Source organism: Emys orbicularis, chromosome 4 (genome assembly GCF_028017835.1).
Source record: "Emys orbicularis isolate rEmyOrb1 chromosome 4, rEmyOrb1.hap1, whole genome shotgun sequence".
Lineage (NCBI taxonomy): Eukaryota > Metazoa > Chordata > Testudines > Emydidae > Emys > Emys orbicularis.
Genome location: NC_088686.1, coordinates 135,037,236 through 135,106,544, shown reverse-complemented (window position 1 = coordinate 135,106,544; position 69,309 = coordinate 135,037,236). Strand labels below are relative to the sequence as shown.

Below are 69,309 nucleotides of genomic sequence, written 5' to 3'. Positions count from 1 at the left end.
AAGGAAATAGGAGCTGCTGCCAGTTCTGCAGGTGGCAGTGGAGTTCCTCTGCAGTGTCACTGGTATAACAGAGCATGGACCAGCCTCTGCTTTCGCACAAATATTTCAGGGGCTGGTAGGGATGGGGGCCCAGAATCTCCCCAAAGGGCGTGGAGGGCGGCTCCGGATCAGAACTCCACCCGTCTCTGGGAGGGTAGAAATACCCAGTAGAGTCCAGAATTTGTGTTCAGCAGTGCCTAGGGACCAGGGCCCCATTGTGCTAGGGGCTGTACAAACACACAGTAAGAGACAAGCTGCCACTTGGCTGCAGGAGAGGGCTGAAACAGACAAGCCAAGCCATCGGAGAGGAGCTGCAAAGGGCACGTCAGCGCGATTCTTTCTGCAGGGATGGGTTGGTGTGTGTGTGTGTGTGTGTGTGTGTGTGTAATATATATATAAAATTTTTTTGTTTTTGTTAAGCTCCTTTAGTGTGTGGCTCTAGACTCCAGTACAAATACGGACGGCCTTGGGTGCTGCTGTTCGAGACTCCACTGAGGATCCGGACGGCAGAAGCCTATAGCTGGCCTGCCAGCCCCTCAGCCCTGCGTGAGGCTAGCTTACGCATGGAGCACTGGCTGCTAATGTTTGCCCCTTGTATTCCTCTGCTGGGGTTTTGGTTGGGCCCCTGAGGGTGGAGTTTCCCTTCTGCGGGGTCTTCTCTGGTTTAAAGCCTGTATGTTTGTTCCTCTCTGAAAACCAGTCTCCTGCCCGCCCAGAGCCTGCTGCAATGAAACACGGAGGGCAGGCGGCGTGGCTCAGCACAGGTGTACCATGCCAGAGCTAACGAGCTGCACGTGTGGGCTGCCCAATGCCTGATTTAAAGGGCTTCCCTAAGCCTGGGGAAGCCCAGAGACAGGGATTATAGGGGCCAGGCAGCTATGCATTCTGGGAAATGGGGCTCAAGAGAGGCAGAGGGGGCAGGCCCTGCGGCTCCTGAATGGCTGGAGGGGTTGGGGGGGAGGGAGAGGAGCAGTCCCCAGCCTCTGGGGGAAGTTAGGGTGTTTCCTGGTCTACTCCCCAGGGATGAGGGAAGGAATTGAACCTGGGCCTTGTGGAGGGCAGGGCAGGGAGTGCCCCCTGGAAGGATTGCTCCTGCTGGGCAAAGGCTGCATTGAGCTGGGTCCTTACAGGGATCTGTGGCCAAACTGAACTTGTAGGGAGTACCATGTTGGAGACAACCCTGGTAACGTGGGGGGTGCCCCTTAGTGCAGCCCCCTGCACAGGAACAAGAGAGGACCTGCTCTGGGGTGAGGGATCCCCCAGTCTGACCTGTGTAACCCAGGCCACAGGGCTCCCCTGCATTAATTCCTGGTGGAACTAGAGCAGGGCTTTGAGCAAACCACCCCGTCCTGATTTAACACTTGCCAGTGCTGGAGAATCCAGCCCTTGGGAGGTGGTTCCAAGGGTTAATGACCCTCCCTGTTTGCGTTTGTCTAGCATCAAGTTCCAGCAGCTGGATCTCATTAGACCATCCTCTGCTAGGCGGACGAGCCCGTTATCATCAGCCTCGGGTTCCCTGGGTAGATGGTTGTAGACTGGGATCAAGTTGCCCTTTAACCCTTTGGTTAAATTAAACACGTTGAGCTCTCCCTTATCTGGCCCCCACCTCTGGGGTATCTGAGCCCCTCAAGCCATTCATGTATTTACTCTCTATCTCCCCCCACCCCCGGCAGGGCAGTGCTGTTACCCCAGAGCACAGATTGGGAAACTGAGGCACAAAATTGATGACAGGGTGTGCCCAAAGTCCCACAAGAACTCTGCGGCAGAGCCAGGAATTGAACCCAGATCTGCTGAGTCCCGGTTGAGTGCCCTAGACGCTAGGCCATTCTGTCCGGTCGTAGGCTCTGCCTGCTGCTGGAGGTCTTCCTAGAACCTCCGCACAAAGCTCAAACGTCCAATCCCCGCTTCAGGCAGGCGCGCTGAGGACCAAGTTAATGCCCTGCTGGGAGGTGACTAATGGTGTCTTTTAATCTGAGTCATAGGGCAGAGCGCTGGCTGATCAGGCCCGACAGTCCTGTGGGAGCCTCATTTGATTTTCTCCAGTTGCCTGAGCTGCCTTCTGGCTGCTGTAATTAAATGCTTCACTTTGGCTTGAATTTGGTCCAAACCAACCAGAGAGTCCCATGTGCAGACAGCAAACTCTTCTTCCCCTCCCACCCCATGTACAGGGCCCAACCCAACCCACACCTAAGCCAGTGACTCCTCCTTCTCCTTCCCCCATGTGGGAACTTGGCCCCTTCCCTCCAGAGGACAAAGTGGTCCCAGCATCTCTCCCCAGCCCCACAGGGAAAGCCCCAGATCTGGAGCGGAGGTTCGGCTGAGCTGCTTGCTGCAGCAGAGGAAGAATGGCCAGTGGATAGGGGGCTAGCCTGGGACTCTGGAGACCTGGGTTCCAGTCCCCCCTCTGCCACAGACACTCCGTATGCCCTTGGGCAAGTCTCTCAGCCTTGCATAGCTGCTCTGGGCCTCACTTCACCTCAGTACAATGGGGTAATAGCAACGCCCTGGCAGTGGGTTTGATGGTCAGTGCACCCCAGTAAGGGGGGTTGCGTAAGTACCTTGGAGAGAACCCATCTGAACATGTCTACCGATCCTCTTTCTCCCCTCCCTCCCCCCCTGCCCAAGGGAGGCTGGCAGCCCTCTCTTGCTGTAGTCAGAGGCTTAGTCCTCTGCTGGCAAGATGTTGCCGTGGTCAGAGCTACAGCATGCACATCAGCCTGATTCTCCCCATCTCACACCTTGTGCCACCATGTACGCTAAGGTGAAATGCTACCACCGGGCCGAGTGATCAAGGGCACATGGTGACATGAGGGAGGGAGGTGGGGATCAAGGCCTTTCACTGTGGTCTCTGGGTAGCAGCAGCTCTCCTGGGTGTGTCCCAAGGTAGCCGGTCTGTCTGGGCACTTGCACCTGCTCAACACTGTGGATCTGGACCTTGGCAGCAGACCTTGTGCCTTGTGCTGTGGGGGGGGGGGTCGCTCTGGGTCGATCTTACCAGTGCCAGAACAAGAGGCCTTGTTCTCTTGCCACTTGAGAGGCGATTCCATTCTCCTTGGAATCTCTTGCGTCCTTTCTGCAATGGATGAGGGACCAACGTGTGAAACAGAGACTGGGACAGGAGAATGGCAAAGCGGTGGTGAAAAATGGGTCATGGCTATCCTGTTGCTGCAGTACGGTGCACTTACAATAGTAACAGCATATGGACCAAAGCGTTCGGGAGGCGATACTGGGTCCAGTCCTAGTCAATATTTTTAATTAGCGACCTGGAGAATATTAATCACACTGGTGGCCAATAAGTTTGACCTAGGCGCTTATGCTGCCCTCAAACAGTATCCGGGTGCCTTCTAAAATCAGGAGCGACCCCTAAGCTGGGGAGGATGCATGGGGCTGAGCAGCAGCACTGAGATGCCGGCTGGAACAGAGGCCCCCGTAGCGTGGTTCAGATGCCCAATGAGAATGGAGGGGACTGGCTAGGCAGGCAGTCGCACCACATCGAAAGCTCAGGGGGATTGGAGCGGGTGGCGGATTCAGTGTGAGTCATCCACGCACGGCTGCTGCAGAAATAGACCAGCACAGCCTCTGCTGTCGACGAGGTGCCAGGAGCCAGAGCTGCAGCGGAGCAGATGTAGGTTACACGTTAGGCAGCGCTCTGCTCAGGCAGGGTCTGCTCTGCCCTTCCAAGCTAGAAAAACAGGCCAGGGCATGTGGCTAGAACCAGGACTGGATTCCTCCAAGTTGCTTTGACCCTCTGGGCTGATCCAGAGAGGACACGAGTCTGGGACTGTTCGCTGTCTGTAGCTCATACTTCTAGCTGTGGGCGTCCCTGGTGCATTGGCCAAGATGGAAGTGTTCACGCTTGCGATCCTCACCCCGCCCACAGCCAAGCTACAACTGTGTTTGTCCTCCATGCATCTGATGAAGTGGGTTATAGCCCACAAAAGCTTTTGCCCAAATAAATTTGTTAGTCTCTAAGGTGCCACAAGGACTCCGCATTGTTTTTGTTTGCCCTGTTGCTGCTCCATACCTGACCTCCGAGGTCTCTGCCAGGGGCAGATGGTGCTAACATAGCAGCAACACCCCATCCAAATTCCAGCGGGGCCAACGTTAGCCATGTTTGAGTGGTACAGGGTAGAAACCCCCAAGGACTCTGAGCAGCCTGTCCACTCGGCTAGTCTAATCCCTTTGAAAAGTGGAGCTAGCTGGACTAAACAAGAAAACCCTCTGTCTGAGCCAGCTGCTGGCTGAGTGCACCAAAGAGACATTTCTATCCTCCCTAAATGTATGGCTTCCTGCTCCACCATGTAGGGGATCTCTCCCCCCCCCCCCATCTTACGTCAGAATCTTCTGTCTTTCGAGGTAATCTTTGGCCTGGATACTGACTTGCGTTGAACAGAGGTTTTCTTGCCTCCAGACCATTGATTGTTCATCAATCGGGTGTTTTTGTGTGAAAACTCGTGTGTGTGTGTGTGTGTGTGTGTGTGTGTGTGTGTGTGTGTGTGTGTGTCTTGAGCCGCTAAGGGGAGAGTTCCCTGGTCAGGTGCATTGCAGCCCCGAGACCTTGCATTGTTTTTATTTAATGATTCTGTCACTCTGCCTGCCCTGCTGTCCAGTGCAGGGTGACCCTTGGACCTCTACAGCCACATCCATACAGCAGCTGCTCTGGGCAACTGTGCAAACAGCATTAGCAGGCCCTAGCTTGAGCTACAGGTTACCAAGCCCTCGTGTGGACGTGTGACCAGACAGCATGGCAAACTCTAATGCTACTAGTGGGCACAGCTCGGTGGGTGTCTCGGTGGGTTTTGGGGTGAGATCTTAAAAACTGTCTGCTTTGCGTGGGTGATAAATAATTCTTTCCCCCTGTGATAAATGGGGGTGGGGGGGTAGCTCCCTTTTATGAACACCCAGCCACTTAGTTATAAAATCCCTCATAGTAGTTGTTCTCTACTTGCTTTACCTGTAAAGGGTGAAAAAGTCTCCCTGCATAGGTAAAAGGAAGGGAGTGGGCACCTGACCAAAAGAGCCAATGGGAGGGCTAGAACTTTTTAAAATTGGGGAAAACTTTCCCTTTGTCTCTCTCTGCTCTCCGGAGAGAGGGGACAGAGCAGAGACAGGGCTGGAGCTAATCTGTAAAAAGCTGTGGGCCAGGTATGGAAATCACCAGATCATACCTAGAAACTTACTTATTTGAAACCCCAGATATGTAAGTGGATCAGGAAATGTCTAGGAAGATGCAATCAGGTTTATCACTTTTTATTTCTTTATGGCTTGTGGACAGCTCTGTGCTAACCCCAGGTGCTTTTGTTTTGCTTGTAACCTTTAAGCTGGACCTCAGGAGAGCTATCTTGTTGCTTAATCCTTGTAATAGGCTTTTTGCTAGATTAAACAACAAAGTTCCAAATGCATTTTCTTTCTTGTTTGTTTTTAATAAAATTTACCTTTTTTAAGAATAGAATTGGATTATTGTGTCCTAAGAGGTTTGTGCACATGTTGTTTAATTAGCTGGTGGAAACAGCTGATTTCCTTTGTTTTCTTTCTCAGCTCTTCCCTGGAGGGGGGTGACAGGGCTTGAGGGTACCCCACAGGAAGGAATTTCCAAGTGCGCCTTCCTGGGTTCCAAAAGGGGGGGGTTGCACTTGGGTGGTGGCAGAATCTACCCATCCAAGGTCAGAGAGAAGCTGTAACCTTGGGAGTTTAATACAAGCCTGGAGTGGCCAGTATTCCTTTTTAGAATCCTTGCGGGCCCCCACCTTCTGCACTTGACATGCCAGAGTGGGGAAACAGCCTTGACACACACACACCCCCCATTTCACCTGCCTGGTGGGACACTTCTCATAAGAGCAGAGGGTTTGCCCAAGTGTCCAAGGTTGTGTTTTTTCTCTTCCCCTGTTCATGCTGCATGCAGTCTAATGGTGCCTCTGCCCCAGAAGTGGCTGCATTTCCATGTTGCTGTACACTTACCATGCTGGGAGTGGGGGGGAGGGAGGAGGAGGAGGCAGTGGAGATTTAATTTAGTGCCAGATTTTCAAAACTGCTCAGCTCCCAGTGGGTGGTGGGGGCTGTTGGGAGCTGAGATCTCTTGAAAGCCTAGGCCAGGTCTGTGCTGGGCTGTTCAAGTGTTAATTGGCAAAGTGCTGTGGGCAGAACGGAGTTTGATAGATGTAAAAATATTCCCATAGAGAGAATTTAGCAATGGAAGGGGAAAGGTGACTGGAGAGGTGACTGGACAGCACCCTCTCTAGAACTTCGGCAGATCATCTGGGTTTGTGCCCTGAGCTTCAGGGGACCCAAGTCCTAGGGTCTGAGTTGCGCAGACTTCATCCGCAATGATGCTGTGCGCAAACAGGGCTTCAAAAGACTCTTATCAAATCAAACGCTTCTTAGTGGCCCCTGATGAGCTGTGTACGGCGGGACAAGGGGACATCCCCTTTTTAAAACACTGGTTTCCCTCCCTGTCTGGTCCATGGTGCGGTTGGGTTATTGATTGACACCTGGAGTGCTGGGTGCCATACAGAACATTTGGGGAATGAACCCCTGGTCTTCCAGACTATCCCATGGAGCCTGGGACCCGTCTGACGCGGTTCTGTGGAATCGTAGTATCTTTCTGGACCAGCTATTTCTCTGCAGTGGGTCGCTGAGGCCTCTTACTAGGAGGAAGTGAGGTGGGGGAAGGCTCCCTGAATCGCTCGCTGCTGGCGTGGGGACTGCGCACTCGCTCTTAGGCCAGTGCCCATTCAAGACTTTGGACGCCAGCCCAATTGGTTCCCCCTCTGTAAATGTTGGCTTATGGTGACGGAGCTGAACAAGCTGGCCATTGTGCGTCTCCGGGCCACTGAAGAAATTGACCGGGGATTTTTATAAGTGTGTGTGCGTCAGTGTCAGTCAAAGCTTTTCACCCTTTCGGGTTTAGTGTCCCGCTCCCTCCTCCTCTCCCGGCAGATGCTTGGTTGCCATGACAATCTTGCCATGGTGACAGCTGCTTTCACATCCTGCCAGCAAAGAAAGAAAAGACAGAGGCTCCCAGTCGGGGCGCCCCCTGTGCCGCCTCTCTTGCTTTATAAACTGCTCTGTGTGTCTCTCTTTCCTTGTCTAGTCTGGCTCCGGCGCAGCCCGGATGCAGGATAGGGGCTCCCTGGCACACAGTGCCACTTTGCGAGACAGCAGCCTCCTGGCTCTGGGGGCCCAGCACTGTCATTCATCGGCCCAGCGAGAGCTCCCAGTTGGAAAGGGCAAGCTCTCTCCCCCTGCCCATGTCTCTGTCTCTACCACTGTGTCTGTCAGCCTGCAGCTCTCTGCCTTGTGTGTTCCTGGCTCTCTCAGCTGGCCCAAGCCTAGGTTTGCAAATAGACCAGCCCTGCAGGAAGGATCTGCAGCTCCGTCCGGTCGTGTCAGTCAGCCCTGGTGCTCCAATGGTCCTTGCTCGGACCAGATCTATTTGCTGCCTTCCCACCACCCGCGCCTCCAAACAGTTCAGCCAGCTGGATGTGCCTTAGTGGGGCGGGGGACTCTTGTCCTCTCCTCTTCCCCCAACCCCTCTTGCACCCAGCTGTGGCATCCGTCACACCCCCACCTCTTCCCTCCGGAGGGTCAGGAAGGCTCCAGCCGGAGTGTCGTGCAGGGCTGTTTGCTAACAGTGAACGCTGTGCGGTCCTTTGTGTCCATCTCCTTTCCCTCTCCCCCTCCCTGAACCCCCGGCGCCGGTGATCCCATGGTGAATAGGTTTGTCTATGGGCTTGTCGGCCAGTTTGACTGCATCCAGCCCCAAGGGTTGCTGTACTCCCAGAATGCATTGCCAGTGCCCCCTGGATGCTGTTGGTGTCATGTCTGCTGTGGGGCCATCAGCAGGAGGGAGCGGGTGCTGAGCCAGGGCTGGTGCTCACACCCCACTCCTAATAGGGCTCTGGGAACTTTCAAGCCCCTTCTACCCTAGAAAAGTGGCTGACAGCTGTTGTGCCCCTGAAATGGAGACTGGAAGCGGCTCATGTGGCTGGAACAAGCCCCGTCCTGTGCTCCGGTGTAGAAGGCGCAACTGGCAGTAAAACTGTTCTCAGCACCAGTGCAGATGGGGCTCGGGTCTGATCCTTTCTGGGCAGTGCCTGCAGGAGGCTGCCTCCCCTCTGGCCCGATGGATGATTTCCCTGCCTGTGAAGCCCTGGTCTGTTTTAGGTGCCGCTTTGGGACCAGTGGGTAACTCCCTAACTGCCAAAGGGGCTTAGGCATCTGGGCGGACAAGTGCGATGCTTGATGCATTTTGGAGCAGCCCCTGCAGTTACTGGAAGTCTTGGCTCTGACTCCCGTGGGTTTGGGATCAGGTTGGGAGCGAAGTCCCCGCCCCGCTTTGCTGTTTGGGCTGCATGGATTCTGACGGGACCTTCCAACGTCCGTAGCATCCCGCCACTCCTCAGCACGGCTTTAATAACCAAGAGGGAGCCGCACGGAGGCCTCATGCCACTCTGACCTCAATGGGCCAAATTCACCTCTGGTGCAACTTCACTGCTTTCATTACGAACACTTTCCTGGCCTGGGGTCTCAGTGTGCTTTGCAAACACTGCTGGATCCAATTTCCTGGCTCTGTGTGAGGCTGGTCAGTGTGATTAGCCCCATTGAGCGGGTGGGGAAACTGAGGCATAGCGAGGTTGAGGCAAGGTCACATGATGGGTCAGTGGCAGATCTGGGATTACAACCCTGAGTGTTGATTTGTAAGGGTCTAGTCTTGTCCCTGGCTTTATTTTAATCTTCTGTGAACATAGATCTGCTGGGCCTTATCCTACCCACCTGAGGCATGACAGTGACTAGAATGGCACCATCTGTCTGGCCTCATTAGTGCTGTAATACTGTAACCGTTAGACACATGATCAGGCAAGTTCGTTAGTTATACAGGGTAATCGTGTGGCTATTTCCGTCTCTAATTTGTTATTGGGAGCTCTCAAGAATGCAGCTGAGACAAGGCATGGAGCGAGCATTACAGGGGCTGTGCAAGGTGAACAAATCCGTGTGCTCTGCTAATCCTACTGGAGGTTTCTTCCATCTCTAATGTCAGTAGGTCCGGTCCCGTCCATCTGCCTGCTCCCCGGCCAGCACAGGTTTAGGAACTGGCATAGTCCAGTTTCCCATTTCCAATAGGGGGCAGCTCCAGCTGCTTCAGAGGAAGGTAGAAGAAACCCACCAAGTTGAAAATTAAGGAATAACCTGCCCACAGAAAGTTTCTTCCTGACCCTCATCACTTAGAAGTTGGCTCATGCCCTGAAGCATGAGGTTTTATAATTTTTTTTTTTTAAAAGAACCTTCTCAAATTATCACTATCTTTGTAAATATCCAGCCCTCTTTTGAGTCCAACTAAGCTCTTGGCATCTGGGCTATGTGATAGCCTGTGGAACTCATTGCTAACTCTGTGCTGGGTAATAAAGGATTATTCTCTTCTTATATTCTTCATGACTTTTGTTCTGCATTTCCTGATGTTCAGTCTTGATTTCCTTTGCTCAGTTTTATCCCAGTGCTCCTAGCTCTCATGCCCTTGCCCCATCCTTCCCTGTCACACTGAACACATCCCCTGCCTCTTCATTTTACACCACCCTTCAGGTCCCCTTGGTTTAAAAGATCTCTGGTATGGGGTGATGTGCTAAGTGCATTTGCCTGGTGAAGTTATACAGCACCTGCCACTGTAAGGTTGTCACCCATCCGGTTTTTGGCTTCTGTGTCTGGGTGCCATTTGACAAGCCCTGGTGGTTTTTTGTTTTTTAATCTGGGGAAGAGGCGGGGAAGGGGGCGGGGCCTCGGGGAAGAGGCAGCGCAGGGGGCGGGGCCTCAGGGGTCCGATTACCAGCCATTAGAAAGGTGGCAACTCTGCAGTCACTATAGGGCCTCTATCCTGACTTGTACCTCTAGGCACTCCCAGAACTTCAGTGTTAGCTGACACCAGGCATTGGCCTGAGGCAGGATTCTGAGTGGTTGGGCGGGGTATCTGGTGGGATCAGGTCTGAGGACTCAGCCAGGAATACCTTGCCTAGCTCAGACCCTCTGGCTCAGCTTATTGGTCTAAGCTTGAGCCCTGCAACACTGTGGGTCCTGTCTGCCTCCCTTAGCACAGAAGCAGAGCAGCGAACAGCAGGCCTGGTGCCAGCTCTCCCAGCTGTACGGGGTGGCATAGGGAAGCAGGGCAGGGGAGGGGAAGAGCAGGGTGCTACTGGGCATTAGGGTGAAAGCCAAAGCATTTAACAGTAGCTTCTTGTGACTCGGGAGAGATCTCAGGGAGGGTGCAGCTGGCCATGCAAAGTTGCAGTCGGCCAGAATATTCAGAAGAGCTCGGCAGCCACAGCTGGGGCTAGCTATTCCTGCTGCTCCCATTGTGACCCTTACAACCCGGCTTTCACGCAAGTTGTGCATGTCGGGTGCTGGTTGAAAGCTCCCCATTCTTTTTGCAAGAAATATTTTAAAACCTTTTACTCCCCTCCCCCCCCAAGAAACAATGAAAATGTTGACCAAAAATGTTTCTCTCACACACACACACACACACACACACACACACACACACACACACACACACACACACACACACACACACAGCCCCTCCACCCGCATCGTTTTTGTCAAAAAGCCTTTTTTTTTTTTTTTTTTTTTTTTTTGGTCCAAGGGGACAGGGAAGGAAACGTCTTTGGGGAGAAGAAACCTGAGCGGCCCCAGTGCTGAGCCCTTCTGAAAATCTGAACCTTGCTGTGGTCGCTGAGCTCTGTCTGGAAATTCTGGCCCAAAGGGCCCAGTTGAGCCTTCTGCTGTTTGTAGGCTTTAAACAAAGTGCCAGCCTGGGAACCCTGGAGAAAAGCCCCCACTTAGTGAGACTTTTGTGCTGGCATAATCTGATACCCTTTTCCATCCTTCAGTGATACACAAACTATCCACAGAGGATTCTTTCCCAGGTGTCTGGCTCGTGGGTCTTGCCCACATGCTCAGGGTCTACCTGGTCGCCAGATTTGGGGTCTAGAGGGAATTTTCCCCGGGTCAGATTGGCAGAGACCCTGGGAGGTTTTTGCTTTCCTCTGGAGCATGGGGCACTTGCAGGTTTAAACTAGTGTAAACAGTGGATTCTCTAACTTGAAGTCTTTAAACCATGATTTGAGGACTTCAGTAACTCAGCCAGTAGTTAGGGGTCTATTACAGGATTGGGTGGGGTTTTGCGGCCTGCGATGTGCGGGAGGCCAGGTGAGATGATCAAGATGGCCCCTTCTGGCCTTAAAGTCTGAGTCTATCACACCTAGCGCTTACACAGTATCTTTCATCCAGAGATTTCAAAGAGCTTTACAAAGGTATTTGATATCATTATCCCTGCTTTACAGATGGGGAAACTGAGGCACAGAGTGGCCATGCAGGATTTGCTTCACCCATGGCTAAAGTACATTAAACAGTAGCTGAGGATAATATCGGACACTATTTGATAAGCCCCACTTAGTGAGAGGGTGGTGGTATTAATCATGTGGTCCATTCTATTGGCTTCCATGGCTTTAAAGGAATTAATATAAGTATTTATAAAACAGCCAATGAGGGAAGTTTTGTCAATAAGTCTCCAAAAAGAGTTTTTATCAGGGTATTTGGTGTCATGTTTTTTCTCCCTGATTCTTCCCAGGCAAGCCAGCTTCAGAGCTGCCAGGCCGATCCCCAGAAAATAGGAGACTTTAAAATCTCAGCAAAAGCAGCTGTTTTACCAAGTGTAAGGGGACTGTTGCCCCCTTACTAACATTCAGTGGGGGTGTTTTGGTTGGCTAGCTCCCAGCACTAAAAGGGGAAGGGTCGATGGCAAATCAGGAGTCTGAGACTGACAGTCCCCAGGAACAATGGGGAGAGGCCAATGCTCCAGATCAGCCTGATTGACAGGCTAATCAGAGGGTCAGGAGGCCAGGGAGGTCCCGTCCTCCGTGTGAGCTGGAATTGCCTGGGTCAGACTGAGTGGGGCCGAGCTAAGGAGAAAGCAGGGGCCCAAGCTGAGCTGGAGAGCAGAACCGTGCCAGATCCAGAGGGGCCAGAGGCGCAGCCCCAAAGCCAGAGCACAGCCAGGACAGAGAGGGGCCTGAGCTAAGTTGCTGGGAGCAGAGCTGCAGCCCCAAGGCAGAGTTACAGAAGCAGCCTGCAGAGCAGACCTGTCCTGGGGGCAGAGCTGTAGCAACCAGAGCCAGAGAGGCCAGAGAAGCAGCTCAGGGAGCTGGAGGCAGAGCAGCAGCAGCAGCCGTGCTGAGGCAGAGTGGAGCTGGAGCTGGGGCTGGAGCAGTCCGGAGCTGGGTGCGGTGAGCAGCTGGGGAGAGTGAGGGGGACCCTGGCAGTGGGCCCAGCGCAGGGAGATACCTCAGCCAAGAGGCCTTGCAGGCCAGACTTGGAGGGGGATCGTAACCCTGACAGGGCGGGGGCGACGCTGGGAAGAAGGGTCCTGCCACCTAGAGCCTGAGAGCGTGTGGCCACCGCCAGAGCAAGTGTCCAACCCACAGCGTCCCTGCAGCACAGCCAGGGCCTGAGAAGGAGGCCCGGGACCTACAAGGAACAGACTGTGAACTGCCCTGACGTTCCAGAGACACTGCTTGTGATATTCCCTGCCTCAGAGCAGGGTGATGTGTTTCCTTTAACCTTTCCCGTTTTTCCTTATTCTTTTTTTTTTAAAAATAATTGTTAATTAAACAATTTGTATTTGCTTTAGATTGTATAAAATGATCAGTGGGTCAGGGAGGTGCCCAGTGCAAAGAGAGTACCCCGGAGTGGGGACACCCTAGCCCCTGTCCTAGGTGACCACAGCAGGGTTGGGGGTCAAGCCCCCCAGGAATCCTGGGCCCAGCCTTGTCGGGGTTTACGAGGACTCTGCCAGACAGGAGAGTGGAAGGGGAGTCCTCAAGGGCAGGGAGGCCTCTGGGTAAAGGAAGTGGGAGCGAGGACTCGGATCCTTTCGCTAGCCCACTTCACCGGGGTAGTGCAGAAGCCAGGAAAGTTCCCCACAATAGCGGGACCATTCCCCCGCTTACACAAGCAAAGCTGCAGGTCATTTTGTTAGCAGTACATTTCTCTTTGTTGATTCCCGTGTAACAGCAGTATTTTAGGTGTGTGTGTGAAATTACGATTACTTGATCTGATTTGGGTTGTGCGGATGCTGGGGTGGCGCTGATGGCCTGTGAGCTACAGAGGTCAGACTGGCTCATGGTCTCTTCTGGCCTTCAGCGCTGTGATTTAGAAGGTAATGAAGAACTTGAGAGCGAGTACTGAAAAGACCCTTAGCCGAGCTCTTCCCTTCCTGGCTCAGATTGGGTTGATTTTCATCTCTGGCTTCCCCGGTCTCGCTCATGTGGGGTTTGTATTGTCTCTTTCCCTTGTCTGTTTTGATTAGCAATATTCGGATTACCCCAGGGTTTATTTTTAATGACTGATTTTGGGCAAAAATGTTTAAGCCTCGAATTTGTACGATGGGAAACTGCGTCAAGGGAGCTTTTAATGATGTGGATTGAACATGTGCACTGCAGTAGTCTATCTGACAAAGGAACGATGAGTTCTACCGGCTGGGAGCTGACATCAGATGAATTCAGGCTGGACATAAAGCACAGGTTTGTGTTTTATTTGAACAGTGAGGGTAAGTAGACACCAGAACCACTTACCCAGGGCTGTGGTGGATACTCCATCCCTTGAAGCTTTGAAATCAAGAATGTGCATCTCTAATACATCTGCTTTAGCTCACCCACATATCATGGGATTGATTCCGAAGTTACTGGGGAAAGCCTGTGTTATGCCGGAGATGAGACTGTGTGATCAGAATGGTCCCTCTAGGAATTTATAAATAACATTTTAAATGAGTGAGCATGCATTCTTCTAGATCCCTGAATTGGGTGTGCAGTTTGGGGCTGTGCGCAGATGTGGGGGGCTACGTACCTATGCCTTGCAGATTGAGGATCTGCATATCTAAACCAGGTGTTACCTGTCCTAGTAGTTTGTACGTGCCCAGGTCATCCAAACCCGTATTCCAGTTAGGACACTCTGATGCACCCACTGCCATAAATTAGCAGCTGGGACCCCTACGTATCTAATGGGGTGAGGGGTTGCAAGCAGTAAAGGAGTGGGAGAGAGGTCTGGAAGGAGAAATAATCCACCCGAGGGCCCAAGTTGCCCCTGGGAACAGTCTTTAGGGAGCATCCAGCATCTTCTGACCTGACCCACTTATTGTGCAAATGAAAATGGGAGCTGGTCAACACAAACTTTCAATAGCAGCCACGGATTTGGGGTGCCTCTGCTTCTGGGGGGCCCAGCCTGAGACACAGTGGGCCTTGATATTTTTTTTTTCCAGAGGGTTTGAGCACAAGGAAATCCAGCTGACGTCAGTGGGAGCTGCGGGACAGTCAGTACCTCTGGGAATTGGGCCCCAATTGTCTCAAAATGGGCTCCCCAGAAAGAGAAGCCTCCAGAATCAGAGGCCAGTGCTGAAAACATGGGTCTTGCTCTTTCTAGCAGAATGTGAGGAGGAGGGAGATAGGCGTCTGACTAGGCCAGGGAGCCATTAATAAATAGGAAAGGTGCTTCTAAGGGCTGGTCCACACTATCCGCCTAATTCGGCGGGTAGAGATCGATCTTCTGGGATCGATTTATCGCGTCTCATCTGGACGCGATAGATCGATCCCAGAAGCGCTCCCCCGTCGACTGCGGAACTCCTGCTCGCCGAGAGGAGGAAGCGCTGTCGACGGGGGAGCCTGCCTGCACCGCGTGGACCCGAAGTAAGTACTTTTAGTTCGATATAGGAAACGTCGACTTCAGCTACGCTATTCTCGTAGCTGAAGTTGCGTTTCCTATATCGATCCCCCGCCTCAGTGTGGACCAGCCCTAAGACTTCTGTTAGCCTTGGGCAGGGCCGTGTTTCCTTGTGCTCGTCGTCTGTCAGCAGCCGCCTGTGGTCTCTTGTCTCACAATTGATCATCAGCTCTTTGGGGCAGGGACCCTCTTCTTGTTCTGTGTTTGTACAGCGCCTGGCCCCAGGGGGTCATGATCCATAACTTGGGCTCCTATGAGCTACTGCAAGACCAATAATCATAAGGAACTGTTTTTGTAATAGCAGAAGGATATTTTCCATAAACCTTCCCCCACAATTTACTGTCCCTCATATACCAGTGTGTGTATATTGGGGCCCACCAATATCACTTGCTACGGGCCAAGCAACCATCACATGGGAATTGCTGTCAGTAGCTACTGACTGGGGGGATTTGAACCAGCAACATTGAGGTGACAGTAACACCTCGGTCCCTACCCTTTGTGTGGTCTCTAAGTATCTTACTGCATTAGTCTCAAGAGTCGGGGGGCCACCCTGACCAAATTCCAGCTGCCTTTCTAAAGCCTGCATCCCGCAGGTTCACCTGGGTGTGGTATTCCTGTTCCAGACTGTTACTTTGTGTGGTTAAGCAGCTGCTGTCAGGTTGCAGCCCAGAGGTGGCTGCATTTCACTGGTGGGCAAGGTGGTCCCCCTTGCTGCAGGGATGCAGGGTGCTCTGGGAGAAGTAAGATTGTTGTGTCCTCAGTTGTCTGTCTTCTCCCGCTGGCAGGATCCGTCCCCAGCTGTCAAAGGAGAAGATTGAGGGATGCCACATCTGCACTTCAGTGACGCCTGGGGAGCCCCAGGTGCTGCTGGGAAAGGACAAGGCGTTCACCTATGACTTTGTGTTCGACCTGGACACGTGGCAGGAGCGGATCTACACCACCTGCGTCAGCAAACTCATCGAGGGCTGCTTCGAAGGCTACAATGCCACTGTGCTGGCGTATGGCCAGGTACCGGCTGTCCCCGTCCTGTGTCTCGGCGGTAAACCTGGGCTGTTGCACTGAAGCCAGGCTCGGCTGTTAGCAGTTGTGGGCTATCTGGCTGCGCCAGCAAAGCCATGCGGGAAGGTGCTTGGCTGGGCCTGCAGGTCGGAGTTGAGGCTCGTTGGTGGGGTGCAGGGGCAGAGGCCCAGGGCTGGAATATTGGGGGGGCCGTGGGTTGGGATTTTGGGGCATCAACAGAGCTGTTGGGGAATAGTCAGGGAGGGGCGGGTGCAGGTTGGGTTTGGCAGCCCAGGGCTGGAGCTGCAGGGGGCTGCTCTTAGGTTGATGCGCCCTGGGGCTGTCTTAAGTGCCCGTCCTGTGCCCTTTCAGACCGGCGCTGGGAAGACGTACACCATGGGCACCGGCTTTGACACAAACATCTCGGAGGAGGAGCACGGGATCATCCCGCGGGCCATCTCCCATCTCTTCAGCGGCATCGAGCGGCGCAAGCGGGCAGCGCAGGAGCGTGGCACAGCCGTGCCAGAGTTCAAAGTCAGCGCCCAGTTCCTGGAGGTGGGTGTGAGCGAGGGGGGAGCAAGCTGGGGCCCCAGAACATGAGGAGCTGCCATTCCCACACCCCGGAACAGGGTATGGGTGGGGGTGTCTGTCCCAGCGACCGCAAACCACAGCTGCTCATGCACTGCTTCAGGGGGGCACGTGCTGTGGGCCCTACATAAAATGGTGCTGACTGTTTATGTTCTGGCTTCTCTGGGAGGCAGTGGTGCTGGTTATCTGTGCCCCCTCTGTGTCTGGGAGCTGGAGGGCTGGCTCCACTGCAGTCCGTGTACTCTGCATCCACTTGTCTGCATCCAGATTTGGGCCAAAGTCCAGTTTCTGTACAAAGGATGCAGGTTTTCCCAGCCTTCCCCAGCTGAGCAGGAATTCTCAAGCGCCTTCCACCCCATCTATTGCTTCAGGCTTTCTCATCACCTTGAAAGTAACGTACTGGCCCTTCCCACCTCTTTGCCCTGTTTCTCAGTCTCCAGAGCCTAATTTTAGCATGTTCCTATCATTATCCAAACCTTTCTTATTGCACCTTTCACCTAGAACGATCCCATCATGCCTTGCAGACTGTGTACTTTGTGATTGCTTCAGCTCTTACCCACACGCAGCTAGTTCTGGGGTGGAATATGAAAAAACCAAATGCAGCATCCATCAGCAGTTCAGGACAGGAATGGGTTTAGAATGACTTATCTGGGCGAATGCAGGAAGGCTGTATATAGCTAGCCCCACTGTTCTGACAAAGTTTCTATTTTGGTAATGCCCCAAACGCATGTGGAAAAGCCAGGAGCTTTTCAAAGGATTGGCTTTGCATTTTACTTTCGGATCATGTTGATAGAGAAATGTGTGCTGTGGTATAATCGATCCAGACTATGCCATCCTTGTGTTTAGTGACTAGAGCTGGGTGAGAGGGATTTTGTGAAATCACGGAAAACCACTGTGACACTATTTTGCCAAATCACTTTTGCGTAATTTCATGGAATCCTGAAACTTGAGCTTTTTTTTTAGAATGTGTAAAATCTCAAGTGATCTGAAAACTAGTCCCACTTCAACATAGAAATGCCTCCCCTGTTGGAAAAGTGTAGAGGAGAAAGCATCTGCTGTAAGGCTATATAGCCTAGAAAGGACTGAAAGATTGGGAGCAGGGAGGTCCTGAGTCTAATCCCACTGCTGACACAGTGCCCTCAATGATCCTTGTATATCTATCCCTTCAGAGGAGTATTTTCTTGGGCTTCACAACACCTTGATGAATTAGATAAATACCAATGGTCCATTTTACAATGGAGGTACAGATAGTGACTGGCCAAAGATCAGGCAAGCCTGGGTCCGAACCAGAAGTGGATTGCACATCTCCAGATGATCAGGCCCAAACCACTAGAGCACAGAGTTCCCCCTGGAAAGTCTCTGAGCTCCATTTTCTCCATCTGGGCAAAGAGTTGAGACCCGTATGACTTCAGACCCCTGTACCTGGCTGGGTAAGTTACCCCAATAGGAAGCCTTCCCGGCTTCCATGACACCCTCCTCATCTCTTCTGCCCCAGATCTGAAGCAGCCGGAAGTGCGACCGTGTTCCCAAGGATCTCTTGCCTTGGCAGGGCTTTGGCTCTTCCCTGAGTGCCTGTGAGCTGGCACGGAAGCAGGACGCGGGAAGACTTCCTGCTCATTGGCACCTCCTTTGAAATCCCTTTGTCGGGGCGAGGCTATTCTGAGTGGTGGTTAACCCTGCTTCTCATTCAGTACGGCGGGGAGTGCCCCTCCGCCAGCAGCGTTGTGTGACTGCCCAGCCCTGGGCATGAGCTATAGGATCCGACACAAGTGCTGCAGTGAACCCTGTGAGATCCCGTCTCCCCCTCCTATAGCATCTTCCCCAGAGCCAGCCAGTCCTGCTTGTGAATGCCACAGGGTGCTGGGACTCCCACCGCGTAAGTCGCCAAAGGAGATCTCGCTGTTGTCGAAACCTCCTGCTATTCAGCCTACATTTCCCTTTGCTCGATCCCTTTCCTCCCAGCGACACCCACTTTGGGAACGCCCTGTTAGAGTTTATGGGCTTGGGTAACTCCAGTGACTTCAATGAAGCTATGTCTGAGGATCTGGCCCCACTGCACTGGCATGTGGAGAGTTTGTGCAAACTTGGCCAACGCCGTGGCTGCCACGGGGTGGCTGGTGGACCCTTTACGTGGACTGAACCATCCCACCTAGGCTAAGAGGAGCTACATCTGAAAACCCTTCTCCTTGGCCTTGCTGCAGCTCTGTAGGTTCAGCACCAGAAGCCGTCCAGTCTGAAGGCCGGGCTGGCAGATGCTAGCTTCTCGGCTATAGAGAAGCTTTGACAAAGCCCAGAGGCTGCTGGGGCGACAGCAGAGACTCCAGCGCTGCAAGGGTTAATGACACTGGCAGTGCTGGAGCTGGGGGCTGCCTGCTGAGTTTATTGTGTCCTGTCTGTTTTCTGGTCAGGATATTTTTGCCTGTTAAATAGTTTCAGAAACTTAGATGTCTGGGCTTCTGGAGCCTCCAGTCCCAGCATGAGGCAGGAGTTTCCGCCAGACAAACCCCTCTGGTCTATTTCAGAGTCACCCGTTCGTATTCCCCCGGCAGGCTGTGCCCAGCCTTGCTCGCTCCAGGCGATCCACAGAATCACAGTGACCGCGAAGGCCCTAGTGTAGGCAGAGCTCAGGCTTTACCGTCGCATCATCGAGACCCAGCTGGTATCTAGCGCTTTGCCTCAGGAGAGCTCAAGGTGCTTTACAAAGGAAGATCAGTATCATGATCCCATTTTACAGATGGGCAAACTGAGGCACTGAGAGGGGGAGTCACTCACCCAGCAGGCCAGTGGCAGAGCTGGGAACAGACCAGAACCCAGGTCTCTGTAGTCCTAGGCCAGTGCTCTAGCCACTAGGCCACACTACCGGCTCCTCGGCTGGCTGGCTGGCTGCAGCTGCACGAGATGGCCAGGGTAGATAAGGCCTTCTTTAGCTGCCTGCTTGGCTGCTTTGCCAGAACATCACTACGCATGCAGGGACCGGCTCAGCTGGCCTATAGCGCCTGTCGTCTCCACGCTGAACACCCACGCTCCCTGCAAACCCAGCAGGGTAGCGCAGTCCTGTGGGGACTGGTTTGCCCCAATGTCCCCTCTCCCGCAGTGGGGTGTGCTGATAGCTGCCCTCCACCCCAGAGGTGGCTGCATCTCGGTGCCGTGGTATGCACAGCTGGAATAAAAGGTGCTCTCGTTGGGGTGATAGTGGGGGTCCGTTAAAGCTCCCGAGGCTGCCAGCATGCAAGGTAATTACCTGTGCTGTTGTTACTGCTGTGCTCTTACCCGTGTCCTGTGACCTCTCCGGGCAGGTTCATTAGAGGGGAGGCTTTACTGCTCTGGAGCTAACTTCCAGGGACAGTGGAACGGATTAGCCTTATCTTCAGAGCCGCTCTGCGGTGCTTTCCCGCTAGCCCCTGAGCTGGGATCCTTGCAATGAACTGCGTACGGGCCTAATGCCAGCCAGGTGCCAGGACTCCTGGCTTCTACCCCTGGTTCTGCCCCTGACTTGGCATGTGGCCTTGGTGAACTCACTGCTCCACTCTGTGTCCTGGGCCAGGGCCCAGACCCTGTGATCGGAACATGGCCTCCCAGCATCTCTGGCGAAGGCCGGGTGGGCGAGAGGCCCAGGTTGAGATCTGCAGCCTGTCTAGCACCACAAGCAGTGAGGCCCCAGCCCAGCTTCCTTCTGGGACTTCAGCGCACCACCCACCCTGTTAATGATTCGCTGGATTCTCGTCACTTACGCAAATGGGCAGGTCCCAGCCTGTGCCACCCATAGAACTGTCAGCCAGCCGGGCGAAGGAATGGGAGGCCAGGCACGCCCACCACTCCAGGGCAGGATCCCATCTGCAGGTGGTGGCTGGGGAAGGGGGACGGCCGGGTCACTTTACCTATCCCTCGTGTAGGGTCACAGCCTGGATCAGCCCTACGGCAGGATTTCGGAGACCTGGGGTTTTCCTCCCTGCTCTGCCATGCATGCCCAAGGTAACTCTCTGGGCACGTCCCTTGGTCTCTCTGGCCTCCGTTCCCCATCTGTACAATGAGGCGTGAGGATAAATACGGTAGATTGTTAGGTGCTTGCATATTAGGGTAAAGAGGGGCCTGTTAATATCGTAGATGGGGTGAAGCCTGTCTGTTCTACGCTGCTCTGCCAAGGAGGAGCCACTACATAGCCCCTCTGGACCTGGCCTTCAGGGGGCTTCCTCTGAGCCCACCCGTTCTCCTGCCCTGTAGTGACTGGGATGGGCTCAATGCACCTGCCCTGCTGTTCTTGCCCCTTCCCCCGATTAGCCACAGGCACTAAATCCATTTCTCCTCCGCCGCCGCCTTCTGCTCAGTGCTCGCCCCTTCCATGTTGCTCCTGCTCCCAGCAGGGGAGCAGTAGCTGGGCTGGTGATACACCGCTTGCTTGCAAAGCTAATCCAGGGCAAGGTGCAGAATTGGCTCTGGCTTCCCTGCCTTTGGGGACCTCCCGGCTTGGAGCCCTAATTAGCCCCTTTCTCCACCGGGGCAGGTCAATCTGTCAGTGATGACACCCCCCACCCCACCCCACCCCACCCCCGGCGGGCCAGGCCTGACTTGCTGGGCTCTGGATAATTACCCTGCTCGGACTCTAGTCCCAGATAACTAGGGGGACAGCAGGGTCCCCAGACGTACGGACAGTGCTGGGTGACTGACGGCCATGGCGATGGGGGGAATGCCAGGTGCGGTGAGCTGGCTCCTCGGCCTCCTGTCTGCTCTCTGAGAGCTTTTAAGGAGAGAGCAAGGCCTAGTGGGCATGGCCTGGAGCTAGGATGCCTGGGTTCTTTCTATTCCTGGTTCTGCCACTGGTTTGGCGCATGGCCTTGGGGAACTCACTGCTCCAGTCTGTGCCCTTAGCTAGGGATCATCGGGACAGCACGCTGGCACTGTGCTGCTCTGCGTGTGCTGGGTAGGGGAGGCCTTGAGGAGGGGGGGGACCCAAGAGGCATTGGGGGGGAGGTTGGGAGTACCTGGAGGAGAGGTGGGGGGGACGACCCAGGAGGCATATGGGGGAGGTCGGGTTACCTGGAGGGAGCCAGGAGGCCCCAGGGGTCTGAGCACGGCCCCTGTGCACCCCGCAGTGGCGGGAGGTAAGTTGTGAAGCCCCATGCCAGGCTCTGCAGCAAGCCTCGTGCCGCCCAGTAACCCGCTGCCCTGTCTCCCTCCCCCACAGCTCTACAACGAGGAGATCCTGGACCTGTTCGACAGTGCCCGGGACCCTGACTCCCGCCACCGCAAGTCCAACATCAAAATCCATGAGGATGCCAGCGGCAGCATCTACACCACGGGTGTCACCTCCCGCCTCATCAGCTCCCAGGATGAGGTGGGTGACGCCCGGGACCTGGCTGCTGCGGGGGGGTCGGCTGCTCTGGATCGCCGGAGAGCGGGCAGGGGCAGAATGGAGGGGCCGGGTGCTGTGAGGGGCAGAGCCCCCAGTGACGACAAGGGGAGTCAGGAGCTAGCGTGCCCCAGGGCAGAAGCTCTCCTAGCCAGCTGTCCGAGGCTCTGGCTGCCGCCGCCCTGGGACAGACACACTCAGGGTGTGGCATTGACATGTGCCCGGCTGATGCGCCCCTGGGTGGCATCAGGGCACTGCACCAGGATGCCGAACGCTTTGGATTTTCCTGTGGTGGCTTCGCGGTACAACTGTGCCCCTGCTCCCAAAGCTGGTCTGGAGGGGCGGAGGGGGATGGACTGTGAATGGATTTTCCCTCCCCCCCCCCCAAAAAACTGCTCTACTAGCCCCCCCTCGAAGGAGAATTGTCCCCCTGCTGATCCCAGCCCTCTCCTGTTGCCCACACTCAGCAGCCCCCCTTGCAGCAAGAAGGGAGCCCAGCTTGGACAGAGTTAACTCTCTCCTTGCCAGTCCCCAGAGGGGAGGGATAGCTCAGTGGTTTGAGCATTGGCCTGCTAAACCCAGGGTTGTGAGCTCAATCCTTGAGGGAGCCATTTAGGGAACTGGGGTAAAAATCTTTCTGGGGATTGGTCCTGCTTTGAGCAGGGGGTTGGACTAGATGACCTCCTGAGGTCCCTTCCAACCCTGATATTCTATGATTCACTCCCTACCCCTTCAATCTGTGTGCTTGGATCCTTCCTTCTCTCCAGGCCCCCGCTCCTGCCCTCTGTGCCATGTGGTGCAGGGCCTAGCGAGAGCCATCCCGCTGGCATCCTCAGTGCCCACGTGCTCGTCCCCTGTTACCCGAGGGCAGGCGTCTGGGCTCCATGCCCAGCCCTCCCATGCCCCCTTGTGTCGTTGGCACGTGGTACCTGTCTCCCATGGGAGCAGCGTCCTGGGGCGAAGGGGGGGTGGGAATGCAGCCCCCATCCTGTAGCGCCGGGGCGAGGGAATCGCTCACCTAGCACGCAGTACGAGCCGTTTGTTAACCAGGCATCGCTGCAGGAGGCTCTGGTCCCAGGGGAGATGAGTCAGGCCCAAAGACAGGACTGTGAGCACGTGAAGCCGGGACGCGTCTCTACTGCTGCCTCAAGTGGGTAGCTCCTGGCACAAGCGCATGGAGGGGGTTGGTCCTGGAGAAGCCCTTGCCCTGTGCGTTGTCTGTGAGCGGGAACGTCTCCCAGCCACTGGGGATAGCAGAAACGACCCTCAGGACCTGGAGGTCAAATGCCTCCTCTGCTGCCCCTGGACACTTCGTGTGCAGCAGAGAGCACAGGGGGCAGCGTAGATCAGTGCTTAGGACTCTGGGCTGGGCCCTGGGAGAGCTGGGTTGTTACCCACCGGGCCACTTGCTGCGGCGTAACCTTTGCAAGTCCCTTCTCTGTCAGTTGCGTGGGGCTGGGGCTGGGGTGGTCTCTCAGCATTTGTACAGCACCTAGCACACCAGGGCCTCGGTCTGTAGAGTGTCACGTTACTCGCCATGGCTGTGCATGGGCGGGTTCCCAATCCCGTCTCCGAGCACACAGACCCTGAGTTAGCCTCCGCCCTGGCCTCTTGCCTGGGGTTTGGCTTTCCTGGTGACTCGTGAGCGGGGCTGTTCCGGGGTCTCCCTACAGTGCCTGCTCCCTTGTTCCCTGTGGCCACTGGGCAGGGATCTCCCAGCGCGGGGCCCTGGCACCCGGGCCTGGATGGCTCGGCAGGAGAGCCTGCATGCCATGCAGGGGCTCGGCTGCCCCCATCCCAGGGTGACTATGGCACATTGACCTAGGGTGCCCTCCCCACTCTGGCATCTCCCCACCTCCCAGCAGGCTGGGGTGGACATTTCTTTGAACCCTTTCCTTGTTGTTGCAGCTGATCCAGTGCCTGAAGCAGGGAGCTCTGTCCCGCACAACCGCCAGCACCCAGATGAATGTCCAGAGCTCCCGCTCCCACGCCATCTTCACCATCCACCTGTGCCAAATGCGAGTCTGTGCCCAGCCCGACCTGGTGAGACTGCGCGAGAGGGACAGGGGAGCGCCCTTCGCCCCACAGCACGGCAGGCGTGAGCCGCTGTCAGGCTAGTTCCTACGTCTCCCTGCCACGTGCTGGTTGACAGCGGAGCCGCAGCGGGCTGCTCTGCGAGGGGGCGGGTTGGGATCTATCATAGCAGAGGGATAAAGCCCCGTTCCCCTGCGGGAGGCGCTGACGCTGCAGCCTGTCTGCTTGCCAGGTGACCGGCCTTCCAGAGGGATCCCAGGCCACCAGCGAGTACGAGACCCTCACCGCCAAGTTCCACTTCGTCGACCTGGCTGGCTCGGAGAGGCTGAAGCGGACGGGAGCTACGGGCGAGAGAGCCAAGGAGGGCATCTCCATCAACTGCGGCCTGGTAGGCTCTTAGCGGGTGGAGGAGACTGGGACAGGCTGCAGTGGATATAAAGGGGCTGCTGGACACAGACAGACCCTGCCTGGCTCACTAGCTCCCAGACTGAGCCACCACGGGTCACCACTAGGGGTCGCGCGGTGGACTCGGTGGTGAGGGATGGGGCAACTAGCTGCGCTACCCAGCACTGTCCCCAGTAGGGGTAGATTCCTGGATCTGGGGGCTCAGGAATAACGTGGAGGCAGGAGAGGGGCTGCACACTGGCTGGCTGGTATAGCTGCACTGACTGGCTGCTAGTGCATTGGTCCAGAGCCCCCCGCTCCCTGGAAAGAGGTGGCTCTGATCACCCTGAACTTTGTTTTCTACAGGGAGGGGCCCTCCCCAGCACGGGGGGAAAACTCAGTCCCTTCCGTTTTTTGTTGGCAGCTGGCGTTGGGAAACGTCATAAGCGCCCTTGGAGACCAGAGCAAGAAAGCGGTGCACGTACCCTACCGAGACTCCAAACTGACCCGGCTCCTCCAGGACTCGCTTGGGGGGAACAGGTAACAGGCACCCTGAGCCAGGGCGTGGGGTCACCCAGCGGGTGTCCGCTTCAGCTGGGTGTGTGTGACCCAGAATGGAAGAGCTGTGCCCTCGCTGGGTCTGCACCCTGGGAGTGTTGCCTGAGGCGGGTGGGGGATTTCTGAGTAACAGGAGGGCCGGTCGGGCTCAGGGATGGACCTGAAGTGCCGTGTGGGTTTCCTGGGGTGGCGTGTTGCTGAGGGTCCGGTGGAGTCTCCATAGTGACTTTTCGAAGGTAATTATCTCGGCTCTCTTGGTCCCGGGCCCCAGACGCAATTAGGCAGCTTTCGTGGAATTAGCTCTTGCAAAATGCGTCTGAGCCCTTCGTGATCTGGGACTTGGCAGCTGAGTTTCCCAGCACGGGATTGCTCTAATCCCTCCCCCTTCCTGTCTCAGTGATGCCCCGAATGCCCTGCCGTGGGCTGCCCGGGGTGGCGACTCCCTGAACACCACTTTGTAATGAGCAGGGGAGGCCACCCAGGGTTCTCTTTGCCAGCGCAAAGCAGGCTGCTGCCTGAGCCACACTCCCAGCCTGTGCCGGCCCAGGGTGGAAGGGGCCCACACCCCGTTTATAAAGTAAATAAAGGCCAAAGGGGGTTGTGGCTGGAGCTGCCAATAGGCACCCATGTGCCAGCGTTGGAATTGGCTGATCTGACGTGGCCCAGGTGCTGCATTGTTTGATGGCAGCTCCAGCTGACCCCGTTGGCTCTCCGTCCTCCCTAGCCAAACCATCATGATCGCCTGCATCAGCCCCTCTGACCGGGACTTCATGGAGACCTTAAACACGCTCAAGTACGCCAACCGGGCTCGCAACATCAAGAACAAGGTGGTGGTGAACCAGGACAAAACCAGCCAGCAGATCAGCGCCCTGCGGGCCGAGATCGCCCGCCTCCAGATGGAGCTCATGGAGTACAAGGCGGTAAGGGGCGGCTGAGCAGGCGAAGCCTCGTGTGTGTACGGCCCACTCGGGTCACCAGCGAGGATCGAACCCAGGACCTTCCACGCTGGCCCCTGCCGCTTGGGCTAATGGAGTAACTCCACTAACTGAGTTTGTGGCAGGCTGTTGTGGTTGCTGGGGCTGGCTGCTAGAGGGAGACCTACTTGCATGTACAAAGCCTGGGTATGACCTGGACTCCTCGCTGTCACAGGTTCAAATCCCAGCTGTAGCAACTCAGCCTCGAATGGCATGGGGAAAGTATTCCTGCCTCCCCTGCACAGATCTGGCCCCATGCTGTGTGTACAGCTACTCCTCTGCTGGCCTTGGCCAGCACCATGCCCTCCTGGGTGCGGTGTATGCTGTGGCACTGGGCTCCACCCCACTGGGCTCCTCAGATGGCTGTGTTTCAATGGTGCTGTAGTTTGTGGGTAGGATGCAAGGGACTATGGCGAGGTAGGCTGTTAAAGGGCTGTATGTCATGTCTGAACAGGGAGAAGGCTTCAGGGTATCTTTCGGAGCTGGGAAGGCACCTCCTGCTTTATATCCCTGTCCTGTGCGGCATATCAGACATCCTGCTTCATGCTGAGCTTGTCTGGACTGGTTTCCCATGAGCACCAGCCCTTAAGCAGCCAGAGGTTGCTATTGAGCTGAGTCATGTATCTCCCCAGCCCGAGAGGAAGGATGGCCCAGTGGTCATGGCACTGGCCTGGGACTTGGGAGCCCTGCGTTCAATTCCTTGCTCTGCCACAGACTCCCCGTGTGACCTTGGGCAACTCCCTTAGCCTCAGGGCCTCAATCCCCATCTGCCCAGCCGGGGTCAGAGCACTGCCCTGCCCACTGGGGGTGCATGAGGGTAAATGCATTAAACTGGGAGGTGCTCAGCTCCTGCCATCATGGGGCTCAGATCAGAACCTTACCTGAGTAAAAGGCACTTACAGCATGTCAGCTGCTCCCTGTTTCTGCCGTCCCCCAAGCACGGCCTTCCCACGGGCACGCCTGCCATTTTTTGAGTCTCTACCTTTTCCCTGCTCCTCTTGCTGTGACCCATCTTTAAGGTGACCATATTTCCCACAGGGAAACCAGAACACCCCGTGGGGCTGGCCTGAGCCCCTCCTCCTCCTCCCCCGCCCCCCACGGGGCTGCCTCGAGCCACTCGCCTGAGTCCCTCCCCCCATGTGGGGCTGGCCTGAGCCACTCACGCGAGCCCCCCTCCCTGTGCAGAGGGTAGGCAGGGCTGGGGCGAGCAGCAAAGCACATATGGGATAGGTCGACTATTTCCCAAAGGCTGGGGCTGGCGTCGCTGCTCACCCGAGCCCTGCCTGCCCCCTGCTGGATCCCGGCCTCCCCCCCACGTTCCTCTGCACCCCACTTTCTTGACAAAACTGGGTGTTTGTCCCGTTTGCCCTTGGAGACAAATGCCCACTTTTGCCAAAAAAAAAGTCGGGACGCCCGGGACATGGCTTAAAAAAGGGACTTGTCCCAGCCGAAACGGGACGTAGGGTTACCCTACCCATCTTCCTCAGTGCGGCGCCATTGAGCACGTGGCCGGCTGGGTTCGGCCAGGGCTGACGGACGCTGTGGCTTTGCCCTCTCTGCATCTCCCTTTCTCCTCTCCCCGCAGGGCAAACGTGTGATCGGGGAGGACGGCGCCGAGGGCTACAGTGACTTGTTCCAGGAGAACGCCATGCTCCAGAAGGAGAACGCCACCTTGCGCATGAGGGTGAAGGCCATGCAGGAGGCCATTGATGCCATCAACAGCCGGGTCACCCACCTGATGAGCCAGGAGGCCAATTTGATACTGGCCAAGGCAGGTGAGGATGGGCACCTCCGGAGGATGTGTATGCGAGGTGGGGCATGCGGATCGGTCCCACGAAAATTACAGCCACCCCGGAGCTCAGGTCCAAGGGCAGCTGAGTGGCAGCCCAGCTGCTAGGAGTTTCTGATCTAGTCCGTGATCCTAATTCTGTCCCTCCAGGTGATGGCAACGAGGCCATCGGCGCCCTGATCCAGAACTACATCCGGGAGATCGAGGAGCTCAGGTGGGCGTGGGCCACGTTCTCTCCTTCCGCCCGTCTGGGGGGGCCACGTATCGCGTGCAGCTTGAGAGGACCTGCAAAGAGGCAGTGCGGGCTAGCGGGGGGGCTGCTGACCTGGGGCTCTGGAGGCCCAGATTCCCTCTCTGGCTCTGCCGCTCCCGGTGCCGCGGGCACTGGGTTCAAATAGTAGGCTGGCATCGCAGCTCTGCCAATGACCTTGGGCAAGTCACTTCCCCTCTCTCTTGCCTTTGGTCTGATGCGACCATTTAGATTGTCGGCACTTTGGGGCAGCGCCCGTCTCACGGGTGTGTGCAGCACCTGGCACAACAGGGCCTTGATCCCGTCTCTCTCGGTGCTGCTGAAATATAAATAAAAGCCCCACATTCGAGATGGAAATGTCTCCATCCTGTAGGGCGTCCTGTCCGGCCCTTGTGCTCCCAAGCTTTCTCTGGAGCCTTGGCTGATCCAGACTTAAATGCCTCCCAGGGGTACATTGAAATGCAGTCTGATAGCTAGTGCTGCTCATAAATGTGGATTCCGTGCTGGAGAAACTGACAACCCCGGAGACAGGAATCCCCTCACTCATTCTGGGCCAGATTCTCAGCTGGTGTAAAATCAGCGTTGTCCCACTGGGGTCCCTGGAGCAATGCCGATTTACCCCCCTCCCGCTGAGGATCCAGACCCCTGTCCGTAATGCTAGAAAACAGAGGTGCCCCACCCTGTCTAGCGCAGCCGCTGCTGAAGATTAACCCTTAGGCTGCCATGTCAGCGTATCACCGTGGCTGTTGAGAACTGGCTGTCGGCCATAGGGTTGCTTCTCTCCCGTTAGCGTTCAGGCCTGGTGGGAAGCCCTGGGGCCTTTGTGACGAGGCCTGGGCTGCATTGCCATCTAAGGGAAGGCACTAAATCCGTGAAGTGGCATCTGCTGTGACTCTTTGCTCCCACAAGAGGCATGCAGATGGTTAGTGGTGGCCATGCCAGCTTTCCTTCCCTGCGATGTCCTTCTGCAGCCCCCCTCCCCGGGAGCAGAGCCCTGAGCCCCTTTGACCAAGCTGAGCGAGGGCAGTTTAGGTTCCAGACACACACTCTCCCGGTCACCCCTCCTTAGAGGTTGGGGGGAGGGGGTGTCTTTTCCCCTGGGGTGTCTGGACATCTGCCCAGGGCAGCAGATCTCCGTAACCAAAAGCCCCTCCGATCCCCAGGACAAAGCTCTTGGAGAGCGAAGCCATGAACGAGTCGCTCCGCCGGAGTCTGTCGCGGGTCTCCTCCAGGCCCCCGTACTCCCTGGGCTCGTCTCCAGGCCCAGGCCTGGGGGCGCTCAGCAGCCCCGTGGTCTCCATGGAGGCAGAGGCCACCGAAGTCCTCCGGCGGGCCAAGCAGGACCTGGAGCGGCTGAAGAAGGAGACCAGGCAGCGGAGGAAGAGGTGATGGCCAACTCCTTGCTGGGGACAGAGGGGGGGGGCTGTTCTGGGTGCTCCCACCCCTGGCTCTTCATTATTATGGCTATTGGGATGCCCACTTCTCCCTTGGCTTCCAGCCCTGGCACCCTCCAGCCCCCATCAGCCCTGCTGGTCCAGACATTGTCCTGCCCCATCCCTGGGAAGCCAAAGCCATACAGCAGAGAATCAGGACTCCTGGGTTCTTTTCTCAGCTCTGCCTCTGACGTGCCACATGACCTTGGGTGAGTCCCTTCCCCTCCTTGTGCCTCAGTCTCCCCATCTGGTAACACTGCCTGGCCCGTCTCTCTGGAGGGCAGTGAAGCTGGGTTCCTGAAGGGCTCTGAGATGGAGGGTGTTGGGGATGTATGGTCTAAGGGGACCGTGTGCCAGGGCTCCCCTGTCACCGGGGTTCATCCCGTCTCTTCCTGGCAGCCCGGAGAAGGAGGCCTTTAAGAAGAGGCCAAAGCTGCAGCAGGAGAACGGGGAGGAGACGGACGAGAACGAGGAGGTGAGGGAGGCTTCCCCCGTGGAGTGGGGGGTGGGAGCCCGGTTGCTAGCCAGAATGCCAGCGGCCTTCTCTGTGCCTCGCCGGCGCTTGGGGCAGCTGTGTCCTGCCGCACCCTGGGAGGTGGGGCAAATCCCAGCCTGTCTGTGGGAGTCGCAGGGGATCCGGGGGGCAGGGGCAGGGTCCATGACCACCCCCCCATAGGGCAGCCAGTCTGCTGCTGTTTGGCCCCGCCTAGGTGTGGAGAATGGGGGCAGGGCATGGCTGAGGATGGCGGGTAAGACAGTCCCCTCTGCCCCCTGGCAGTGCCCTGTGCCATCTGACACCCTGGCAACAGGTGGGGCAGGGCAACTAGCCACAGGCCTTTCCATGCAGCTGGGCTTTGTCCCGTGAACCGTGTCCCCTCTGCCCCAGCCGTCCCGGAGGTTCTCATCAGGCCCTTCATTTTCAGCTGCCATCTCAGCGGGGAGGGTGGGGGGAGCTCCCCAGACATGGCCCACTCCCTTTGCACACAGGGATCAGCCCTGCCCCTGGCCCCGGGTCAAACGTCCTCTCTCCTGCCTCTGCCTGGCACTGGTTTCCGAGGCAATCGCTTTAATTCCCCCACATCTGGGGGTGGCGGATGGGGAGAGGCCTGAGCCCCTGCGACGATAGGAGAGGGGCCGAAGGCTCCTGATCTCTGCCCTAACCCTGCGCTTGTTTCCCAGGAGGAGGAGGAGCGGGAGGAGAGTGGCTGTGAGGATGAGGACGAGGATTCGGGCAGCGAGGAGAGCCTGGTGGACTCGGACTCCGATGTGGAGGAGAAGGGTAACTCGGAGGGCACGGCGCCCAGCTCTGTGCTCAGGCTGGGACCGGGGATATCTGCAGTGACTCAGGGCTGTGCCCCTTTTGGGGAGGTGGTAGGCGGCTGCAGTGGGCCTGTAGGGTGAGCTGGGCAGGTCTTGGCTGGAGGTGCACGAGGTGCCAGTCAGGGTGGTAAGGTGGTCCGGCTCAGCTGGTGCTCAGTGGCACAGGCCTGGCTGCCAAGCTCTGTCCCTTCCTCCTCAGCCCCCCGCATTCGCCTCCGGGTACCCAGGCAAGGCTAAGACCGCAGGAGCGAGATGCCATCCCCTCTGAGTCCTGCCTCATCTGCCTCCTTTCCTCTGCAACGCCAGAGTCCATAGGGGACCCGTGAGCCAGGCACTGCCCCTCCCCTCTCCAGGCCGGCCCAGGGCTGCCTGGCTCTCTCCTCCTGACCTCCCCGGGGCTGCCTGGCTGACTGACTCTCCCCCCACCTCTAGTGGTGAATTTCCAGGCTGATCTGGCCGACCTGACCTGCGAGATCGAGATCAAGCAGAAGCTGATTGACGAGCTGGAGAACAGCCAGCGGCGCTTGCAGACCCTCAAGCACCAGTACGAGGAGAAGCTAATCCTGCTGCAGAACAAGATCCGCGACACCCAGCTGGAGAGGGACCGGGTGCTGCAGAACCTCAGTACGGGCAGTGCCCCCTCCACCCCCCCGGCTCATCCCACCGCACGGGTCCTCTGAGCCAGCGCTGGCAGGAGAAACCCTGGGGTTCTCCCGGCGCCCAATGAGGCCCAAACTGGGCCGCTGCCCCCTGCATTCCATGCCCCTCTTGCGGTCCCCAGAGATTCCCGCTGGCTGCTCAGTGTCTGGCTTCCCAGCTCCTGGGATCGATCCTTCTCCTCAGCTGTGTGCCACTTGTCCCGCCTCTTGATCAGGGCTGGGCCTGGTGACCCCGTGACCTCCCAGCTGTGCAGCCCGCTGGCTGTGGGGAGACAGTGGGTGTAGGGCCCAGGGAAAGTCCCTTCCCTCGGAGGAGCTCCAAGCTCTGACACGCGTCAGGGAGACAGGGCCAGGCAAAGAGGCAAAGCCACCTGGCATCTGTGGCCAAGCTCCCAGCTGCTCCCGACTTCCTCCCAGCGAGGAAACTGTGGCTCTCCAATGCAGGAGCAGCAGCGTAGCCTGCCCATGCAGAGAGCTCCATCTCCAGGGCTTTTCAGTCCTGGGCATCTTCCCCGAGTGGGGCAGCTGATGCTATAACTGAGACTTTAGTGATTGAGACACCTGCCCCCAGCTGAGTCCCACCAAACTCATTTCAGCAGCATCCCCCTCTGGGCTGAACAGCAATGGCTGCCTGGAGGAGAACAGTGTGCACCCAGTCCCTGGAGCGGTGCGGTCCCTGGCACACGCCTGGCACTGCTCTGCTGCCGGGGTTATTGGTCTAAAATAGGCCCATGGTTCTGGCTTGCAGGCAATGACTGGTCTGGGCTACTCGGCCATTGAACATCTCTTGAGCTGCTGGACCAGGCAGACTTGTCCCTGGAGGCCAAGAGTTAATCTAAAGTGCCCCCCACTGAGGGTGCTTTCCCTGGGGGCCTGGTGGGTCCAGGGGGCAGCTGGGTGGGATGCAGCGTGATGGGCTCGGCCTAGCCTGGCACTCTGAGCGTCTCTGCGCCACCCCCTTCAGGCACCATGGAATGCTACACGGAGGAGAAGGCCAACAAGATCAAGGCGGACTACGAGAAGCGGCTGAAGGAGATGAATCGGGACCTGCAGAAGCTGCAGGCAGCCCAGAAGGAACACGCTCGCCTGCTCAAGAACCAGTCGCGCTATGAGCGGGAGCTCAAGAAGCTGCAGGCTGAGGTGGCAGAGATGAAGAAGGCGAAGGTACCTGGCTGGGCAGAGGAGGAGGGGGCTGGAGGGGCATGGCCCGCTTGTGCTAGCTCTTCAAACTGGGGAGGGGCGGTGGATGGGCACAGCCCCTTGTGCACACTCCTTATGCTGGGTGTGGCTGTCGGGGGGCCCGCAGGTGGCACTGATGAAGCAGATGCGGGAGGAGCAGCAGCGGAGGCGGCTGGTGGAGACCAAGCGGAATCGGGAGATCGCCCAGCTGAAGAAGGAGCAGCGCAGGCAGGAGGTGAGAACCCAGCTCCTCACCAGGGCTCTGCAGATAGGGCAGCTCTGGCTGGGGCCTGCGCCCCTCACTCGGCTCTGAGCTCCCACACCAGCTGGCCAGGGTGCAGCGGGGAGTGCGGGTTCTCCAAGGGGTCTGGGCCTTTCCTGGGGAGATGCCCCAAGCCAGGCTCCTTGGGACCAGATGGGGAGGGTGCTGGAGAGCCCTCGCTGATGCATGATGTGTCAGGTCCCCTCCCCTGTGCACAGGTGAGCAGTTACCTGGGTGAGGCAGCCTGCACCCAGAGCCCCTGACGCAGGGTGGGGCAGGGGCAGGGGAGCCCCTGTGACGGGGCAGGGCTGAGACAGGGAGTGGGGCCATTCGGGATATGGGGCAGCAGGGGAGCCCTGCAAAGCTGGGGCTGAGCCGCAGGGATGGCTGAGCAAGGCGATGGGAAATCTGGAGCAAGCGCTGCACCAACAGAGGACCAGATTCCTCTCTCTATTACGCTCGTTGTAAATCTGGAGTAACTGCATTGACATTAGCGGAGTCGCTCCAGATTTACACTGCTGCTGCTGCGATGTGAATCCAGCCGTCGCCTGCATCAAGAACATTCCACGTTCAGTCCTGCCCTACCTCTGCTCGACAGTGTGTTAGAGCTCTTCCGGGTGCCCGGCCGCTGGAATCAGTGCCCGGCTTGGCCTTCCCCAGGTCAGAGGAGGTGATTGCTTCCTCCTGCATCTCTGGTTGCTGCTCAGGGCAGGTACAAATGCCACAGTGCTGCCATCGGTTACAGCAGAATAAATCCAGGTTTTACACCGCTGCTGGGTGAGATCAAAATCTGGCCCATGGCCTGCACTGAGAACATCCCACGTGCTGGCCTCAGGCAAGGGGGTGGGGGAGCCCTGGGTCCCCTCCCCTTCCCCCATTGCTGCCATGGGTTCTACCCCAGACCCTGGGTTCCTCTTTAGCGGCTCACGCCCGCTCAGGACTCGACTGAGGCTTGGCTTCTCTCCCGCGCAGTTTCAGATCCGGGCTCTGGAGTCTCAGAAGCGGCAGCAGGAAATCGTGCTGCGAAGGAAAACCCAGGAGGTGAGTGCCAGCCCCTGCACCTGCGGGGGTCTGGAGAGCCGCTCGCGGGGCCGTGACTGGGTGGGCGCTGAGGCCTGGCTCCTGGATCGGGCCGTTGGCAGGGCAGGGCCCTGGGGCCTCTCCAGACAGAATAGTCCCCTCTGCTGTCCCAGTGGGTCGTGCTCCGCCAATGCTGGGTTGTTCCCAAGGTGCTGGCCCTGGGTGGGGTGGATTTCCCACAGAGCCTGGTGGTTTTATGGCTAGGAGTAACCAGGCAGGAGATGACAGTGATTGCGGGGGAGGAAACGCCTGCCTCCGGGGGCAGCTGATCTTCTGGGGTCAGGAAGGAGGAATTCTCTGCGTGCCATGTGTGACTGTGCACAACAGGCTGTGTCCCCCTCCCTCCTTCCTGGAGCTGGGTCCTGGCAGCCGAGTTGGTCACGTGACTCGTCCAGGCTGCCTCCTGCCCCAGCACCCGTACAGCTCGCGGGACGGTACGGTGCTTCGATCCCAGCCCCTTCCCAGCCCCTCCTGATGCATTCTGGGAAACTGCTATCCAAGGGTACCGGACCTTCACCCAGCCCAGATAGGCTCAGCTCTCTTGAAAGGTGCTCAGCTGCTCCCGGGCTCACTTTGCCACCTGAGAAGCGTTGGAGTCGCTCTGCCACTGGGGTGGCTGGGGGGCGATGCCCCCTGCGGGTGTTCCCAGGAGGCCCAGCCCTCAGGCACTGCTCTCACCCAGGTCTCTGCTCTGCGCCGCCTGGCCAAGCCCATGTCGGACCGGGTCTCTGGGAGGCTGAGTCAGAAGCCCGCCATGCTGGACTCGGGTGCGGAGGTGTCCGCCAGCACCACCTCCTCGGAACCGGAGTCCGGCTCTCGCTCGGTCTCCAGCATCGTGCGCCAGTGGAACCGGAAAATCGACCACTTCCTGGGAGACCCTTCGCCCTCCGTGAATGGGGCTCGGCCCGTCAGGTCAGACCAGTGCTTCCGAATCCGTGTCCCCCGCGGCCTCCTTCCGTGCTTGGCCCTCAGGCCCCGGGCTCCTGGGTGTTAGATGGGAGCGGAGTTCTGTGGGAACACGGGAAACGATCGCTCTATCATCGTGGGCGACTCTGCCATGTGGTTTGACACGTGAGACTCTCCACATTGGCTGGAGGCAGACCTGATGTGTAAATGCCCCTCTGTCCTGAGCACTAGCGGGCGTGATGGCCGAGCGCCTGCCCGGTGGAAGCCCCCTGACCATGTCCCATCCCACTGCAGGAAGAAGTTCCCAAAGAAGGGGATGAGCCAGACCTTCAGCAAGGCGGCCCGGCTCAAGTGGCAGTCGCTGGAGCGGCGCATCTTTGACGTCGTCATGCAGAGGATGACCATCGTCAACCTGGAGGCAGACATGGAGCGGCTGATCAAGGTGAGGTGTGGGGGGCAGTGCCCTGGTGGGGATTGGATGGCCTGAGCATGACCGAGGGCCAGGAGTGCTGGGAGGCTGCTGGCACCTGGACGGCGCCGGCTGAGGCGTTTCCTTCCCACCCGCCCCCCAGAAACGCGAGGAGCTGGCGCTGCTGCAGGAGGCACTGCAGGGGAAGAGGGGAAAGCTGCAGGCGGAGAGCCCAGAGGAGCAGAAGGGCCTGCAGGAGCTGAACGAGGAGATCGAGGTGCTGACAGCCAACATCGACTACATCAACGACAGTATCGCCGACTGCCAGGCCACCATCATGCAGCTGGAGGAGACCAAGGTGCCGGGGGAGGGGGCCTGCGGGCGGGGGCAAGGTGCAGGGGGTCTGTATATGGGGAGTTGGTCTCACGGGAGGGGGAGCGGGGGAGATCACCCCAGGGCATTGTGTGCTGTAAGGGAAAGGGGGTGCTCTGGGGGCTGGTTGATAGTTGGGGTGGGGGCTGGGTGTGAGCAGGAGGCTGGCTGGCTGGACTCTTCCTCTAGGCAGTTTAAGCATAAGGGGTGCAGGAGGCAGGTTTGCAGGGTCCTCTTGCTTTCTAAGCTCCAACTTCTGGGCTGAAACGTTCTGTCGTGGGTCACGCAGGGAGTCAGGGCCGAGCTGGCTCCCTGCTCTTAGCCCCCAGAGCTCGCCCCCTCCCTACAGAAACGTCACAGAGCAGCTGTTGCAGTCTGGCTGCTTTCTCTGCTTGTTTGCTGATGACGGCTGTATAAGGCCCAGTTCAGCAGGTGCCTGAGCACTCACGGGGCTGGTGCGATAGGCTGCCGTAGGCCCGTGGGCGCCAGGCTTGGCTTGGACCAGCAGAGGCCAAGAATCAGCCCTCTTCAGCTGCACGGTCTGCAAGGCCGGGGCCAGGATTTAGGAGGCCCCTAATATGTTGGTCCGCCAGGGTCTCCATCGGTGCTGGATGGTTTGTTTGTGGAAGGGACGCCTGCGGAGAGCATGATGTCCACCACCAGCTGCTAGGCCCAACAGCCCTGATGGGAGTTCTGCACATGCTGGAGTCAGTGGAAGCCCTGTCCGTACCATGGGACAAATGTACCCATGGTGTACTCAGTGCTGCGGGCAAGGCGTGGTCTAGCCATGCTCAATCCTCTCTGTGTGCACAGAAAAACCCATGTCAGCACCAGGCTCCAGCCTGGGTCGCCGCCAAACATGCTTAGAACTTGGGCTTTCTCCATTCCCTGCGTATACGGCAACACAACCTCCTGTGAGAAACTGCCTCGACCCAGCCCAGTTCCACAGTGGCGTTCCTGTAGCCTAGACCGAAGCCAAGCACGGGGGGCAGCCCGGTATTCAGAGCCAACTCCAGGTGTAGCCACGAGAGAGGGTTGAAGATGCTGTTTGCTTTTGTAGGAAATCTCAAACCCTTTTAGTTTTTCTTTTGAAATTTCCCAGGGGGAAGAAAAAATCAGTTTCTCCTCTTCCCCCACCCCCCCGCCCCACCCCCTGAGAAACTGGAATTTTTGTGGTTTTTGAAAATCAGTTTTGATGGTTTAAGGCAAAAAAATTGGGGGTCTTGGGAAAGAGTTTCCCTATTCTGAAACCGCGAACTTGTGCTGAAAGCTATTGTCAAACATTGAGTCTCTTTTCTGATGTCAAATGTTTGTAAAGGGAGGGTGGGATTTTGACCAAAAAGGAAATTTTTGTTTAATCAAATATTTCCACAGAGAAAGAATAGCCTAATAATGAGGCCTTTCTCCCTGGCACCTGTCGGGTGTCTGTGCTGCAAGGAAAACCCCACAGCACAAGTCTCACAGCCTGGATCCATTGCCTTGGGCTCGCAGGGCTACGGGGCTAAAACGAAGAGTGTAGACATTCGCACAAGGGCTGGAGCCTGGGCTCTGGAGGGTCTCGGAGCCCATGAGCGGGAATGTCTACACTGCTACTTTTAGCCCCGTAGTGCAAGCCCGAATCCTTTGGCCAGAGGCTCGCTGCTGTGGGTTTTTCTTTGCTGTGTGGACGCACCGTTAATGACATGTGGGGTCTGACCCAGGTTCAGCACAGTGTAGCTCTCTGCTCCCCTCCTAGCAGCTGGAGGTCGTAAACAAGTTTTTAGTATATGTCTACGCTTAATCTGCTACAGCTGCAAGGCTTTAGGTGTAGACGCTCCCCGTCGGAGTAGGTAATCCACCTCCCAAGGAGGTGGCTGTTTAGTTCGGTCGGCAGAGCTACACTCTCCGGGATCGGGGGGCAGGGGGCAGGATTTTCACACCCTGGAGAGACATAGCTATGCTGGTATAAGTTCCCAGTGTAAACCTGCCCTTGGTCTGCTCTGGTCACCTGGCTAGCGAGCAGCTCCTGCCATCCAGGCGGTAGAAGCTCCTCTTCTTTAGATCCGCAGGTGTGTGGTTCAGGCCCCATAGATGGCCCAATCAGGGGCCTGGTTCCAGGCACACATCCAGTGCGAGTGCTCATGCACAGTATTGGCATGCAAGTCGTCTTCCCCGCCGCCTGCTCGCAGAGCACCTGTGTCCCTGCCGGCGTCAGCCAGTCAAGGAAACCCCCCCTGTTCCGTGGCGCTGGTGTCTCTGCTGGCCCTCTGCTTTCTGCCCTTCACCGCCCTCAGCGCCGTTCTAATTCCCCTCCCTCGGGGCCTCTCCTGCACCGTAGGAGGAGCTGGACTCCACCGACACCTCCGTGGTCATCAGCTCCTGCTCCTTGGCCGAGGCACGCCTCCTGCTGGACAACTTCCTCAAGGCTTCCATCGATAAGGTCAGGCAAAGGGCCTTCCAGTGGGGGTGCAGCTCTGGGGGGCGGGTCGCAGAACATGGGATCCCAGGAGGCCCCCTGTTGGGGTGGGATCACAATTGCTGCAGGTCAGGTTTGGAGCCAGGGCTATTTGGCTGCGCCTGGGGCATCCTTTGTGCGTGGGTGAGGGAGACTGAGAGGCTGGCCTGGCCTGTGTGCTGCTGGACCCAGGGCGGGGAATGGGTTACAAGCAGCAGCTGAGTGAGGCTGGTGTGGAACTTGCATCTGTGCCCAGGGACAGGGATTGAAGCCAGGAGCTGATTCCCCATCCCACCCACTGGCCCGTCCTGTGTGCTGGACGGAAGGTAACCTCCTGCTCCCGCCAAACAGGGGCTGCAGGTGGCTCAGAAAGAAGCCCAGATTCGCCTGCTGGAAGGGCGCCTGAGACAAACGGATGTGACCGGCTCCTCCCAGAACCATGTGATCCTGGATGCCCTGCGGGAGAAAGCGGAGTCCCACCCCGAGCTGCAGGCGCTCATCCACAACGTGCAGCAAGGTGGGTGCTGGGCTCTTCCCTCCTGGGGACCCCCGTGAGTACTGGGCATTGGCTGGCAAAGCAGCCGGCAGTGGGGCCTGGGGCTGGCAGCAGCTGGGAAGGCTTGGGGTGTTTCCCTGCCCCTACAGATGGCACGTCTGCCCATTGGGACAGATGGAGCCCACCCCAGGGCTCTTGGCATTGCTCTGACCCTGTGGGCAGGAGTGATAGGCCCACTTCATCCAGACGTATCAGCCCACATGGTCACAGCCTGTCCAGCCGTGAGGATGCACTGATGGCGCTTTGGTGGCAAAGAGTTAATGATACGATAGCAGTGGTCTGGGGGGGTCCCAAGGACCTAAAGGGCCACACGCTGATTGGCGACCGCCTGCTGGCTGGCTCTGATCGGACCGGCCCAGTGCGGTGCCCTCCCACCCTCTGTCGCGTTGACGCACCCTTGTCGGCTGTTCCTTGTGCAGAGAACGGCTACGCCAGCACGGACGAGGAGATCTCGGAGTTCAGCCTGGCCTCGGAGGGGAGGTAAGCGCACCAGGGAGCATGCAGTGTCCCAGCCTCGTGCGCCCCTGAGCGGCGGGATCTATGGAGGGAGGGGGGCGCATCTCTGTGGCACTCATTGGCAAGGTAGACCCGTTAGAACTTGGCAGCTAAATTCTCCAGGTTCTGTCTGCACCGAGCATGCTCCAGCCCCTCAGAGCTCCTACGTGTGACCCGACGGTGCACAGGCTACCCACACGCGATGACTGGCCATGCTCAAACCCAGGCGTGCAGGGGCTGTACAGAACTGTCCCAGTAATCGTTCCTCTTGAGGGCCAGGGGCAAGATGGAACTGGGAGGGAAGAGGGCCCCGAAAGGGACCGGGGGATGGGCTGTACCTCGGGGAATGGGAGGAGGAACCGTAGCCGGGCTGGTGATAGGGTGTTATGGGGTGGAGGTGATGGGCAGTGGTTTCTTCCTTTAGCTTTAAGTTAAGCCTTAAAGGGGATCGGCCATTTAACCCTTTGTTTCCTACAGCTTCTCCCAGTCTTTCACCATGAAGGGCTCGGCCAGCCAGGCCGACTTCAAGTTCAAGGTCAGTTCACAGCCACAGACAGGGCCATTTAACGTCCAGATGTGGGGTCTTTGGTCCATTGTACCCCCTCTCCCTTTGTGCTCACGGCTGGGCGGTGGCCCTTGGCGGGAGTCTTCTCCATGGGCGGAATGTCTTGGGTCTGGAACTGAAATAGCCCGGGGTCTGGTCTCCTGGTGACGGCCGTGCCTGGCGTGTTACTTTGGCCCTATAAATGGCTCCTTGAGTCGTAGAGCCCACTTTAAACCCCCAAATGCCACATCATTGAGCTGTACTGGGCTTCCCTGAATCCAGGCAAGGTGCCCTGGTGCTGTCTAGCCCTCCTCTGGGAGCAAATAAAACCCATGTGACACCCTGGTGCTGTGCGCCCTTCCCAGCAGCTAATTGACTGGACCAGTCCCTCCATGTGCCGAATCCTCCTGGGAGAGCTGCTCCGGAACTCTGGGCCATACACGTTTCAGCCTTGCACAGGGGGTACTTCCTGTTGCCCTCATTAATGAGCTCATGAAACGTTAATGCTGGCAACCGGGGCCCAACTGAAAGGTTTCTCTAGATCTGCCACTGCTGGGTGCTTGGCCTCAGAGGCTTCTTGGAACTGAATGGCCAAGGGGCGCCAGCGTCTCAGACTCGCTCCACGTGCTACCCTCGGGGCAGTGAACTCCTCGCCTCTCAGCTCTCCCCTCCCTGTGCCACGCCATAGGGGGAACCCAAGCTGTCAGGCCAGATGAAGGCTGTGTCGGCCGAGTGCCTGGGACCCACGCTGGACATCTCCACCAAGAACATCACCAAGTCCTTGGTGTCCCTCATGGAGATCAAGGAAGACGGGATTGGCTTTTCCATCCGGGATTCCTACTACAAGGATAAGGTCTCCCGCACCATCAGCCTGCCCACCCGCGGCAGCACCTTGTAAGCCCTGGCAAGCGTGGGCCCCACGTGCTTACAGGCCCTTGGGGGAAGAGGTGGGCTGGGCCATCGTATTCTGCCCTTGGAGCCTTGAGTCTGGACTCCTCTCGGTCGACCCAGCCTGTCCCAGCATGCAGTGGTGGGGCCAGCTTGCTCTGCCATCTTGGATTGCCAGTGTCCACAAACTGCCCGTCGGGGGGATGGGGCCTGGGGAAGGCGGGCACAAACCGGGTTCTGCTGTCGGACAGAGTTGGGCGTCCAGTCTCCACAGCCCTCTTATCGAAGGCACGGAGCTGCCTTCTCCGGCAGCAGTCTCGGTGATGAAGCCAACAGGACCTGCGCTCACAGCGCAAACCCTTAGCCGGGGCCGCTGGCCTGGCCTTGGGCCCTGCCGGGGCCTGATCCAGCCCGCTGGACCCCTGGCTCGGGAGGTGGATCTGTGCGCTGCCCCAGGGCTCTCGGCTCGCTTGCTCTGGGGTAGGCCTGTTCAGTGCTGAAGGGCCCTGGCCCCAAGGAGGGGCGATTGCTGATCTGGTCTTGCTCTGTTCCAGCCCTAGGCAGTCCCGTGGCTCGGACACCTCGCCTCTGACCCGCAGGAAATCCTATGACCGGGGGCAGCCTGCCAGGTGAGTGGGGAGAGGCTGGAGAGCACGTGGGCCTAGCTCCCCATCGGGGACCGGCCTGTGCACTCGGCTGTGCCCAGGCACGACGCTGGGTGCTGGATCCAGCTGTGCCATAGAATCCTAGAATATCAGGGTTGGAAAGGACCTCAGGAGGTCATCTAGTCCAACCCCCTGCTCAAAGCAGGACCAATCCCCAACTAAAGCATCCCAGCCAGGGCTTTGTCAAGCCGGACCTTAAAAACCCCTAAGGAAGGAGATTCCACCACCTCCCTAGGGAACCCATTCCAGTGCTTCACCGCCCTCTTAGTGAAATCGTTTTTCCTAATATCCAACCTAGACCTCCCCCATTGCAACTTGAGACTATTGCTCCTCATTCTGTCATTTGCCAAGCTCCATCCTTTTTGGAACCCCCTCCTTCAGGTAGTTGAAGGCTGCTATCAAATCCCCCCTCACTCTTCTCTTCTGCAGACTAAACAAGCCCAGTTCCCTCAGCCTCTCCTCATAAGTCATGTACCCCAGCTCCCTAATCATTTTTGTTTCCCTCCGCTGGACTCTCTCCAATATGTCCACATTCTTTCTGTAGCGGGGGGCCCAAAACTGGATGCAATACTCCAGGTGTGACTTCACCAGTGCCGAATAGAGGGGAATAATCACTTCACCATGGGCTGGCACTGCAGGCCTCCCTGTGCTGAGTGGAGGTGCGGGGCAGGGGGTAGATCCCCGAACCAGGCTTGTGATCATGGGTCTCTTTCTGAACACCCCGGCTCAGGACTTCGGACGTTGGCTTCACGCCTCCCTCATCCCCTCCCACCAGGCCACGCAATGACCGCAACGTCTTCTCCCGCCTCACCAGCAACCAGAGCCAGGGCTCCGCGCTGGACAAGTAAGAGCCTCGCGGGGCAAGGAGCGGGTAGGGGGGTGAAGCTCCAGGGAGCCCAGCCCCAAGAGCAGTGAATGGCAGACGGTGACTCCCATGGCTGTCCCCAGGTACCGTCCCCGCTCTGCCTCGGGCCTGGCAGTCCCAGCTGGAGTCAGCCCCAGGCTCCTGCCGGGCTCGTGAAGCGACCAGGGCGAAGGCAGAGAGCTGCAATACCGGTGCAGTAGAACTTCACATGGGGCAGCATCTCCCTGGGCAGGGGCCCTATGCCAGACCTGTCTATAACCCCATTGATAGGGGGGGGGGGGTCTTTGGCCCCCCTCTACTGGCTAGACCTTGTCTCGGGGCTGCCCCTGAGCTGCCAAGCCTGGGCCTTTAGCTCAGGCAGAAGCAGCTGCTGTTGAGAGCCTGGGGTGGCAGATGCCCTCCCTGTAGATGATCCAGCTGGAGGCTCGTCGTTACATTGCACTGCTAGAGCCCTCAGAACAGGCCCGAAGCGGTGCTCTGGCCTTTAGCGTTGTGTGCATACACGTGGCAGTGCCTGGTCCCCCGCTGGGCCCGTGGGGATCCCCTGGGGGGCTGGGGCTGTCACAGGCCCCACTAGCGGCCCTGGGCTCTTTAGCTCCTGCTGGTAGCTCTGGAGGGCCCTGGTTCAGGCCCCAGTGTGTTGGCCAAGATGGCAGCTGTCACACTGGCTGCCAGCAGAGGAGAATTTCACCCGCAGGGACGCTGCTGGGTGGGTTTGGCTGCAGTTATAAAGCGGGTGAGGTGGGTCCAGGGGGCTGCTAGCTGAGGACACTAAGCCACCATCCCGTCCCCAGCGAAGCGTGGGGCTCATCGGCGCTGGGCTTGGCAGGGGTCCCCAGGCGGTGGGGAAGCCATTTCCCAGTCGGCCCTACCCCGGTTCTGTGGGGCACTGGCTGTGCCATTGCACCTGCCCCTTCTGGGCCCTGCTCCCTCTCCCGCTGTGCTCTGTGGGGAGATGCCGGCTGCTCACAGGTCCCGGTCCCCCTCAGGAGGTGACATGGCTGCTCTGGGTGGGGCGAGCTTTCCGCCAGGGGCCCGTAGGTGCTCCGATTGCTCCTGGTGCCAGGGGCTGTGACCCTTCGGAGGTGGGGTGGGGGTGCTCTCCAGTGGCAGCCTGTGGTTTCTACGGAGGAACGAGCCCACCTTAGGACTGCCTTTGACCGTCACGGGCCAGCCCCTGCACGGGTGCAAATTGGCCTAGCTGCCATGGGGGCAGCAGAGCGGCTTTGAATTACAGCCCCTGAGGACCTGGCCCTATGGGAGCTGGTAGCAACCACCTCCCATCTGCCTCCCTGCAGAATCCCAGTTTGGCAGCGATGTTCTAACCGGCGGGAGCCCATGGCGCTGCCTGCAACTCGGGAACAGCCCCTGGTCCCCATCCCACCTGCTAGCAGACCGCACGATAGCGCAGAGCCGGACCGTGTCAGAACGCCCCAGCCGTACCCCAAAACCAGGAGTGCGGAACCTGAGGGGCTAGGTTGGATGGCTGGTGGCAGTGATGAGACGGGGGGACCATGGGAAGATTAAATGAAGACTGGATGCAGGAATCCCCGGGCGAGGCCTCAGGCCTGCACTGTACTGGTCAGACTGGGTGATTGTAACAGTCCCTTCTGGCTGAATGACTCCAGTCCAGCCTGAAAGATCTTGTGTCCGAGCCACATGTCCCTTCCTGCTCCTCTGCCCCTTTCCTCTCTGGTTTTCTGTGTCCGCTCCTCCCTCTCTACCCCGCTAGCTTGGATGCAATAACAACACTCCACTCTCTGACTCCGCTGCTGCCTCTCTCATCCGGGATTTTTTCTCCCGTAATCCTGCTAATTTTCTGTCCCTAGGTCTGATGACAGCGATTCCTCTGTCTCGGAGGTGCTGAGGTACATACAACTTTCTATTGATTAGAACTCTCCTGCTTCTCGCATTTCCCTCCCCCTGCCCTGCATGCTGAATCCGTGCTGGCCAAACTCTGGGCCTTGCTTCTTTGCTAAATCTATTGGGACTCTGTCCTGGTGCTGCTCTTGCTCGCTGTGTGTCCCTCTTTCCTTCTCTCTGCTTCCCCGCATGGCCCTGGCATGCCGTATCCGGCTGTGGAAGTCCCTTTCTGCCTCTGGTCTCCAGTGCCTTAAGGTCTGAGCCATCGTCTTGAAATGCAGTGCTGGGTGTTTAAGCGGATAGCGTACGGTGCTTTCACTGAATGGGGGCAGCTGCATGCTCTATTCTGCCTCGAGGGCAGGGCGGGTAGTGATGATATCTTGCGCTGTGTCTGGCCTAGCTGCAAGAGGCAGGGCAGGCCAGCTGTTGGAGCCGGTGGATGCTTGGAGGGTCCAGGCTATGATGCTTTTTTTTTTTTTTTTTGTCTTCTCTCGCACCTTCAGTTCAGACATCTCAATGCACTTGACAAATGTGGCTTCAGCCTCCCAGCACCCATGGCGAGGCTGGTCAGGATTGTTATCCCTGTCTTGTGTCTTGGTTTCCCCATCTGCAAAGAGTAAACACCTGGGGTGCAGCCTCTTGGCACCGAGGATCCTGTGGCTGCTGCTGAGGCCTGTGCAGCCTCCCAGATATATTAGAGCAGCCTTGGGGTTGCTCTAACTCACTGCAACCTCCCAAAGGGCTGCTTGCCAGCTATGCCACAACCCAGAGTTCCCCTAATGGGGTGTGCTAAGGCCCTGGCTCTGCCCCCAGCATGCCTGGGTTTGCAACACAAGCCACATAGAACCAATTACGCTAGCCCAAGGCAGTGTCTGTGCCAGGACAACTCTCCTTCCCCCATTCCCTGCACATCAAAAGGGCCAGGCTGGCAGAGGAGCATCTCCCCACTGGCCTTTGGGTGCCTATTTGAGACACCGTGGGCCTGACTCTGACACCCTGAGCACCATCAGCTGGAGTAGTGGGTGCTCAGCGCCCCTCAAAAAATCCATTCCAACCATGCCACAAATGTGCCGTGTGACCCTGGGCTAGCCCTTTCCCCTCCCGTTGCCTCAGTGTCCCCACCTGTAATCCAACCCTGCTGGGAGGAGGGGAGGTGCTTAGAGATCCTGGCTGGGATGCTGCTTTGGGGCTATCAACCCTCTCCATGATGGGTTCTTCCCCCTGGGCTCTTTCCTCAGGGGTGTCGATTCTCATGTGCTCAGCGCTCTAGAACCTCCCTCTGAACTCTGCTCACAGCCCCATTGGCTGTTGCTGGGGCAAAGCCTAGAACTGGTTTGAGACAGGATTGTCTCCTGGCCAGGGAGCCAGGATTCCTGGGTTCTCTCCCTGTTCTCGGGGGATTGAGAACTCCTGGGCTCCGTTCCCAGCTCTGCCATTGATCCGCCACGTGACCTGTTAAAAATCCCTTCCCCATCTGCCAAAGCAGGGTGAAGCTCATTGCAAAACCGGAGTGGGTCAGATGAAGAGAGGGCGCTTCCCCCCCCCCCCCCCCCCGCTGGCCACGGGGTGGTGCCCTTATGCCCCACATAGCACGGCTGGAGCAGGGCCCCAGTTTGTTCAAGCCCAGAGGTTCTGGGGGTTGGGTCCGGAGCCAGCCTGTCCCTGCTAGTCTCTGACTCCACAGGGGATGGGGCAGCGTGTGCCATGCAGCAGCCTGGACTCTGTTGGCTTTGGGATCTTGCCTGGATGGGGCACAGGGGCCACCCACAGCTCTCACGGGGGGAGGGGGTAGCTCATCTGTGCCAGCAGTGAGATGGCCAGGGGGTGAAGCCCGTTTCCTTTCCAAGCCCCTGCCCCAAGCCAAGGCAGGGTCTGCACGAGTCCCTGAGCCCTTAGCACCAACGGGGTGTGACCTGCCCCCGGGGGGCCTGTCTGGGGAGCAGGCTGCCCAGCAGCTTCTGTCTGTGGTTTGCTTTGCTCCGGAGCCCCACTAGCAGGCCCTGGCAGCCTCGTGGGGCGGGATCTGGCTTCGTCCTGGGTCACCCAGCCAGCGCCCCCCTGCTGACGCCCTTGCTCTCTCTCTCTCCCACGGAAGGGGCCTCATTAACCCCGTGGGCGGTGCCAGGAGCACCCGGACGGCCCCGCTGCAGTGCATCTCCGTGGCGGAAGGACACTCCAAGCCCGTTCTCTGTGTGGACGCCACCGACGAGCTGCTCTTTTCCGGATCCAAAGGTGCGCGCCTCGGGGGTGGGCCGGCTGCTGAGCTCTGGGTGTGATCACTGGGGAGTGAGCCTGTTACCCAGGGGAGGGGCTGAGCCACCCCAAAGTGCGGGGGCAGGACAGGAGCCTCTTGCTCGGATGGCACCGGCCTGCCTGAAAGCCACAACGGGCCGGTGCAGTTCTGGGTCCCCCCAGCAGAGGGCAGCAATGCTGCACGAGTCCTTAGGCTGAACAGCTGTGTGGTGACATCCCTGAAGCGAGTTGTTGGGGCCTCTACACGGTTCCTAGTGGCTGGATGTTCACCTCGCACCTGGCACTAATAGACCCTCCCCCCGTTGGCAGGTCTGGCGGAGGTGCCAGGGGCTGGATGGGCCACAGGGACTGAGCTCCCCTGGGGCACTCGTGGGAGCAGGGGGTGGCCGGGGGGGAGGGAGGGAGGAAGCCATGGGGATCCTTTGCTGAGGACAGGAAGGGTCCCGCAATGTCATGTGCTCCTGCCGCCTCCCGCAGACCGGAGCTGCAAAATGTGGAACCTGGTGACGGGCCAGGAAATCGCCTCGCTAAAGGGCCACCCCAATAATGTGGTGTCCATCAAGTACTGCAGCCACTCAGGGTTGGTCTTCACTGTCTCCACCTCCTACATCAAGGTGTGGGATATCCGGGACTCGGCCAAGTGCGTCCGCACCCTCACGTAAGTACCTGACGCACCGAGGCTGCCCTGTGGGCCTGGCCAAGCTCGACGCGCTACCCTGCCAGCGTTCTGCACCCAGGGCAGCATTGCAAAGGCCAGGCAGCCGGGCTGGTCTGCAGGGCTGAGTCTAGGAATGCTGCAATGCTGGTCGCTCTAGCCTGGCCTGGCTCGTGGAGGCTCCGTGGCTTGGTGCTCTGCTCTCAGGGCAGTTGCTCCTCTCGTCTGTTTCGGGGGGCACCGTGCACCCTACAGTTGCTTTGATCAGGGATGGGTAATGACCCATCTGCAGCTGCCAGCACCGTTTCCAGACCCCAGCGTATCAGCCCCTCTCTCTGGTGCCCAGCCACAGACTGAGACTTCTCTTCTAGGCCTCCCCAATCTGACTGGCGGGAACAGGAGCGGCGCCAGGGTTTTTGGCGCCCTAGGCGGGGGTCCTTCCGTGCTCCCGGTCGTCGTCGGCAATTCAGCGGCGGGGGGGTCCTTCCATGCTCCCGGTCTTCGGGGCACTTCGGCGGCGGGTCCTGGAGCAAGTGAAGGACCCGCTGCAGAATTGCCGCTGAACACCCGGAGCGCGGAAGGACCCCCCGCCGCCGAATTGCCGCCCCCCCCCCCCAAAATCCTGGTGCCCTAGGCGACCGCCTAGGTCGCCTAAAAGGAAGCGCCGGCCCTGGGCGGGAATATGCCTGGGCTGCCTGTCAACATCAACTCCAGGCCAGGGGTGGGGTTTGTGTCGCTCCGCCCTGGGCGTGGAGCTGGCACGCCTGCTGGTACGGGTCTGGCTGGCTGCGCGGCAAGGCACCTCCCTTGGGTGCCGAAAGCTGCTGCCTGGGTCACCCTTGCTGTGCCATTGCTCCTGGCTTGAGGGGACGTGGGGCTGAGCGGGGGGGTCTCATCCTGGCACCACTGGCACTGCATGTGGCCAGGAAGTGGCGTTGCTTCACCCTATAGATGGCTGGGGACAGACGCTCTCCAGCCTTCTAATCAGTCCACAACAGGCTAGATCTTCCATTCCACACTGTGTAAATTGCCCCCTCCCTCCCGCGAGGGTCTCTGCCTTGAGGCTCACCTGTTTCTGTCTCTTTGGCTTAGCTCTTCAGGTCAGGTGATCTCTGGGGACGCCTGTGCCGGGACCACCACCCGCACCATCGCTAGCGTGCAGGGCGAGCACCAGATCAACCAGATCGCACTCAACCCCGCCGGCACCATGCTCTACGCTGCCGCCGGGAACTCTGTCCGCATCTGGGAGCTCAACAGGTCCGGGCGGGGCTAACTTGGGCCCCCAGGCAAGGGCAGCTCTTGTGGGGAGGCAGACGGGTGCTGCGTAGGCAGAGGGAGCAGTCGTTCTGGGCTGGGCGGGGGCCCGCTCCCTCCCGGCTGGAAGCTGTGTTATTGAGGCAGGGGCGGATTTGGACTGGCACCGGGGGAAGCTGCACTGGCACAAACCCCAGCGTGGAGCAGCTTAGCCTGTTTGCTCCTGGGCTTTGCACTACATCAGCCCCAGCAGCTGCTGATCACGCCCAAGGGTGGCTGAAAGCAGGACCCAGTGCTCCTCTCCCAGCTGCAGCCCTTAGGGCAGGGGTGGGGAACCTTTTCTCTGTCACTGGCCATTGACCCACAGAAAAAATCAATCACGGGCCACTTGCCTGCCAGGGGGGCGCGGAGGCTTGGGGCTTCCCCTGCAGCGGGTGGTGGGAGAGGGCGCCACGGGTCAGATGAAATTAACCAACGGGCTGGATCCAGCCTGCGGGCCGTAGCTTTCCCCGCCCCTGCCTTAGGAGATCGGTGGACAAGACGGTCACCCCCTGACACCGCATCTGAGCCCAGCTCCCTGCCCCTAGCCCAAGGCCACAATCACGGCCCATGGTGCTGAGGGATGTGGTATCCCCGAGATTGCTCCGTGCTCTGCGCCCCGGAGCCCGAGGTCCCCGCTTCTGCTTGGGATGGTGGAGAGGGGCCTGGGGCTGGGAGGGTCCCTGCTGGGAGCCTTGGAGACTGGGCCAGCGAAGAGCGCCTCCTGCTGAGCGCACCCCACACCCTGAGGCCCCGGGCTCCTGCTTGTAGGTTGCAGCCTATCGGGAAGCTGACCGGCCACATCGGGCCTGTGATGTGTCTCACTGTGAACCAGACCGTGAGCAACCCTGACCTGGTCGTCACCGGCTCCAAGGATCACTACGTCAAGGTACCCTGGGACCCTCCCTCCCTCCCTCCCGCTCACAGGCAGCACAAGGGGCCTTTGAGCCCAGGAACTGCTGCTTGTGCCAGCCCTCCCCACCCCCATGCATAGCCGCTCTCCTGTAGGTGCCAGCTACAGGGGCTCGCTGTCCACCAAAGGCCTGGCGAGGAGGGGACGCGCTGGGTGGGGTTGTCCAGAGCGCCCAGCGTCGGCCTAACTCTGCTCCCATGGGGGGCGGGAAGGAGCCGTTCTGTTGATCGCAGCGGGCGCAGAGGGAGGCCAGTACTGAGCACATTTGCAAATGCCACCAGGGTCTGAGAAATGCCATGAGCCCCCCAGCGCTCGTGGCCTGAAGGACCTGGTGGCTTTGCAGCTGGCCAGCGTTCCTGTCCCCACACCTGCCAGGTGTGTCTGTGGGTCACGGGGAGCAGGGTCTGTGCACTGCCCCTAAGAGCGTCCTGGAACCCAGATCCGGGAAATGATGGAGGAGCTGCCATGTCTCAAAGTGCTGGGCAGCTCGGCAGCCGTGGAGACCAGAATTCCAGGTGCCCGGCCCAGGCCTCCCCTCCGCACCCCCTGCTTCCTCCTGACGCCTCCTGCGTGGAAGGTGGAACCCACCTCCTCCTGCCCTCCGTGGCCTCTGCTGAACCTGCTGCCAAGGAGGCTATTTTGTCTTTGCAACGTGGCCCCCTGCCAGCCGGACGCTGAGCTGTGCCCGCACGTTGGCCACCAAACCATTGGAGGAGGCGGAGATTTCCAGTCCCAGCTGAGCCGGGCGAGGTTCGAACCCGCGACCTGTATCTCAGCCCTAGTGCTGAGCCATTGTGTCCCCACATGGCCTCTGCCCAAGGATCCCAGCGTGGCGTAAGCAGGCAGAACCCTGCCGCTGCCAATCCATCCCTGTCTCATTTCACTGGGCCGTGGCTCAGCATCCCAGTGGTAGCTGTGTGGTCGGACGCTCTCGCCATCCCCGCCTTGCTGAAAGGGCTGTTGCTGGCCTAATGACCTGAGAGCGACTGGTCTCCTTTGCCACCGGGGTTCACAGCAGCTGCCCTCCGGGCTGTTGCCTTGCAGATGTTTGAGATTGCGGACAGCGTGGTGGGGAACGTCGGCCCCACCCATAACTTCGAGCCCCCACACTACGATGGCATCGAGTGTCTGGCCATCCAGGGCGACGTGCTCTTCAGCGGCTCCAGGGACAACGGGATCAAGAAGTGGGACCTGGAGCAGCAGGAGCTCCTCCAGGTACGGAGGGGGACGAGCAGGAAGGCCCTGCTGCTGGGCGGGGGGCAGAGAGATGGGCTAGACCCGCAGCGTGCCGTTTCAAGGGCCAGTGCCAGGGTCTGGAGCGAGGACTTAGAACCTGCTGGAGAGTCACTGTCCAGTCTGGAGCGTGCTCCCGCCGTCCTGGGGGCAGAGGATCAGAGGGCAGACACAGGGACCCCATCCCTACGTTGCACATGGGGCCTCCAGGCAATGGAAGAGCCCCGGGGGTTGCAAACGACAGTGGCTGGCAGGGTGGGTCCCGAAGGCAGTTTACAGCCGTGGGCAATGCACGGTAGCCAGTTCTATAGGGCTGGGCCCCACCTGCTGCGGTTAAAGGGCTCAGTGGCCTATGGGGAAGGGGGACAGGTTGGTCTGGGGGTAGATAGCGCTCGGCGTTGTCCCTATTTCTGACCCCGGTGAGTGTGGCTGTCTGGTCTCCGGGCCCCATAGGCCGCAGTGCCTGGCTCTCCAGGTCAGTGGTGGCGCGCAGCAGTGCGGGGACGGCCTCCGGTGGGTCTGGGATAGAGCAGCAGCTGAAGGGGGCGTGCAGGCCGGTGCTGGGAGGCAGGAGGTCTGGCTCTGCCATGAGACTTGGCTAACATTTCAGAGACCTCCATTGATTTTTTTTTATTTTTATTTTTTGGTGGGGGGGCGGGGAGGCTCTGTTTTGGAGAACCTACTGTGTGCCCGCCCAGGGCCGGGTTGTTCAGAGGAGCTGGGCACTGTGGGAGTCGAGGGGAGCAGTGGGGGCTCCACCCCTCTGAAAATGGGGTGGTCGGGGTGTCCCCCAAAATGGAGCTGCCCAGAGCTAGTCACCATTTGTGGCTGTGTGACCCTCCCCCACAGTCTCTCCCCTATGAAATGAGGCTAATGCTCATTTTTCTTCCCACTGGAGCGCTGAGGATTGATGGCAGACAAATAATTAGAGAGATGGGGGTGGGGGGGAATCTCTTTTATTGGACCAGCTCCTGTGCGTGGAAGGGACAAGCTTTCAAGCCCCACCCTGGAAGAAGAGCTGAGTTTGCAGACTTGTCCCTCCCCCCCCCACACACACACACAGAAATTGGTCCAATCAAAGAGATTCTCTCCCCCATCTTGTGTGTCTCGTATCCGGGTTGCCAGCACAGCTTGGATTGATCGGAGCTTGGAGATCCCCTGGCCAATCCCAATGAGCCATTGTCTCATAAAAGAAGCAGTGAGAGATAAAAAGACTTCCTTTAAAAAGTGGAAGTCAAATCCTAGTGAGGCAAATAGAAAGGAGCACAAACACTGCCAACTTAAGTGCAAGAGTGTAATAAGAAAAGCCAAAGAGGAGTTTGAAGAACGGCTAGCCAAAAACTCCAAAGGTAATAACAAAATGTTTTTTAAGTACATCAGAAGCAGGAAGCCTGCTAAACAACCAGTGGGGCCCCTTGACGATGAAAATACAAAAGGAGCGCTTAAAGATGATAAAGTCATTGCGGAGAAACTAAATGGATTCTTTGCTTCAGTCTTCACGGCTGAGGATGTTAGGGAGATTCCCAAACCTGAGCTGGCTTTTGTAGGTGACAAATCTGAGGAACTGTCACAGATTGAAGTATCACTAGAGGAGGTTTTGGAATGAATTGATAAACTCAACATTAACAAGTCACCGGGACCAGATGGCATTCACCCAAGAGTTCTGAAAGAACTCAAATGTGAAGTTGCGGAACTATTAACTAAGGTTTGTAACCTGTCCTTTAAATCGGCTTCGGTACCCAATGACTGGAAGTTAGCTAATGTAACGCCAATATTTAAAAAGGGCTCTAGGGGTGATCCCGGCAATTACAGACCGGTAAGTCTAACGTCGGTACCGGGCAAATTAGTTGAAACAATAGTAAAGAACAAAATTGTCAGACACATAGAAAAACATAAACTCTTGAGCAATAGTCAACATGGTTTCTGTAAAAGGAAATCGTGTCTTACTAATCTATTAGAGTTCTTTGAAGGGGTCAACAAACATGTGGACAAGGGGGATCCGGTGGACATAGTGTACTTAGATTTCCAGAAAGCCTTTGACAAGGTCCCTCACCAAAGGCTCTTACGTAAATTAAGCTGTCATGGGATAAAAGGGAAGGTCCTTTCATGGATTGAGAACTGGTTAAAGGACAGGGAACAAAGGGTAGGAATTAATGGTAAATTCTCAGAATGGAGAGGGGTAACTAGTGGTGTTCCCCAAGGGTCAGTCCTAGGACCAATCCTATTCAATTTATTCATAAATGATCTGGAGAAAGGGGTAAACAGTGAGGTGGCAAAGTTTGCAGATGATACTAAACTACTCAAGATAGTTAAGACCAAAGCAGATTGTGAAGAACTTCAAAAAGATCTCACAAAACTAAGTGATTGGGCAGCAAAATGGCAAATGAAATTTAATGTGGATAAATGTAAAGTAATGCACATTGGAAAAAATAACCCCAACTATACATACAACATGATGGGGGCTAATTTAGCTACAACGAGTCAGGAAAAAGATCTTGGCGTCATCGTGGATAGTTCTCTAAAGATGTCCACGCAGTGTGCAGAGGCGGTCAAAAAAGCAAACAGGATGTTAGGAATCATTAAAAAGGGGATAGAGAATAAGACTGAGAATATATTATTGCCCTTATATAAATCCATGGTACGCCCACATCTCGAATACTGTGTACAGATGTGGTCTCCTCACCTCAAAAAAGATATTCTAGCACTAGAAAAGGTTCAGAAAAGAGCAACTAAAATGATTAAGGGTTTAGAGAGGGTCCCATATGAGGAAAGATTAAAGAGGCTAGGACTTTTCAGTTTGGAAAAGAGAAGACTAAGGGGGGACATGATAGAGGTATATAAAATCATGAGTGATGTTGAGAAAGTGGATAAGGAAAAGTTATTTACTTATTCCCATAATACAAGAACTAGGGGTCACCAAATGAAATTAATAGGCAGCAGGTTTAAAACAAATAAAAGGAAGTTCTTCTTCACGCAGCGCACAGACAACTTGTGGAACTCCTTACCTGAGGAGGTTGTGAAGGCTAGGACTATAACAATGTTTAAAAGGGGACTGGATAAATTCATGGTGGCTAAGTCCATAAATGGCTATTAGCCAGGATGGGTAAGAATGGTGTCCCTAGCCTCTGTTCGTCAGAGGATGGAGATGGATGGCAGAAGAGAGATCACTTGATCATTGCCTGTTAGGTTCACTCCCTCTGGGGCACCTGGCATTGGCCACTGTCGGTAGACAGATACTGGGCTAGATGGACCTTTGGTCTGACCCAGGACGGCCTTTCTTATGTTCTTATGTCCTGGGGCGGAGCCCTCTTCTCTCCTGCTGAGCTGCTTCTGTAGCTCACCAGAGTCCGGTTGTCTTGAATTCAAATCCTCGGCTGCTGCTTGATGAGAAATCGAGCGGAGCTTAAAAATTCCAGCTCTCAGCCACGGTACAGATGTGGGGGGTTTGCATCAGCCCATTACAGAGCCAGCAGCCAGCTGCAAACCCAGCATCTGGCTCTGGCTGCTGGCCTGACCCTGCCCTGGAGCTCAGGGGGCGGTTTGAGTCTTGATGGCCCCGGCTGGCAGTGTGGATCGTGTTCTGTTGGCCCCAGGGCCCTCACTGGCTCTGCCCCGTCTCTGTGCCTGCCAGCAAATCCCCAACGCGCACAAGGACTGGGTCTGCGCCCTGGCCTTCGTCCCCGGCCGCCCCATGCTGCTGAGCGCCTGCCGCGGGGGCGTGGTGAAGGTCTGGAACGTGGAGAACTTCACACCTGTTGGGGAGATCAAGGGCCACGACAGCCCCATCAATGCCATCTGCACCAATTCCAAGCACATATTCACTGCTTCCAGGTGAGGGCGGTGGGCAGGGCTAGGCCCCTGCGGCGGGGGGCAGGGAGGTCTGACCCCCAACTCACCCCGGTGCAGCAGAGCCTCAGGAGCTCTCCAAATCCACTGTTGCTCCCCCCATGTGGCAGGGCCTGGAATGGCACTGGGAGCGATGGATGGGAACAGCGCCGGAGCCGGGCTGCAGGCGGTTTGGTGTGGGGCAGCAGTCGGCTGCAGGGCCCCCAACCCCTCCCCATCTAGCCTCTCGTCTCCTCCATCTCTCAGCCGTTGTTAGGTCGCCCCACAGTGAGGCTCTTCTGCCCCATCCAGTTATGCCAAGCGCTGGTCCTGCCCCGCCATGCTTTTGGGATGCTCTTGCCAGCTCCTTCGATGTGCCGGGACTAGCCAGACATGGTGCTGCTGGCCCTGCCACCCTCAGTGCAGAGAACGGGCTTCCTGCCAGCCGGGCACCAGCTCCTCCTCGAGGGCACCTTGTGCATCTCCAATGAGAGCACCACCGCCCCCTCCTTCCGCTCCCCGGCTCCTGTGCACAGCCCTGGCCCCCAGAGAGGGTCCCCGGGCTCACAATGTCTCTGGCACGGTCTCTGATCTCCTCTTTTCCGACCATGTCCCTTTTCTCCTTTCCTTTCTCTTCCTCTCTTCCCCCCTCTGTTTCTCTCTGTGCCGCAGTGACTGCCGGGTAAAGCTATGGACTTACGTGCCTGGGCTCACCCCCTGCCTTCCTCGCCGCGTCCTTGCCATAAAGGGGCGTGCCACTAGCCTGCCTTGACCCTCCTCCTGCTCTCTCTGGCTCTCACCCCCTCTCTGGCTCTCTCTCCTTTTTTCTCTCTCTGTCTCTTCTCTCTCCGCTCTGGTCTCAGCTGCTTCTTAACGGTATGAGATTCTTTTGGATTTTCCCCCCATGTAGAGCTCTTTGCAAGAGGAGACTGCCTCTTGCCCCCCCCCCCCCCCAGGTGATTGGATCCAGCGGCCAGCTCGGTGCTGCATGGGGTTTGCCCATCTGACTACTGCTCCTCCTGGGCCACTGCTGGGGGGATCCCTGCCCCATCCCCACCCCCCACTGCGTCACTGGCCACTGCCAGTGAGGTGCCACTGGCTGAGCCTGCGCTCTGGCAGAGTGCCCCGTTACTGGCGCTCTGGGGGATTATCCCGCTGGCGGGCAGCTGGGCGCATCTGCTCCCTCCTTGCGCCGGTGCCCGCCCGCCTGGGGCACAGCGGCCTTGCTCTCCTGGGCTGCAGCGTGATGCATTTGGGGGTGGGGGAGTTGGGGGCAGGGCGTGGCCCGTAGCTGATTGTACTCGCTGTGCTGCCTCTCCCAGCTGGGGCGGGGGCAGCCCCCGGCCTCACTTCCTCTCTCTCTTCCTTCCCCAGCGACCTGACAGTGAAGCTCTGGAGCAGGAGAAGATTGCTGAACGGCCCAACCTAGGCACTGGAAAGGCCGGAGCCAGGGCGACTGTCAGGCTCCCTGGCGGGCCCAGGCCCCAGCCCCTCTCCCTGGCTGTGAAGAGCTGGGAGCGGCCTGGCCTGTGTGTGCTCCAGTTTCCAGGACTCTGGGGTGACGGTGTCTCAGCTGGGGCTTTGTGAACTGCCAGCTCCCACGGCTAGGGGGCGTCGTTCCCATCCAGCCCCACGCTGGGTTTCCATGATGCATAGGGCTTTCTGCTGACCAGGGCAGTGCTTTGGGACATGGCCTTGCCAGACACAGGGAGGACCCCAAGCTGAGAGACTCAACGGGATCATTCCAGTCTGTCCCGCAGCCCGTTCAGCAGCCCCAGAGCCTGGATGTGCGAGAGGGATCCTGCCACCTGCATCCTGCTGCTGGCCTCTGCACCTCCTGGGTGCCTGTGGTCTCATTCCTTCTGCAAGCGGCTGCAGGCCCCTCTCCACACTTCGTCGTTCAGCAGAGCTGGGATCTGCCGGCCGGTACCGAAATACGGAGAGGGCTTGTGTGCTGCCGACCCCAGCCTAGCACCAGCAGGGTGCATGGAGCACCGCTGGGGAATGACCCGCTCCCAAAGACGGCTTCCGAGTCCCGGCACTGCACTGGGGCTCCTTGCAAGGGGCTCCGGCAGCAGCTCCATTGCTGGGTCTCCTGACCAAATCCCCATGCTGCCTGGCAATTGTCGACCTCTGCATCTGACCCACCTCGTTCTGAGCCAGGATGCCCCCCCTTCTGCCCCGGGGGTGGAGAGAAGGAAGCTGGCACATGGGGATAATCCCTGTGGGTGTCTCCAAGGAAAAGCGGAATTTCTGGATCTGTTCACTCTGGGTACCCCTTGACCTGACTGAGCCTTAATTCCGCACTGGTCTGTTCGCTGTTCCCTGTGGTCCCCTCACTGCCCATTTGGACACCCGGCTTGGTGCCATCTCTGCTGTGCGTGGGACTAGCTCATTCCCAGCTGCTGCGGGAAGGGATCGAAGCTTTTATAGTGGGGTTTTAAAGAATGTTTTAAGCACCCTTGAGAACGGATTGGGACCTGGGGATTTTTAATAGCCGGGAAAGGCTTTAATTCTGGGAAAAGGGCTAAGCTCTCCACACCATCTCACAGGAGGGGTTTAGGTTTGCTTGGGGCAGTTCCCTGCCTGCCGGCCTGTGGGGCCTGGCTCGGGAGAGGTCTGGGATTAGAGTAGTGGAAGGGCGGGCAGGGGGTGGTTATATGGGCAGGAGAGAGGTGCGTTGGCAAAGGCAGAGGGCATGGGGCGCTCTGGATGGGATCTGCAGCAGGGAGCGGGGCAGGGCTAGAATGGAGCTGGATGAAGGGGAGGACGGGGGTAGCGGGAGGGGCCCACATGAGACTTGAGGTGCATTAGCAGAGCTGGGGGGGGCAATGAGGGGTTGCCCATGGCCTGCCCATGCTCTGCTTGCCACCCACCTGCACTGCCAGTCTGGCACGAGACACTAAATCACCAAGGTCACCCCAGATTTGGGTTTTATAAAGGTCAAAATTCCGTAAGGTCTCTCGCCACCATCTCCTGCCATGCTTGGGTGCCCCCCTTCCTCCGGGGCATCCGCAGCCAAGTGCCTGCAGCTGCCAGAGCCACGTGGGCACCCCACAGCGCTGCATTCCCCAGAGCACATGGACTCACTTTCACTGGGGTCTTTCGCTACCTTCACTCCCTCCCCTAAGGACTGGCTAAGGTGTCCCAGTCCCACGCAGCCAACGCCCAGTGCAGTCGCACCCTTCGTCAGCCAGCTTCTCGCTGCTGCTTAACGCCCTGGGGGTGCAGAACTTGCCGCGAATCGGACCTGAGGGAACCGCAGCAGCCTGGCCGTTTTCCCCGGGTGCGTTTCTTGTGTCGCTCTGCACGTCATGTAGGAAGCGGCGGTTGGAGTCTGGTTATACGGATTGATTCCCGTTGATGTGCTGGGGGCGGTGAAGTGTTGGCTTTTCAGCTAACCCCATCAGCAGTGGATTGTGTGTTCTCTGGGATCCAAGAGCGTCAGTATCCTTGGTTAACAGGTGATTTTCCCTGGTGTCCTTCTACACGGCAGCTCGAAGGACAACACCAAGGGGTTCTTACCCCAGATTTGACCTCCTTTCAAACTTATAAACGGAATGGGAAATGTTTCCACTTTCTAAACATCAGCAGCCTCTTTATTTATTTGTTTTGCCTTTTGATAATCCAGCTGCCCTGTCTTGCAGTAGCAAACCCTACAAAAACTGTGATTGATCGCCCCCTGCTGGACAAAGTAAAAATTGCCTCCAATCGCTGCTGCTCTGTGGAAACAAAGCAGTGTTTCTGAGGTGGGAAAATGTGTTCATTTGCATCATGCCTCTGAGCATCGGGCTACTGACCAGTATGGGGAGCTTGGAAGTCCTGCCAGGGTGCTGGCTCTGGGGGATCCAAACACAGTGACTTGGTTTGCTCAGCTACGCATGACAACCACCCGTCATTCTCCCACTCCTGCCCCCAACGAAAGGAGAAGCGTCCCCAGGCTCTGCCGATGCCATGGGGGAGGGGAATGCAGGTTAAAGTGATGCGTTCCAGCTACCGAGAGAGTGGGTTATATCCAAGATCCCAGCCCATGGAACAGGATTAAACTGGCTGGGAGAGAAAAGATGGACTTTTTCCCCATTTGGCAACAAGAGGGACAAGCAAACGTGAATTGTCTGAAATGAAGAGGATGGGAGCTAGGGGCTCTGAGTTGCCACTCATATCACTGGGGTGTGGGTGGGTGGCCTGTACCCTGGAGGAGGATGTCTGAGTCTCTGCTTGGCACAGCGGCTGTTGAATGCAACTGCTCTCATGGGGTAACACTTGACATCCGCTCTGCCCTGGCAGGTGTGACTGGCTCTGGGGGCAGGAGGCAGCCAGGGCAGGGGTGTCTCTGCTTTAATGGGGCTTCATCTGCTCTTTAAGAGCCTGATCCGAAGCCAGCCGAAAGTCTTCCATTGACCTCCATGGAGTTTGGATCACGCGCTCAGTGGGGGTCGCTGCATGAGAAGGGAAGATTTCACCTGCATGTAGCCCAGTGGCCACCTCTTGGGATTCCCCGGTTCTTTCCCTCGGGGCTAATCCCAGGCAACGCCACTCCAGTGACCCGCAGCACATCGCAAGACCGAGCGCTCATGGGGGCTGGGCCTCTGTCTCGCACCAAGCGATTGCATCTCGTGGCGTTCCCGGCCAGCGAAACCCTACAGGAGGTCAATAGGAACAAGCAGGTTGAAAGATGGAAATTTCCTCCTAAGTTGTCCCGAGGCCATGGCTGGCGCCCAGCCAGCCGGCATCAGATGATCCAGTTCAGAGCACCTGGCGTGTGTCCACTGTCAGCTCCCATGTGCTGGGCAAAGCCCTTCCCCTGAGGTGCCCCTGCCGGCTCCTCTCCCTGTGTGGCAGGGAGAGCAGGCGGGGGCCGTGTTGTACTGTAGTTGTGTGTGCACGTGCGGTCTTTTTTCATTGGAGGGGGTGTCATATGGGGGGTTCTTTTGGTTAAGCTACCTCACGGTCTGAGCCTTTTTTTTTTTTTTTTTTAATGATTTTGAAACTTGAATTTGTCCTGGAAACGCACAGTCTGCTGACACCTGCGTTGCTGAGCCGCTCGGGCCCTGGGGGCTTGTCCTGCCTTAGCATTGCAGTGTGACATACCGCACCTTGCTCTGCTTGAAAAATGCCCCCCTTAGCCTTTGAAAAAGGGCCTCTGATTGTTGGAGGGCCCAACTTGACACTTGACAGGGGCCTGACCTCCAGCCAGGGGGTGCTCAGGGCTTTCTCTTTAAGGGGTCATGGGCTGGGCCCCTGAAACAACTAGCCACTCTTGAAAATCATGACCCTGACTCTTACATGGGGACCCTGTCTGCAGGTTGTCAAGAGGAGTCTGAATGCCACCCTGAGCCAGCGTGGGCTGGGCGGACATCGGAATGCCTCTCGAACCCACAATAACCCTGCCGCGAGCCCAGAAGGGCCCGGGCCAACCCCCCGGCTGCCTGTTCTTGAAAGCACTGACGTAGCCTGACGCTGATTCGGCTGAAGCTGAGGACCTGGGAAGTGGGGCCCTCTGAGATTTAAAGTGAAATCGATATGCGCCCCCATGACCCTCCTGGTCCTGACGCTGGCTGTGGCCACCTGGGAATGGCTCCTTGTCTGGAACCATGCAGTGACCGATTTTACCATGATCTGGCTGCACTTAACCCTAATTTAACAAGAGCCTCCTGTGGCATCATATTCAGGACCCATGTGAGAGCAGGGGTATGGCGTTTCCCCTAAGCTCATGTTGTATACAGCTTGTGTTTGGCTGAAATGGCCCCTAACAGGGACTCTTTCCCAGCCGCCGGATTAATGTCCATTTCTTTCTGAATCCAAAGGCCCTCGGGTCAGATTCTCAGCTGGTGAAAATGGTCACAGCTTCATGGATGGAGCGAGGATGGTTTACACCAGCTGAGGATCTGCTCCCTGGATTTTTAGCCACAAAACTATCCTTCCTCTTAACCAGGGAGCAAATCCTGGAACAGCCCCAGCTGAAAGCACAATGCCACTTAATCATGGGAATAAGGGGCAGCTTTGTAATGTACAATCAAAGAGGAAGCACATTCCCCTAAACTATATATGCTGCACCCCTTCTGGGGGCCAGTAACTCAAAGCACACCCCCTGATGTACCCCTGCTGTCCTTGGTAGCTGGGCGTGTTAGCCTCTTGGAAGAACTAAAGAGTCATATTTTGTTCCTTGTCTTCAAAATCTGCCTGCTCGTGATTGTGCTTTCAGGCAGCAGCACAGGCAAAAGACAGTACAAATCAAGAGGTCCCTTTGGGTACAGTCATCCTGATGTTACCATGTAAGGTGGGGAGATGGGGAACAAATGCCTCCATGCAGGGGCAGTGGGTGACAGTAACGGTGACCGTGTGTGAGCTGGGAGAGTTTAATTGGATGTGTCTATTCTGGGAAGCAGATAACAGGGCAGGACAGCCAGGGCTCAGGAGATAAATTCACCCCCACGAGTCTCCTTGGTGTTGGCACCAGCACCCGGGGGTGGGGAGGGAGGGGGGCTGTAGCCCAGTAACTCAGAGGCTGAAAGGAGCCCAACGTGGATGCCTGATTCTGATCCTGACCTGTCACTGCAGTGTCTGTGGGGCCGCGAGAGTCAGGCCCATAGACACACACTCATTTATGGATGCGTAACCTACACCCTTACAAATGGCATCTGCATCTGACCACCAACCTCTCCCCACCCTGCTCCCACCTCCTCTCTCTCCATCCCCCTGTCTGGCCCTGAAACCATCCAAGACTTGACAGGCCATTGGCTGCCTTCCCCTATGCACTGCACGTGAAGGGGGTTTGAATTCAGGGAGTGGCTCCACTGGCCTTCAATGGGAGGGACAGGTCAGCGCAGGTAGCCCTCAAGGCCACTGCAGCAATGGCGCCTCCTGCAGACGGCTGGTGAAATTGACCAGTGGGGAGATGATGCAAGTTAAAGTCTGAGCTGCCTGGAATGACTTTCCTTTTTGTTTACACTGCAGGGCACTGCATGTACCCCTAGCGTGGCACCCAGGGGCCCTGTTCCCTTACTTGCTGTCGGTGCAGCCCCTGCTCATGCAGAGCTCTCCAGGGGGGCCAGGCCCAGGCCCTAACTGACAGTGGAGACAATTGAGTGCAGCAACCGCGAGTTATTTCCTCTGCTTTCTCTCTAGACTCCTGCCAGACTCTCCCCACCTCCCCCCCCCCCCCCAAAATGCTCCACCCTTGTCCTCTCCCAGCCGTACGGGCCATGCAGCTCCGTTCACAGCGCTGGCTGCGGTACCCTCCTGGAGCTGGGACTCACTCTGTCCCATCTGCTACCATGTGCGCTGCAGGGGCAGGGCTGACTAAGGTCTAGCACCCCACGGCTCACCCCTTTCAGGCCCCCAATTAGCTGTTAGCACCGTAGAGCCAGAGTGCTAGCCCCGTTCCCACTAATCACTGGTGACAGGGCACAGTGTCCAGTTCAGAAGCCGACTCCTTTAGCCCCCAAAGCCTGGGGGGAACCTGTGGTTCCGACAGGTCCCATCCCTCATGCTCCTCAGGACACAGTAGTAACCCCCCTGCTGGGGGCTCCATTCTGCAGCCCTTATGTTGGGCAGGGACGGGTGCCTGGGGCAGGGGCCTTCACTTGTCAGTGCTCCCCAGCGAAAGGGTTACAGACCTGGGGCCATACTATTTGGAAGGTGGAGTCTCATGAGCAACGGGATGGCCTGGCACTGACCCTCTCCCAGGACCCTGCTTCCTTCCTGGTCCTTTACAATCAGCCCTTCCACCCCCTCGCACTGCCGACCGCATTCCCATCATGCCGCCCGCTGACCCCCGTTTCAGGTACGATTCCCCCAAAGAGCACAAGGGTCAGGTTTCTCTCTGAGCTGACTGGTGCCATCACATGGTCAGTGTCTCCCCTTCCCTTCTCACCCTTAACAACAAAGTTGCTTCCTTTAACATTCCTGGGCAAAGCTTCTCTCCTGGGGGAGCTGGGTTGCGAGACCCAGGGGAGTAGGACAAACGGCCTTCATCGGTGGCCTCGTGCCTCTGCAAAGGCAGTGGGCCATTGGCACTGGGACTGACCCAGAGCAGGGATCCTTCCACCCCTCCCTGCCATGCCCCAAAGTTCCACCAGGAGATTCTTCTGGTGCCCAGCCCTGCAACTCTTAGCTGCATTGTCCCAGGCCTCACCCTGTTCGTCCAGGGGCTCCTCCACCTTCCACTACAGCCCTGCTTTACCCTGGGATGATGCCTGGCCTTTGGTGTAGTCATCTGCGTGATTTCTCCCCCACCCCAAGCACAGAAAGGAGCACTGCTTTACATTGAGGTTCTTTCTTTTGGTGATGGGATAGCAACCTTACCCCCACCCTGCATTTTGAGGGTGAACAGCTGTGTATGGAACCTCAGACAGTAGAGATGGAGCAGACCTAACACTGGTCACTGAGTCTCACGCTCACCCTGTGTCTATACTGTACAAGTGTTGCAAACAGCAGGTGCCTTTTCTTGCCCTGAGATGGTTTTAGAGATGTCAATGCTTGCTGAGGCTTTTCTCTCTGTCTGGGTTGTGGGACCCAGCGGCACGGTCTGTGTATAGGACAAGGTGTGTATAGATTTTATACCTCGCTGTATTGCTGTAAATGGGGTTATTTAAGCCTCATGCTGTACATGTTTTTTTCCAATGGATGTGTCTGTTCCTTGCGCTATCTTCATAAAATAAATGCATCAAAATGAAATTGAGGATTGGGGCTGCTCTGTACGAGGAGGGATTGCACACAGCGGGGCAGGCGGCCGATGGGGAAGAAGCCAGAGTGGTGGGAAGAGCCCTGCTCAGGCAGGCTCACGAAGCCCCAAAGGAGGGAGGCTGGCTTTTAGCGGAGCGGGGGCAGCCGGCAGCTCCAGTGACTGGGCTCTACCTAGCACACATCCTTCTGATCCTGCGGGCGAAGGTCTGTAGGTTGCAGCCGGAGGGGGGTTGGTCCCTGAAGGCATCTAGGATCAGGATGGTCTGAGAAGCCAGGCAGCGGACCTAGGACTTGCTGTCCTGCTGCAAGCCTTTGAGGACTACGACTGAAAGGAAGGAAGCAGAGGTCAGAGCCAAGGCGCTCAGGAGAGCCCCGGCAGACCAGGCCAGTACTGTATCTCTCAGCCCGCGACAAGGAGGCAGCAGGCTGGGATGGCGGGAGGCAGCAGACTAGTGGGAACAATCAGCAACCCTCGTTAAATGTCCCCTCCACAGCTGAGGGGGGCCCTCCAGGCACAGTCAAGAAGTCACAACAAACCCCATTCACTCACTATTTCTAGGACTCCCCCATCCCTGCAGTATCTGAGCACCTCGTCCCTGCCTGTATTTACCTGTAACCCCCACACCTTCTGGGTGTGGTGTTCTGTCCGCTCTAGTGACACTGAGACCACTTAGAGACAGAGAGGTAAAGTAAGTCTGCGCTACAGCCTTAGTTAAGAGCCATACACTAAGCTCCACAGGTCCCAGGTTCGATCCCGCCTGCTGACGACCGGGGTCTGTCACCATTACACGTGGGGGCTTGTCCGGGATGGAACCTAGGACCTTGGGAGCTTAGTGTATGAGCTAAAAGCCAACTGGCTCTTAGCTAAGGCTGTAGAGCAGACTCATTTCCGCCCCCCCCCCCCCCACCTTCTAAGTGGGCTCAGTGCCACTAGCTGGGCCAGAACTCCACACCCAGAAGGTGTGTGGGTTACATACCCTCCCCCTGCCCCCCAGTGCACCGATGGGCACTTAAGTGCAGCCTGACAACACCTGAGCCCCCTTTGTGGATCTCCCCCTCCCTGGGCCTAAGTGTAGGTGCCCTCCTGCTGCCACCCAGCTCCCTGGAGGCCAGCCTGTTGAGCGACCCCTTGGAAATGCCATGGGGAGGGCATGCACTAAGCCCGGCCTGCCCAAGGAGCTCTGCCCTTATCTAGCTCCAGTTGGGAGGCCCAGCTGTGAACCTGCTCTGGGAGTGAGGAGACTGAGCTATGTCATCCCCTGATTTCTCCCAACAAATGTGGAGGAGACGCTGGCCCAGGGCTCCGGGCACACAGCAGGGAGGTGGGAGATTGGACGTCACCTTGTGGCCTCATTTGGAGCAGTGGCTTGACCCCAGGCACCCCACATGGAGGTGACTGCTCCAACCACTGGGCTAGTGAGTGCAAGGGGGGAGGCAGCACCCCACCTTGGCTGTGTTTTGGGGGGACCCAATTGTCTGCAAAGGCCAAGCAGCTGAGGCCCAGTTTGGGGATCTGTCAGGCCGCAGGCTCTGAGGTCAGGACTCGGGTGCCTGGGCACGTGCCCACACACGCAGGCATCTACAGGGTGAGGGGGCAGCTGATCAGGGGGCTTGGGGGATCTACTTTTGCAGTTAGGTACCTTAATCCCTTTGTGGTTTCTTCTATCCTGGGTAATGGATAGGCATCCTTTCTGGTAATGCTGTTCAGTTTTCTATAATCCACCACCATCCCAAGGGCTCCGGTCTTCTTACGCACCAGCACATGTTTGTTAGTCCCACAGACGAACTTTGGGAATCATATCTTCAAGGTTATGTATCCCAGATATGGAACCATTTGCCCTCCTGCCCCTTCTATCTGAACTATACTGCCAATTGCCTGTAACTTTCGATAAGATAAATGCTCATTACGGAAAGTTTCACATATGCAAGTAACTTGAGACCCAGTATCTGTTAGGCAGGTACTCTTTACTCCACCTAGGTATACAGAGCCATGACAAGCAGGTCCCACTAACTGCCGGATGGCCTCACTGACACCCATTTGGGTAACATCTGTCTCCTGAACCCATTGACTAGCAGCCTTGCTCTGAGAGGAGTTAGTTTCTTTTCTTGCTGGCTCAAACTTGCTCTGATTTGAATGTCTACCAGTCAGCTCCTGATGTATTAAATTGGGGTTAGGAGAATTCTGACATTCATTTTGAAAATGTCCTATTTGCCCACAGTTAAAACAAAGGATTTCTTCTGTTAAATCTTGGTATTGCTTGTTTATTAAATTCTTTGGGTCTTTGAGGAGTATATCGTGTATCTGCAATGGACATTTCAGAACTTGGCTGGGTCAACTGCAGTCCTTCCAACTGCTGCTCAGCCTGCAGATATTTCTTCTTCCAGTCTATTGCAGTGACTTCTTCATGGGCACTGGGAGTATTTTCATAGGCTTTCATCAAGTGCAAACTACTCCTACTCAAAGGCCTTCCTTTTTCTTCTAGTTCTTGTTGAAGTTTTCTCTTCTGTTTATCAGAGTGCTCCCTTTCAATGGATCTCACCTCAAAAAGGAGTGTGGCATAAAAGACGCTCTTTTTTCTACCACTACAATTAATCCCTTTTAATAAGAGTGTATTTAATAAGGATTCATGCCAACAACCACGGAAAAATTGATTTTGTATATGAGTCCAATTCAGTATCTTTTACCCCACTGGCCTCCAAAACTTCTTTGGACTAATGTGTGTAGTCCAGTCAGGTACGTAGAAGGTGGTTCTCTAGTGAGTCTCAGAAAATTGAGCCTTAAGCTCAGATGCGTTTATGACACTTCCATGTGCCTTCTCTAAAATATCAAAGCATTCTACAGCGGATGCCTTGTTACCAGCTCCTAAAGCCACCTTCAATGCTGGGGGTAATAAACTTTCAATAATCTTCCTCCTTTTGAATTTGTCAGAAATCTCACTGTCTTCCATCGTCTCTTTGGCTTGTGCTCGCCAAGTAGGATAATCTTCTTCTCCACTGGGTCTGGGTGAACTACCCAAAACCACATTTCAGTTTAATTTTCACATCAGTCACAGTTTCATTGGCAGATTTCAGCACCCTCTCTAACAAAAACTGTTGCATGTCAGGAGGGAGACTCACAGCAGGAATAGAGGCTTCTACTGGATCGTGGTCTATAACTGGTGTAGCATCTGTTAACCACCTAGTCTGTCTGTCAGCCACAGGTGTAATCACAGCCTGTGTCTCAGTTTTGAGCCCTCTGTCAGAATACACAGAATATCCCAGATTCCTGCACTGAGGTACTCTGGGCACAGAACCAGTGGATATAAATGGCAAAATCTCAAAATGAATAGGAGTCACATCCCGTTTCTGCCCTAGCTTCTGCAACACACATTTCCTTCCTATGTGTCTCACAGAAAAAAAGTCTTCAAATTCATAGAATCGTATCTTTTTGTTCTCCGTTCACCCGCCTCATATTAGTCACATGACCAAAGATTCTAATAGCCCTCTTCATTTCTGCTGTACTATCAACAGGGGACATATCACTGACCAAAATGAGCCTATAGGGATCTAACGCTAACTGTGTACAAGTTTCCATTATCTTCATTATATTATACAGTGCACAAATTCAATACTATTCAATGCCACATTCTTTTATAAGTAACGGCACTATTCCTCAAAAGAATTCAGAGGTGAGCTTTGAGCAATCCTCAAGTCCCTGTCTGTTCAGGTGCCAATTTGTAACCTCACTTCATTTCCCGGCTCCAGTGCCTTAAATAAAAAATCCCAACTCCCATAGAAAGTAGCTGGAGACCCAGAGTTCAGTCTCTAAGGATTTTCAGCAAGGATTGCACAGGGTCAACCTCCCCACATTCAAGTCCCACAAGGAACTAAAGAAATGAATTTAATTAAATAACTTTATAGAATCTTATGATAGAGACAAATAATCATCTAATTGTTACAGCATGACATGGCTATTTTATAATCCACAGACATTACCTTCACAGTTATACATAAAGAAAACTAATTAAAATCTGAACAGTTCAGTCCCCACAGAAATACAGTGAGAAGAAACTGAAAGTTCCCAAACGCTTCGGTTTTGTTCATCTAAGTCTCAGAGTGGTTGATCACCAAATCTAGACAGTCTGCTGAGTCTCAAACAACATCTTCCCTCCATTGCTTGTAGGAATCTTCAGCTGGAATCCAGGCAGACTCTTCCGCTGCTGAAATCCCTGCTAGCCAGCCAGCTGACTGATTAACCAGCCACTCAGTTACGTGTCTAGATTTAAAGAAAATCCTGTTACAAGAAAATACAAAACTGAGAAGAGCAAACTAGATATTACTGCATTTAAAGAAAAGTTGGTGACTCAGACGAGTTGAGACAATGTAACTAGAACAGTTTGGCTAAAATCAAAACAATATTCAAAACATACAATTAAAATAGAAGTTATTTTCCCTCCCAATTTCCCCTGGCCATAGCAGCATTGCCCATGCTTCCCTGTTCGAGGGTTCACAATATCACTCACCTGCTGCAAAATGCTTCAGAGTTCGGGGCACCAGCTTGCTTCCTGCACTGACTGCTCGCCCTCCTGGAGTCTGACCCCAGCAACGGGGAACCTATTGGCGCAGACCCAAAACTACCACCCCCAATTCCAGAAGCTTCTGGATGTGGAGTACTTAATCTGTCTAGCACCAACTCCTCACTCCTACCTCCCCGCAGTGGATCTCTTAAAGAGATATCTCCCTATTAGGCACATGGGTTACACTGGTAGACCACTGACCAGAGAGAGTCTGGAAGCCCTGGGTTTCCTGGCTGGTGGTGGGACTGCCTTGGGGCCACAGACCTGGGGAGCCAGGCTCCCAGCTCCATGGAAAGGAATCTGGCAGCTCTGAGCCCCTGCTTGAGCCAGGGCACTCAGGGTTTCTAGGCTATGGCTCAGCAGCAGGAAGCTTGGCTGAGCTAGCAGCCTAGCCAGCTTTGAGAGCCCTAGCTCCAGCCCCGCTCTGGGGGCGGGCAGGCTCCCTGCTGCAGATCAGGGAATGTCACAGCTGTGAGAACTCCTCCAGCCAGTGCTCTGCTGTGGGGCTGTCCACCCTGGAACACCAGCAGGTTTCCATGGAAACCTGCCTATGTTTTGTGGAATCTGCAACAGTCTTGATAAAACATTTTGCTCCAGCAAATTGGCATTTTCCAACTCAACTAAGTTTCCCGCCCACTCTACTTGGAAGCCCTGTCAATCCTAGACACTTTAATTAGTGGTATTACAGCAATTGCTGTCAGTCGTTCACCTGCACGGGCAGTAGCAACAGCATGAGCACTAGAGCATGTTGCAGGCACAGAGGCCCGAGGACAGCAACAGCGAGGTTCGTTGCCCGGCGTGCTTCGCGCCCATAAACATACCGGGGTGGAGAAACAATCAAAGTTTATTTGAGATCTCAAAGTGGTGCAAGGAGACAGGCAAGTCTCAAATCAAGCACACCAGAACAAAACAGCTTCTCTCCTCTTATACTTTACAACTAAGCCCCCCCTTCTCTCCACCTTCACCACCCCCCCTCTACTCCCCCTCCCCTCTCTACCGAAGGCATGTTTATACATTTAAGCCGTTAAATCATTCTAGGGCTATACATCTAGCTTGTTAGTAACATTCCTCTAAAAAGTCACATTTGGTTCTGTTTACCCTTAGTTTACTACCCCTCCTCCAGCTAGAAACATGCAAACCTCATCTTTATTGCTTAGGACCTGGTTATGAGTAAGGTCGTAATTGGTAACTGGCTATTTACACATTCCAATTCCTGTCCTTGGCTCTTGAGGTCGATTAGAGTTAAACATGGAAGGACAGAGTTTAAACATGGAAGAACTTTGGTTCATATATATAGGCCTAGTGACGTCAACAAGCAGACAGGCTGTTTTAACCGCTGTGTCTGGAAAACCATCTCTGCGCAATTTCCCATGACATGGTGGTAATAACTCCTTTGAGTGCTGCCTGCATTAGTGCCTTAGTACCTGTTGCTGCCGGACCGTTCCTCAGTGTAGAAACACCTCGAGGGATGAGTGCTTCTTTCGGAGTCACAAATACTAGCTTTTGTAGCTCCCTGGGTTGCCTCTGGGCTATTTCATCACAAGGATTGTGTCCAGGTCATGTGGAGTGAAACTATGTCACAGAGCACGTTTCCCAGAACAAACCATTCAAGAAGAGATTCTCAAAAAATCTGCAATAAAGATTTTAAAGCCAATGGTAGGATTTAATTCAAAACAATGCAAGAACACCGTGACCTAGAAGGGAAGGTGGACCTCTTTCTTTCTACTTCCTTCAACACGTTGTTTTCTAGCTCAGATCTTGAAGTAGCACATGAACATGGATGTCATGTTCACGAGGGGTGTTCTGGTGCAGTTTATTCCTGGCCTGCTCCTCACAGGAGTCTCAAATCTCTCCCCAGTTGCAAGGAAATGATGTACTGAGAAGTAGCATGTGTATCCATTGGGAGTTCTTACTGTGCCAAGCAGCTGCAAGGATGTGTGGTGCTGAAGTAACTCAGCAAGGCAATCTGGATGCAATGCATTTAAGATGACTGGATGACAACAGTTCTTTGTCTTCCCTTCTGTTCCACACATCAAGAAAAGGTGACTAGTGTCCATCACACTACGTGAAAGTCAGAATCGTTTTAACCTGGGCTTCTCTTGGGTTTAGCTTTATGGCAGCTGTTTCAAGTTTCTTATTGGAATTTAAATTCTTCGTTCCTTCCCTCACCCAGATCTCTTAAATATCTTTATTTTTCTGACCACAATGTTTAAAAACTTCATTCGAGTTTTTAATCTGTTATAA

General features: G+C 56.6%; 1 protein-coding gene across 1 annotated transcript; it reads left to right on the top strand.

Annotated features, from left to right (window-relative positions):
- Positions 1-13,545: 13,545 nt before the first annotated feature.
- LOC135877877 (kinesin-like protein KIF21B) lies at positions 13,546-55,250 on the top strand. The gene is made up of 35 exons (XM_065403403.1): positions 13,546-13,604; positions 15,582-15,804; positions 16,168-16,350; positions 21,566-21,715; positions 23,639-23,773; positions 23,997-24,152; positions 24,573-24,688; positions 25,431-25,626; positions 27,266-27,455; positions 27,620-27,683; positions 28,883-29,104; positions 29,552-29,627; positions 30,332-30,431; positions 30,905-31,096; positions 32,096-32,295; positions 32,438-32,545; positions 33,545-33,613; positions 34,335-34,564; positions 34,853-35,000; positions 35,131-35,325; positions 37,657-37,758; positions 38,125-38,290; positions 38,749-38,809; positions 39,302-39,359; positions 40,057-40,262; positions 40,811-40,885; positions 41,652-41,765; positions 43,616-43,654; positions 45,745-45,881; positions 46,380-46,560; positions 47,650-47,814; positions 48,622-48,739; positions 49,808-49,978; positions 53,628-53,827; positions 55,196-55,250. Exons 1-35 carry the CDS (start codon positions 13,546-13,548, stop codon positions 55,248-55,250), a joined length of 4,860 nt encoding a protein of 1,619 aa, XP_065259475.1.
- The last annotated feature ends 14,059 nt before the right edge of the window (positions 55,251-69,309 follow it).

Bases quoted from the DNA above. Each gene is read 5' to 3' on its own strand.
- LOC135877877 (XM_065403403.1), top strand. From the start codon at position 13,546: ATGAGTTCTACCGGCTGGGAGCTGACATCAGATGAATTCAGGCTGGAC. The intron at 27,456-27,619 runs GTGAGGATGGGC...CTGTCCCTCCAG, and splicing joins TTTGATACTGGCCAAGGCAG to GTGATGGCAACGAGGCCATC. The intron at 53,828-55,195 runs GTGAGGGCGGTG...TTCCTTCCCCAG, and splicing joins CACATATTCACTGCTTCCAG to CGACCTGACAGTGAAGCTCT.